Source organism: Nelumbo lutea, chromosome 4, assembly GCF_056320005.1.
Source record: "Nelumbo lutea isolate HS-2025 chromosome 4, American lotus-T2T, whole genome shotgun sequence".
In the NCBI taxonomy this organism is placed as follows: domain Eukaryota; kingdom Viridiplantae; phylum Streptophyta; class Magnoliopsida; order Proteales; family Nelumbonaceae; genus Nelumbo; species Nelumbo lutea.
Window position 1 is genome coordinate 101,336,383 of NC_142687.1, and position 52,742 is coordinate 101,389,124.

The 52,742-nt window shown below is 40.2% G+C and overlaps 1 protein-coding gene across 2 annotated transcripts; it reads left to right on the plus strand.

Moving 5' to 3' along the window:
- The first annotated feature begins 1,280 nt into the window (after window positions 1-1,280).
- On the plus strand, window positions 1,281-52,526 carry PARC6 (plastid division protein). Of its 2 annotated transcripts, XM_088986269.1 has the most exons (12): window positions 1,281-2,255; window positions 30,122-30,235; window positions 30,354-30,491; window positions 33,479-33,583; window positions 33,683-33,805; window positions 34,146-34,514; window positions 42,246-42,341; window positions 42,469-42,597; window positions 49,915-49,980; window positions 50,062-50,853; window positions 51,363-51,553; window positions 52,092-52,526. In XM_088986269.1, exons 1-12 carry the CDS (start codon window positions 1,980-1,982, stop codon window positions 52,174-52,176), a joined length of 2,484 nt encoding a protein of 827 aa, XP_088842395.1. In that variant the 5' UTR covers window positions 1,281-1,979; the 3' UTR covers window positions 52,177-52,526. The 2 variants fall into 2 exon arrangements, with proteins under 2 accessions (XP_088842395.1, XP_088842396.1); XM_088986270.1 differs by lacking the exons at window positions 42,246-42,341; window positions 42,469-42,597.
- Window positions 52,527-52,742: the final 216 nt, after the last annotated feature.

The following is a 52,742-nucleotide window of genomic DNA, read 5'->3' on the forward strand; positions in this document are numbered from 1 at the left end:
ACCATTACTCTAAAGAAAAATCTCTAAAAGTACCCTTAAGTTTTTAGGAAATTGATTAACTCTACCCCTAGTATTTATATATTGCCTTTAAATACCCCTATGTTTTCTAACAATTGACTAAATCCTCCATGTTATTAGCATTTTTAATCAGAAAGATGAAAATATCTATTTTACCCATCACCTTGTTGTTGCTAGAATTCATAGATGGATTTAATAGTTAAGATTGGGCTTTCATTTTGGTTGGAGAGGAAGGATTGTGAAGACGAGATGTGACCAAAGAGATGAGCTTTTATTCTTTTATCGGGATTCAAAGGTAGAAAAAAAAGGTGGTGCACCATTCCACCGTCCCAATGGGTTTGTTAAAAAGCCTGCATTTGTAGCGCTTGTATGAAGTTCATACAATGCTCTCATAAAGCACCGATTATGACGGGCAATGTTTTTGAACCACCGTTGACTCGGACAGTCAGACCGTTCGGCCTAGAAACCGTCCAAGCAACTAGTTCCGTTTCACCCCTGACCTGTTCTTGGATAAAAAACCGTTGAATTCATAAAAAAACCACTGATTAGGGTGGTCGAACTGTTGATTCATTTGACCTGGACAGCGGTTCGTAGTTTGAGAAATTACAAAGAGGGGAGAAACTTTGAGTTGAGACACGAACTTAGATCTGATGTCCTGAGAGAGAAGAAGAAGAAGAAAAAGAAATTGCAGAGATCTAAGAAAAAGTTTCATTTTTTCTCAGATCTTAGATCTAGATCCGAGAAAAAAATGAAAAATCAATCTCAGATCTGAGATCCGAGAACTCGTATCTCAGATCTCAGATATGTCATCTGCGCTGTTACTACCGTCGACATCTTGTCGTTGCCGTCGCTGTCGCCGGTGAGCGCCGAATCATTCTCCTCCTTTTCCTTCTTCTTCCCTCCTTCCCTTTTTCTTTCTCTTCTTTTCTTTTCTCCTTTCTTTCTTTCCTTCTTCTATTCTTTCTCAGCCGACAAAGGACTCTTCTCCACTCCTCCGGTCCTCCTTTCTTTGTTTCTCATATATTATATTGCCCTAATGTAAACCGTCTGAACCATTTGACCTGAACGGTCAAACCACTAACCCAAAAACCGGTAGCTAGAATGGTTCCATTTTTGGATCCGTTTTTAAAGCCTTGATGATGGGTGTGGCCAAACCCTCATCAATCGTAATATGAAGGAAAGTTATATGATAATATAATGAGTCCGGATTACTGTATACTGCATTCTTTCTTTTTCTTTCTCCTTCACTTTTTTGCTATTAAGAAAAGCAAACTAAAGCTAAGCAATGGAGTGTGTACCGATGAAAAGATTTTGCACAGGTAGAAGCTTCTACAGAATCCTTTATTACAGGTAGAGGCGTCTATAGAATTTTACAAAGAACTCAAATTTTTAGGCATTGAAAAAAAATGAAAAATAAAGGATAATAAAATCAACCACAAATAAAAAAAGGTAATGCTTGGTTTTAAAGAAATGGAACGTTAAGGACAATAAAATTGGCAGGATTAAGACATGTTTTCATAATAATTTTGGATATAAGAGCAAGGGTAGAGTTATTTGCCCTATGCGTAACGCGCGGATTCGCCAATTTCTGTGGGTCCCATCTAAAATTCGATAATCTCTCTACCTCTCCAGCCTTCTCTCTTTCCTCAGCTTTCGAAGCGAGCGCTGCTGCCATAACTCAGAAGGAAGCTAGCAGTCTGCAACGGGTATGCTGCAGACAAAAGAAAATCTCTCTCACTTTCTTTCTAATTTTCCAAAAAATAAATGTTACTCGAAACCCTAATCGTTGATCTCTCTGAATTATCGTAAACGATCTCATCCCAATGTCTCAAATTTTTGATCCAAGAGCGTTCGCAGTTCGTCTCAATCTGCAGTTTTTGGGGCAAAAACGATGCTTCCTTCAATGGCAATGGTTTCTCTGGTAGGATGAAAAATACTACGGCAAGGGTTGAGTTCTGGATATGGCATTGCCTCATTTGATGATGAACATTCCTCCTTGGTGTTGTTTTCGGAATGTCGTTTTCGAGGAGCAGAGAAATTTGAGTTCAAGTGTTCCCGTTGCTCTCTCCAGCACTGGGAACACCATTTCCAGAGATTCGACGGGAATTTTTCCAGAAGGGTTCCGTTTGAGACGGAGAGCTGTCGTCGTACGAGGGAGGCTGAATGCGACGGGGTTGCAGACTGTTGAGAACGGCCAGATTCGGACGGGCGTCGAAATTCCAGTTACTTGCTACCAGGTATCTATTTTGTTTACTTATTTGTTAAGTTTTCCTCCTCTGCTCATTAGTGTCTTGTTCGTTGGTTGAAACTTAACTTACAGTCATCATAACTGGGTTCACTATATGTTGGTAAATTTGTACTTTGAGTTTGCTCGTATGTTTACAATGTGCCACTCTTTTAGTTAAATTTGAACTAGAACGATATTCTGAAATGGGCATTTGGATGGACACTGTTGAAAGAAGGTAAATGTGAAGCTTATGCTGGTGGTGGGGGGGGGGGTTGTTCGGAGAGTTCCTTTAGAAGGGGATGGCTAAACAACACCATGGACGCTACTTTCATCTCTCTCACCCCGAAGAAGATGGAAGCAGTGGAACTGAAGGACATTAGATCAATTGGCTTGCTACTCGGTCTCTATAGGGTGGTTGGTAGGTTCTCTTGTGTAGGATGATAGAAGCTCTAGATGGTACTGTAACACACCTTATGTGTAAGAAAGGTGAAAGTGGTTGGTGAAAATAAAAATAGGGAGAAAGGGATTTGTTTGGAAATTGGATCTAGAAGACATATATGACCATATGGTTTAGAACTCTTTGAATTATATCTTAATGTCCAAACTGGTTTTGTTGAGAAGTGGAGGAAATGTTGTCTTGCATCTTAGTGTGGCCGGTAGTCCTTAAACGGAGTGAGTCTCACTAAAGACAACTGACGGCAACAAACACTAAAATAACCAGAACTGCAAGAGTGCAAACACCACTCTTTCAGTTTTGCAACCTATAAAGGAGATGACCTTGAATCTCTACTCTAGCAGGAGGTGAAAGGATTTCAGGGGTCTTTGTGGCTCGAAAACAAGCACAGAGAAAGGGAACAGTTGTTACAATCATTTTTTGATAATAAATAAAGTAATTTATTAAGATTAATCAAGATGAACAAACATAAGGTACAAAATAGAGTTCCCACAAAGAGGCACGAGATGCTTTCTCAAGACAAATAAAAATTACAACTGAGCCCAAAATAAGTGATCCCTATGCACCCATTGCTTAGCTAAAAGGTCTGCCAGCCCATTAGCTGATCTCCTCTCCCATTGAACTCTAACTGTTAAATTGGAGGTTAATCACTTAAATATTCTTATCACCCCCCTATATGATCACGCTACAGTCTCCGACTCTTTCAGCCACCCAATTACCAATTTAGAGTCTCCTTCAACGACCTATCTTGCGAAGTTCATTTATTTTGCCAGTTGTGCTCCCTGTAAAACTGCTTGGACCTCTGCACTAACTACATCCCCCACTCCGATTGGACCAGAAAACAAGGCAACAATCTAACCATCTGCATCCTAAACTCCTCCAATACCAGAAGGCCCAGGATTACCAAGGTTGCCACCATCAAAGTTTAGCTTGATAAAGCCTTCTTCAGAGGATTCTAGGCAACAACCAACTTGTTCTTAACTGAAGAAGAATTTGCAACCACTTCCCATTTTCTCCACATGTCAACTAGAGAGAATTGTGAAAAAAAGATTCAATGCTTTGACCCAATTAAGAGTCTTGCTTAGCAAACAATCCCAGACAGAAGCCTCATCCCTCTCTTTATCATTGAAGATTCTATTATTTCCTTCCTCCCATACTGTCCATACCAAAACAGCCCTAATACATCTCCATAAAACTCTCCCTCTTTGGCCACTTGAAGTTTGTAGGGTCAAAGAGTCCCCCAATTTGCAAAGGCAACATCCACCGACAACCAAATAAACCAAAAAATCTTCTCCAAAGCTCCATGACAAGAAGGCAGGAGATTAGTGGATGGTGATAGTTTTATCCATTATCTTTGCAAAGGATACATCAATTTGGGGAATACTAAGGTTGGGTCTTTTCTTTTGCAAGATGTCCAAAGGATACACCAAAGTTGTTCGTTAACGCTGCAACTAAAACATGATTCAACTTTGGCACCAAAAGCTTTAATACAAAATGGGCTGACCCAACAAGGAGGAAAACTCTAACTGGAAGATGAAAACTGGAAATAGTAATCTGCAATGGTAGAGGGTCGGCAAACACTGCTTGATTCTGATTGGCTAGTTGGCGGGCTTTGTGCTAATGGTAATGGACCAGTCAATGAACACTGTAGGGTAAAGATCTTGCAAAGCAGATGAAGGAGCCTTGCAACTTGCTCTTGTGCTAGCCTTGTAGCTTGGTCTCGTGGGCTTAGGTCTCATAGTTTGGAATCTTGGTCTTACAAATTTGCGACCTTGCAAGGTCGTTACTCTTCGTGCGACACGAGGTTCTAGGGTTTGTCGATTCCTGCATGGTATGTGAGGTTTTGGCCTCACCTCTTCTTTCCATGTTGGGTTAAGACTCGTTCCCCTGGGCCTCATGGGTTGAAGCCTCACCTGTTTTGCTTCCATTGCCTCGTAGGCTGCATCATCCTCCCCAGTTTGAGGAGAACTTGACCTCGAGCTTGAGATCTCACAGGCCTCATTCTCACCATGGTAAGGATATAAGTGTTAACATTGAACACATTAGAGGTCTTGAAATGGAGGGGAAGCTCAACTCAATAGGCATTGTTATTGATTTTCTTAATGATACAACAAGGTTCAAGTTTCCAATTCTGCAATTTGCATAGTTTGTTTGTTGGAAATCTTTTAGGGGTTAGGATCACCCACATCAAGTCACATTTTTTTTTTATAGGAAATGGTACATGAAGTCACCTTTTTCAAAGCAAACTTTCTTCTGTGTTTGAGAAGAGGCTTGCATCCTGGAGGAAAAATTATCTCTCCTTAGGGGGGAGAATCACTTTGATTAGGTCTACCCTAGCTAACTTTCCTGTCTACTTTCTGTCAGTGTTTAAGATCCCCACCAAGGTTTCAAACTTTTTGGAAAAATTAATGAGGGACTTTCTTTGGGAGCCTGGAGAGGAAAAGAGACATCATAGGGTGATTTGGGAGGTGGTAACTAGAGGTAAAAAGCTAGGAGGCCTTGGGTTGGTAACATTAAGAAAAGGAATATGGCCTTGCTGGGGAGATGGTTGTGGAGGTTTACAACGGAAAAAGATAAGTTGTGGGCTAAGGTTGTGGCTAGCATACATGGGCTGGAAGACAACGGTTGGGATCCTAGAATCGCTACAAGGGCTACAATTGCTTCTCCTTGGAAATCCATTCATGATTTGCTTCCAGCTTTCTCCCCCTGGGTCTGGTATGGCCTTAACTCTAGCAATCGAATAAAGTTTTGGGAACAAACTTGGGTAGGGGATTCACCTCTGAAGGACCAGTTCCCCTCCTTGTATGCTTTGTCAGACTTGAAAAATAAACCTATTTCTTCTTTCTTAGGTCCTTCAGATTCCACTTTTGGTTTTGGTTGGAACCTAGGCCTGAGAAGGGCAATTAGGGATACAGGCTTGGACAACATCTTGAAGGGATAGGAAATCCATCACATGGACGCCCAAAGATTGCGGAATAAGGGGGCGAATTTCAAAAACTTTTCTCTCCCTTCAACTGGGAATCAAATTCCTCATTTAGAAAATCATATTTTCAAGGATCATTCTTGAACCATAAACTGAACCAGATCTGAACCAAAAGGAGTAGGGAGAGATAATACCTGATACAGAGAAGTAGTATCTCCCAATGGAGGTGTTCACGCCCAAGGAGGGATCCAAAATCTGCTCCCACTGAAGATGGCGCAGTGCAGGGTGGAGCAGAATCAACAGTGTTCTTCCAAAAGAACTTGATCATTCTCAAGAATCACCTGAACGGCTTGTGAATACAACTCCCACCAATTTTTTCTCCAAAAGATTGGAATCAAGATCCAATCTTGATTTCTCCCAAGAACTGGAGATCGAACAGCTGTAGGCGGCGACTGCAGGAAGTCAGCGACAAGAGAGTATTTGCAGGGTGCAGATTCTCTCTTCTTGTGATTTCAGCTCTGAAGACAAGAATCTCTGTATTGCTTGCTTGTGATGTCTAAAGGCTGCCGCCCCCTCTTCCTTTTATAGACTTAAAGGGATCAGCTCCTAATCCCATTAGGAGTTGCTAACCCAAATCATATTTGGATTATAAGTCCCTTTATGATAAGGGATAACCCTTATCTTATCTGCAGATTAGATCAGCCATCTCCTAATCTAATTAGGAAGTTTCCAGATCTAAATCTTATTTAGATCTTGGACTATCTATTGCTTGCTTGTGATTGTGTTGGGATGTCTAAAGGCTGCCGCCCCCTCTTCTTTTTATAGACTTAAAGGGATCAGCTCCTAATCACATTAGGAGTTGCTAACCCAAATCATATCTGGATTATAAGTCCCTTTAAGATAAAGGATAACCCTTATCTTATCTGCAGATTAGATTAGCCATCTCCTAATCTAATTAGGAAGTTTCCAAATCTAAATCTTATTTAGATCTTGGACTCTCTAAGTGGATAGGGTGTGGGCCCAATCCTATCAGCTGATCCATCTTAGAATTCGCCCCTTAAGTGGCTAATCAAATTAGCCCAGTTCGAAATGGGCTTAAGACCCATTTAAGGTTATGTATTCATTTAGCCTTCCAAACTGTTGCCCAGTTGGTCTTCCTTGTATGGCGTGGGACCCAAACATTGATTTACACATCAGTCACATGGGTTCAGCCCAGCCTTTGTTACAAGGCCTGGCCGAATACACTGTTATGGATAGTGCACCCCTTGAAACCCATCAGATGGGCTCTATGCGCCCAACACTTACCCTAAGTGGTCCCTGGGCCAAGCCACCTTGTAACACCCAGGGACTGTGGGCAGATGCAAGATTAGCCCATCAGGTATTATCCTCAATGGTCTTACACTTAACATCTCAGCCCATAATGATCATACACTGCCCGACAAGAGAGGACCTCTCCCTCGGCTGCAAGGAACAGTGTTGCACTCTGTGCTTATATGGATCCCGGGAATTAAAACCTTTTGCAAACATTTTAGAAACCATAATATATATACTTTCATATTTCATATAAAATATATTTTGAAAAACAAATCTCAACATTTGAAATTGGCTGCCGGTAGTCTTGGTTTCCATCAGTGAGAGTGCATCCCCGATCATTACCTTTGTCCGACAAAAGGGTTGATCCTATCACTATGATCACCCACTCAGATGAATTCTCAGACTGTCCCAACATACCCAGGTTTTGACCCCCGCTAAGGATCTCACTGATTGGTACATCAAAGACAGCCCAATCCGACACCTAGTGCAGTATCATAATCGAGTTTAGGGGTCGGGTGTAACTTTCCAGTTTTGCCCATTAATCTCCAAGGTCCAGGGCAATATTGGAAATCTGGTCAAGTTCAAAGATTCAATTAATCCTACACTGTATGTGCCTAGGGTCTCACCCCGGTAGCTGAGACAAGCCACCCCAACCGACTTGGTGGCGCCACAGTGTCAGCCTTGTCAGGATAGGTCTCCCCAGACCGACCCACTGGCTGTGAACATTCTAAACTAACACGAGTCTCATTAAGTGTCCAGTTTAAGGGTATTACACAGAAACATACCAAGGGAACATGAATCAAATAAGCACTTTTATTGATTTACAATAAACTCATAAAGTACATCATTTTGATTGAAGCTGAGGGCATACAAAACTGTCTAACACATCTTATCTTTGTTAACCATCCTTGAGAATGTTTTCTTGGATCCTAATAAGGAGGACACTAGATTCTGGACTCCTTCCACCTCAGGTACTTTCTCTTCTGCTTCCTTTTTTGAAACTTTAACTCAGCCTCCTGTCACAATTGGGGTGTCCTTTCCGGTTAAAGAGATCTGGAGCAAGCCCATTCCTCCTCGGATTGGTAGTTTTTGTTGGGAAATTTTCCTGGAAAGATTTAACACAAATGATTACTTCAAAAAAAGAGACCCAATTCTTGCTTACTTCCTAATTGGTGTATTCTATGTGTAGAGAAGATGGGCCGAATGGCCCATAGACTGTCATTTCATGTTATGTTATGTTTCTCTCTGTTGTGGGCCTTATTCTGGGCCCATACTCTGTAATATTCTGTTTTTTATATTTTCCTGCTCACTCAAGGGCCTCTCTGTAATTTGTCAAAGATTAACTTATTAATAAGATGTTTAGAGTGTTAGAGAGGGGTTATGTTCGAACCTCTTACTCTCTAACACTCATTGCCGCCATCTCTCTCTTCTCTTCCTCTCTTGTTTGTTCATTTTCTGGTTTGAATCTAATCTCAAACAGTTCCATACATCAAGTGGGCTGTTTTTCAACTTGGTATCAGAGCAGGCCATTGCTTGGCGTGTCCCTCATGTGGTTCTAGTTTAGCCAACTACATGACGAGGTTCTAGGGCTGAAAGTTTACAGTCATCCGCCTGGTTCTTGGAGGTCATTGGAGGGTGCCCAAGTTTCTATACACTTGGAGAAGGGTTCGGTGACCAGGAAGAATCAGAGAGCAAGTTGTTTGGCCTGATTTGAAATCAGAGAAAAGGACTTTTGAAGTTATCTCAGAGAACAAGTGTTCGGCCTGGTTTATAGTTCAAACCAGAGACTCTCTTGCTGTAAGTCTTTTCTCAGTCTTTTGCTGAGTTATTTTTTGTTGTTTGGGAGGACTATTAAAGCATTCAAAGCCCACATACATTCGGCCCACTGTTGCTGGACTGTTTTTCTGGGTTGTTTTGGAAGTGCTATTCGGCTGATTATTGGACTGCCGAGCTGCTGAAACTGATCTAAAACTAAGTGGCACTAGTCTCATCTTCATCCCAGCCTCTTCTTGGACCTATACTGAACACCTTGAAGTGGTTTCTTCTAGTTAACAGTAGGCTGTTAACTACTGCACACTGAGTGTTCGACGAAAGGTCTCTTAAGGACTGTGGCCCTGTTTTCTTCTCTTTGGGACAACGGCTGTTGAGAACCTGAATACCTTGTGATTGGAGGTTTGTTGGGTGTCCTTTAAAGGGTGAAACAGTAAAGAAAAACTACCACCGAACTGGACTGTCACAGTTATCAAGTCTGAACTGATTCAGTGAGCTAGTTGTTGTTGCCTATTCAGCTCAAACTAAACTCATCAAGACCCCAGTACCTTGAGAAACCTATTAAAAATCCTAATTGGAGCCTTTACATGATGGATTTCTCAAGCCTTGAAAACAAGAATGTTGCTGAATATGGACAGATTTTGGGAACCCCAACTGATTCTATGCTGGCTGTAACTACAGTTAAGCTTGATGGGACCAACTACTTGGCTTGGTCACAATCAGTGAAAATCCACATTTGTAGCAAAGGAAAATGGGGTTTTATTTCTGGGAGCAAGAAAGCTCCTCCAGAGGATGATCCATCTTATGAGAGATGGGTACAAGAAAACTACACAGTGATTGGGTGGCTTGTGAACTCAATGCAGCCACAGATTAGTCAGCATTATCTGTGGATGAACTCGGTTAAAGAAATCTGGGATAGTGTTGCAGAAACTTACTCCCAGAAGTTGAATGTTGCCAAAGCTTACAAACTGAGAAGTGATGTGAAGAATCTAAGACAGGGGGAGAAGTCACTTGCAGCATACTTCTCAGCCCTAAAATCTATATGGCAAGAGATTGATTTGATAGAGGCCGTGACATGGGATACCCCTAAGGATGCTGAAGCATATAGGAAATTGGTTGAAAGGAATAGGGTCTTTGAGTTCTTGACATCTTGTCCAAGGAAGATGTTTCATTGTCTCAAGCATATGCTTTGGTCAGTAGTGAAGAAAGCAGGAGGCAAGTGCAGGTTCAAGGGGTCAGTATCAATGATCATTTTGCAAATATGGGAATAAAACCCAAAGGGGTTACAGAAGCCCCCAGTGGCACAGTAAAGAAGGAGGTGGTGTGTGAATATTGCAAGAAGCCGAAACACACTAAGGACAAGTGCTGGAAATTGCATCCCAGTCTTGTCCCTATCCGATTCCAGAAGAAGAATGACAGTAGAAAGACAGGAAGTGCACATACAGCCACAAGTACAGATACAGAGTTTGAGTCTGCAAGTGCACAATTGGCAGCCATGAAAGCTGATTATGAGAAGTTTGGAAGGATGATCAGCCAGCTTGAAGGTGTAACTTCATCATCCAACCCTTCTGGAAGTCCAACCACCTCTGCATTTGCTCACTCAGGTATAAGGGCTTCTGCTAACCATGCATCTATCTTAGGTAATCCCAAGACCCCTTGGATCATTGACTCAGGTGCTTCTGATCACATGACCAACCTTTCCACTTTGTTTGTGTCATATGGTTTGCTTCCTGGTCGTGACAAAATCACCTTAGCTGATGGTTCTCTTGCCCCCATTTCTGGCAAGGGAACTGTCAAGCCTACAGACTCTTTACTTTTATCTTCTACTCTTCATGTACCTAAGTTAAATACCAACTTGTTATCTGTAAGTAGCTTGACCAAGTCATTGAATTGTTGTGTAACCTTTTTCCCTTCTCACTGTGTGTTTCGGGACCTGAAGTCTCGGAAGGTGATTGGGAGTGGCCATGAAGCGAATGGAATATACTTGCTCGACACCCCTGGCCAATGCTTTGATCATCCCAAGAGTGCTGCTTTTGGTTCTACTTCTTCAGAGTCAGTCAGTCAAATTATGTTGAGTCATTGTCGGTTGGGTCATTTAGCTTTTTCTGCTTTAAGTCATTTGCTTCCCAAACTGTTTAAGGGAGTCAGTGTATCCAGTCTCAATTGTGAGTAATAAAAGATCATCTTTTCTTTTTCATATTGTACACTCTGATGTGTGGGGGCCTTACCACTTATCCTCTATGGGGGGCTATAAATACTTTATCCTGTTCATTGATGACTTTTCTAGATTCACTTGGATATACTTAATGAAATCCCGAGATGAAGTTCCGAGACTTGTGAGGCAATTTCATGAGCTTGTTTTGACTCAATTTGGTACCAGAATTAAGGTTTTCAGATCTGACAATGCAAAAGAGTATTTTGAGAAGAGCTTATCCTTGTATCTCTCTGACATGGGGGTTATTCACCAAAGCTCCTGTGTTAGAACCCCTGAACAAAATGGAGTTGCTGAGAGAAAAAATAGACATATTGTTGAAGTTGCAAGGAGCCTTTTATTTGCCTCACATGTTCCCACAAGATTTTGGGGTGATGCTGTACTTACTGCTACCTATCTCATAAATCGTATGCCATCCAGGGTTTTAGGGTTTAAATCCCCCTTCAGTCTTCTTCATCCAGATAAGGATCTCTTCCCAATTCCTCTTCGTGTGTTTGGTTGTACCTGTTATGTTCACATTCCAAGTGTGCAGAGACACAAGTTTGAACCAAAAGCCCACAAATGCATCTTCCTCGGTTACTCCCCCACACAAAAGGGTTATTGTTGTTTTGATCCAAAGACTGGCACCAGACATGTCTCTATGGATGTTACCTTTGATGAACTTTCTCCTTTTTATGGTTCCTCTCAGGAAGGACATTGTCAACAGGGGGAGAGTCTGTCACAAGTTTTTGCTCTTCCCCTTCCTGTCCCAATTCAGTCTCTTGACAAATCTGTATCCTCACAAAATGAATCAAAGGAGGATCTGCCACTTCATTCCTCTTGTCCTAGTGCTCCTATTTCTTTACCTCCTCGTCCTACCCATAATCCCAAAGTGTATCAAAGGCAGAGATCCAGGAATAAGCAAGTGGTTTCCCTTACAACAGATGAGGCTCATACCCTCCCAATCACAGATGAGATAACAGGTATTGCTTCAGCTCCCTTGGAATCCCCCTTCCCAGATCTTGATGTCCCCATTGCTGTTAGGAAAGGAAAGCGGAAGTGTACTGCACACTGCATTTCCAAACACCTTTCTTATGACCTACTTTCCCCTTCATATTGTGCCTACCTCTCTTCAGTTGCTTCTAACCCCATTCGTAGGTCTGTATCAGAAGCTCTTGGGATTCCAGAATGGAGAGATGCCATGCAGGCTGAAATGGATGCTTTACATGAAAATGGTACTTGGGAGGTGGTGGATTTGCCTGAAGGGAAGGATCCAGTTGGATGCAAGTGGGTTTTTACCATTAAATACAGGGCAGATGGGACTATTGAGAGGTACAAGGCCAGACTTGTTGCAAAGGGCTACACACAGACATATGGGATTGACTATCTGGAGACTTTTGCCCCTGTTGCTAAGATGACATCTGTGAGGGTTCTTTTATCTCTGGCAGCTCACTTTGATTGGCCTCTCTATCAGTTAGATGTAAAGAATGCATTTCTGAATGGTGACTTACATGAGGAGGTCTACATGTGTCTTCCTCCAGGAATGTATGGGAAAGATATGCAAGAAAAGGTATGCAAACTGAAGAAATCTCTTTATGGCCTCAAACAATCTCCTAGAGCCTGGTTTGAGAGATTTAGAGCTGCACTTGTTAAATTCGGCTATGTTCAGACACAGTCAGATCATACTCTTTTTGTGAAGAAAAGTGGGTCTCTAGCAGTGTATCTCATTGTGTATGTTGATGACATTATAGTGACTGGTGATGATGCCTCTGGCATTCTTGGCCTTAAGTCTTTCCTCCGTACAGAATTTGAGATTAAGGATCTGGGGGAGTTGAGATATTTCCTTGGCATAGAAGTTGCCAGATCCAGGGATGGGATTCTTATTTCCCAGAGGAAATATGTCCTTGATTTGTTGTCTGAAACTGGAAAATTGGGTGCAAGACCAGCTGCAACTCCTATTGATATGAGTCACAAACTTTCAGCTTCGGATGGAACTTTGTTGGAAGACAAAGGGGTCTTTCAGAGACTTCTTGGGAAGCTTTTGTACCTGTGCAAAACGGATTTTGTGCTATCTGAAAGGCTCTCCAGGAAAAGGAATTCTATTTGCCAAACATGGTCATCTGAAACTTGAAGCCTATACTGATGCTGATTGGGCTGGAAATATTGATGATAGAAGATCTACTTCAGGGTATTGCAGTCTGGTGGCTGGTAATGTTGTCTCTTGGAGGAGTAAGAAACAAACAGTTGTGGCTCGATCCTCCGCAGAAGCAGAATATAGAGCCATGGCACATGGAGTCTCGGAATTATTGTGGCTAAGGTCCTTAATGGAAGAACTTGGGGTAGATCATGACAAATCCATGATGTTGTACTGTGATAATCAGGCTGCCATCAACATTGCTCACAACCCGGTACAACATGATAGAACCAAACATATTGAGGTTGATAGACACTTTATTCGTGAAAGAGTCTCCTCCGGTGAAGTGTGTCTTCCATTCATTACTTCTGAAGGACAACTGGCAAATTTTCTCACCAAGGGCATTTCCAAGGCAAGGCTTCAACATGACACTGGCAAGCTGGGCATGATTAACATCTATGCTCAGCTTGAGGGGGAGTGTAGAGAAGATGGGCCGAATGGCCCATAGACTGTCATTTCATGTTATGTTATGTTTCTCTCTGTTGTGGGCCTTATTCTGGGCCCATACTCTGTAATATTCTGTTTTTTGTATTTTCCTGCTCACTCAAGGGCCTCTCTGTAATTTGTCAAAGATTAACTTATTAATAAGATGTTTAGAGTGTTAGAGAGGGGTTATGTTCGAACCTCTTACTCTCTAACACTCATTGCCGCCATCTCTCTCTTCTCTTCCTCTCTTGTTTGTTCATTTTCTGGTTTGCATCTAATCTCAAACAGTTCCATACATCAAGTGGGCTGTTTTTCAACTCTATGTAAAGCTGATGGGGAAACTGGTTACCACCTTATGGTTTCTTGTAAGGTCACTAAAATTGTATGGGAGTGGTTTCTTTCCCTCTTTGGGTGTTCTTGGAATCCCTCCGAGAGTGTCTAGAGGCTGTTCTCTCCTACGTTTTTCAGATGGCCTTTATGTGGAGGAGCAAGGGCAGCTGTATGTTGGTCCCTATGGGAAGAAAGAAACTCACAAATTTTCTCAGACAAGGACAGAACCCTGGCACACCTATTAGATCTAATACTTTTAAGGGCTGTCCATTGGCTAAAATCTTTGGAGCTGTTATCAGACTTTCCTGTGGCTGACTTATTAAGAAATTGGAAAGAGATAACTACTTCTTTGTGTAAGAGGACTCCTAGTCCCTCATGGTCCCCTCCTCCCTCTGGATTTATAAAACTGAATTTTGATGGCAGTAGTTTGAGGAATCCATGGCCTTCTGGGATTGGGGGAGTGTTCAAGAATGAGGAGGGGGTTGTTATTGCCTTGTTCTCAGGCCCCATTGGGGAAGGAAACTCTCTTAGGGCTGAGATCCTTGCAGCTCTGGAAGGAATTCAAAGAGCAACTAAATATCAGATGTTTGGTCTTGGAAGGTGACTTGAAGGTGGTGATTAGCTGGCTGAAGGAAGAGGACAATGGCTTGTGGAACTATAACAATGAAAAGAAAAAATTCTGTTGGTTGGGCAGAGACATTGAGATACACTATAGTTGGGTGAAGAGGTTTGCCAACTCTTTTGCAGATGGGCTGGCCAAGTAGGGGGTGAATAGGGAGGCTATCTTTTGGGCTAATTTTTAACTTTCTGTCATTGTATTCTGTTGATGGGGAGTTAAGACTTTTTACCTCCCCTATTGTATCTAAAGCTTCATAAATATTCACATCGTTAATAAAGTTCTATTGTTACTGATAAAAAAAATTCTCCAGTTGAGCTTTGACTCTGGCATAAATCTCTTCGTATTTGGAGAGCATGTTGTCCACCTTGTCATTGGGCCTTGTTGGGACAAGGAGTTCAATTAGCACCAAGGGTCCTACAGGGTTGAACCCATAGACTATTTGGTAGGGGCTCAGATGGGTGATGCACTGGAGACCCTTATAGCACATAACTAAGAATATTACATCACTCCCCCTGTTGGGACATAGATACCAATCATCCCCAACTTATATCAAAGATCATTATGCCACAAGTGATTTAAACCTTCGGTAAGAACATCTGCAAGTTGTTCTTTTGAGCTTACATATGGAGTGCACACTTCTCCCTTCTTCAGTTTCTCCCTACCGAATTCGATGCAATATCGATGGCAGCTTTATTGCCACAATAGAGTGACACAGGACCATCAAGAGGGAAACCCAATTTACTTAGCAAATTCTTAATCCTAAGGAGTTTAGCAACTCCATGAGACATGGCTTTGTATTCTGTTTCTGCGCTAGATCTGGCCACCACACTTCTTTCTTACTTCTCTAAATAACAAGGCTGCCTCCCACGAAAGTACAATAGCCACTGGTGAATTTTCTGTCATCCATAAAGTAGAATAGTGCAGAAATTCTGTTTTGATATAAAATTTGTGAAAGAGAGAAAGAAAGAAAGAAAAGAGAAGGTTTGTGTAGAGAAGAAAAGAGGAGAGAAGTTGAAGAGAATGGGGAGAAGCCAAAATTAGGTCTGGCCGCTCCTTTCATTAGCGAATGTACTCATAAATAAAATTGAATACAAAGACAAGTATGCCCTTAGTAAGTTGATTACTTCTAAAAACTAAGTAAACACTCTTAATTTAAACATAAACTAATGGGTCTTGGGCCCAATAACTCTCTAACTATGCTTTGTAAATAAAAACAGATGTTATCGGCCCAAAACTCAACACTCCCCCTCAAGTTGGGAATAGATGTCACACATTCCCAACTTGCGTAGATCATGCTCCATCTTGTTTCTTGTAACACCTTTTGTAAGAACATCAGCAAACTGCAAGTAAGATGCAACATATGGTAAGCACACTCCACCCATATTCTCATTGTCAAACTCCTTGTCAGCCATATGAATTTTTTAGTTTCATTCTTAAAGCACCATACTATAAAGTCCGGGTTTTGTAGCCAACCCACTACCACTTTGGAGTCTCCTTCTATTAGCAACTATTCCACACCTAACTGAACTGCTAGTTGTACACCTTGGATAGCAGCTAGAAGTTTTGCCATAGTAGACTTTCCAACTCCTAGGGGACTCGGATAAATAAGAACCATATTACCACTCTCATTCCTCAATACCCCTCCCACTCCTGAAGGGCCTGGATTACCAAGATTACTGCCAGCAAAATTCAGCTTCAAGAATCTTTCAGGAGGGGGTTCCCAACCCATACTCACTCTAGCCTTTAAGGATGAACAATTTTCCACTACTAATCAATTCCTTCAAATATCATTAAATGAGAATTGGTGGAATAGGATGGGTTATGGTCAAGAGTGATTGTTAGTATTCATGGATTGGCAGATAACGGCTGGGATGCAGGACTCGACCATGGGGCTTCTTGGTGTTCTCCTTGGAAAGTTATTTATGGTATTTTGGCTCTTATGCTTCTTTATTTCAAATATGATGTTTGTGCAGGAAACAAAGTGTTATTTTGGAAAGATGTTTAGGTTAGTCAAAACTCCCTTAGAGATAGATTCCCTTCTATATACTCCTTGTTAGAAAACAAAACAAAAGTGATCTCATCAATGTTTGTTGATAATTCTTGAGATTTGGGCTTGAGAAGAGGTCTAAGGGATTTAGAAATAGGGATGGTTGACGAATTGATTACTCAGTTGGGACAGTCTTTCTAGAGATTAGTCTTGTAGGGATAGCAGAATTTGGAAATCTTCTCCTTCTGGTTTTTTCAATTGCTCTTCTTTCTACAACATTCTACGTCAGACATTTAAACTTGCAGGGAGCTTTCCATCAAAGGAGTGTGAGGTAGTGCTGTACCTCCAAAAAAATTAATTCCTTGAAAGAGCCACAAGAGCAGCTGTGTTATGGTCAGTATGGGAGGAAAGAAACAATAGGATCTTTAAAGGTGTATTTAGATCGAAGGAAGAGGTAGTGGAAGCCTGGAACTAGTAACAATTAAGATCATCCATTTGTTGAAATCTTGTGATCTGTTTAAGAACTTCTCAGTTGAAGACATTTACAGAAATTGGGGTGCTGTGGCAGCTACAACTTCATCTAAAGCTGTGGTACAGGAAATTTGGTCCCCACCGAGACAACAAAGGGTAAAACTGAACTTTGATGGAAGCTCCATAGGTAATTTAGGCCCATCTAGAATAGGAGGTATTTTGAGAGATGATGAAGGTAAAATAATGGCTCTTTGTTCAGGTCCAGTAAGAGTTGGAAATTCCTTAAGAGCAGAAATCTTGGCTCTACATCAAGGAGTAAGATTGGCCAAACAGTTGGGGCTACAACATATTTCTGCTAATAAAATTTGGAACCTGTTTTCCCCTCCTAATATAAATGCCTTGGTTTGGGCTGTAGTATTAGATAAGTGTCTGTCCAAAAAGAATCTGGAGAGGAGGGATTCAGCTCCATGACATGTTATGTTTGCTTTGTGGTCAAGTGGAAGAGGACAACAATCATTTATTTTTGCATTGCCCTATTTTTGCTGCAGTTTGGGAGCACTTCTTTTCTTCTTTGGGCCTTTCTTGGGTCATGCCAGCTACTGTTTTCGACTTGTTATGGTGCTGGGAACTTCAATGCTTGTCCAAGTTGGCAAAAAGTGTTTGGTCTTCTATTCTTGCAGCAGTGGTTAGTACCATTTGGGCGGAAAGAAACACAAAAGTTTTTGAAAACAAACTAAAGGATGTAGACTATCTAATTTCCTGTTCCTTTGTTAAAAAACTACTCTCTTGGAATTCAGCTGCAAAAGGTCTTTAGTCCAAGGTGTTTGGAGCCTGGCTGAGTTCTTGAAGCTTGTTACATTTGTAATGTAGTTTTGGGTTTTTGGCCTTTGGGACTCTTTATTGGGGTCTCTCTCTAATATGGTTTTATTTCTAATAAAATTATTTTACCTTTTTCAAAAAAAAGAAAATCTTTCTGGTAATTGTGTTTTACAGGATCTGGAGTCAAAGAGGACGATTGTGAGTGGTTGTGAGGTGAATGGAATCTACCTACTCCATGTGCTTCCTAGTTACCAAAGTCATAATCTCAACAAGAGTAATGTGTCAGAGTCGGTGAGTTAGATTATTGCTTTGGCATAATCGGTTAGGTTATCTTTCTTTTGGTTCTTTATGTTTTTTGTTTGCAAAGTTACTTGAGTTTGTTAAGTTTCCTAGTTTAAAGTATGAGGGCTATCAGCTTGGAAGCATTGTAAACATTCTTTTCAGTCAAGTAATAAAAGAAGTTCTTCAGTTTTGGTTATTGTTCACATTGATGTTTGGGGACCATGCCATGTTTATTCTATGGGTGGATATCGTTATATCTCTTATTTGTGGAGGATCATTCTTGATACTCATGGGTATACTTGATGAGATCTCGTGATGAGGTGCCCGGTTTGGTATGCCAATTTCAGCAGATGGTTCTTATGTATTTTGGAGTCCAAATCAAGGTATTCAAATTGGATAATGCTAGGGAATACTTTGAAAAATACCTAGCATCTTATTTATTAGAGTATGGAATGATTTATCAAAGTAGTTGTTTGTATACTCCACAACAAAATGGTGTAGTAGAAAGGAAGAACAAATACATTGTGGAAGTGGCAAGAAGTATTATGGTTAGCTCTTCAGTTATAGTTCGTTTGTGGGGTTATGTAGTTCTAACGACAGTTGATTAATAGGGTACCTTCTTGTGTTTTTGGGTATATAGTACCATATAACCTCCTTTTTTTCTTGAAGGGGAGACGTTTCATATTCCTTTGTAGGTTTCTATGTATGTATGTTTTGTCCATATTCTTGGTTCTCACCGCTCAAAACTAGATCCTAAAGCCAAGAAGTGTATATTCCGTGGGAATGTGGGAAATCAGAAGGGGTATTGTTGTTATGAGTTGATGTCAGGGAGTTAGTATGTCACTACGAAAGTCACTTTCTTTGAGTCTACACCTTTCTTTTCAGGTAGTCCTCCTTAAGGGGATTGTTTTTGGGGAGAGAGTGAGCAACCCACACCACTTCTTTTTCCAGCTCCTTTACCTCTCTAGTTGTCCCAACTTCTTTACCTGCTCCATTATTTCCTATCTCTCAATTTTTATACATTAGAATATACGACAACACAGGGGTGTTTATTCCATAGTAGGGGAATCTGCACCACATCCCATTGGCTCATCTAAGAATCCAAGTTTAGCTAACACAGATTCATGTATGCCCCTCTCCCATTGATGTTTCTGTTTCTGTTGATGCTGCACCTGTGCCTAACATTATTACAAATGACCTAGGCCTTCTTATTGCACTTCGGAAGGGGAAGAGAAGGTTCACAACACATTGTATATCACCTTATCTTTCCTATAGTGGCTTATCTCCTTCCTACCGTGCCTTTCTTTCTTCTCTTGATTTTGTATCTAAGGTTAGGAATGTTAGTGAGGCCTTCTAAACCTGAGTGGAGGACGACTATGCAGGAGGAAATAAAATCTTTGATAAAAAATCAAACATGGAAAATTGTGGATCTATTCGTTGATAAGGTGACAACTGGATGTAGATGGGTGTATGCTATGTAGTATAGGGCTGATGGCAAAAGAGAAAGGTTCAAGCCAAGGCTGGTTGTAAAGGGGTATACTCAGACTATGGGATAGATTACTTGGAGATTTTTGCTCCGGTGGCCAAGATGAGTTCATTTTAGATTCTCTTGTATCTAACAACCACATATTCTTGGCCCCTTTTTTCATCTTGATGTGAAGAATGTTTTTCTCGATGGAGATTTGCAAGAAGAGGTGTACATGGACCTTCCAACTGGATTCTATGATGGTGTAGGCAAAGGAAAGGTATGCAAATTACTTATATGGATGGGAATTGTCACATCGAGCTTGGTTTTACCGTTTTAGGGGAGCATTGACTCACTTTGAGTACACTTAAACTCAATCAAATCATACCTTGTTTGTGAAAAGAAGGGGATCACTGGTGTTAGTGCTAATAGTACATGTTGATAACATTGTAGTTATAGGGAATAACTTGAGTGAGACTAATGCCTTAAAGAAGAACCTATATTAGGAATTTGAGATTAAGGACCTTGGGGAACTAAAGTATTTTTTTGGGTATTGAAGTGGTAAGGTCCAAGCATGGGGTCTTCATTTCCCATAGAAAGTATGTGTTGGATATGCTACAAGAGACTGGAGAACTTGGAGTCAAACTAGTTGATACACCTATTGACCAAAGCCACAAAATTAATGCTTTAGATGGTGAGTTGGTAAAGGATGTTGGGAGGTATCAGAGCTAGGTGGGCCAACTGTTATGTTTGTGAGCCAGTACATGCATACTCCACGGGCTCAACATTGGAAAGCTATTGACAGGATACTTGCCTATTTGAAGGGGGATATTGTTTGCTTATCATGGACACATGAAATTGAAGGCTTATATAGATCCAGACTGGGCAGGGTGCTTGGATGACAGGAGATCTACATTAGGAGTTTGCACTCTTGTTGGGGGTAATTTGGTTTCATGGAGAAACAACCAGTTGTAGCTAGGTAGAGTGTAGAGGCAGAGTATAAAGCTATGGCACATGGTGTTTCAAAGCTTCTCTAGGTTTGGCCCTTATTGGGAGAGCTTGGAATTGATGTAAAGGAACCTATGATGCTGTATTGTGATAATCGGGCAGCAATTAACATTGCTCAACCTAGTTTAGCATTATAGGGCAAAACACATAGAAGTAGACAAGCATTTCATAAGAGAAAGGGTGCCATTTGGGGAAGTATGTTTGCCACATGTTTCATTTGGCTTACAACTTGCTGATGTACTCATCAAGGGGGTTGCAAAGAACAAGTTTGAACATGATCTACACAAGTTGGGAATGTGTGACATCTACTCACAACTTGAGGGTTAGTGTTGAGGTTTTAGTAGTTTATGTTTTAATTTTTAAATTACTGTTATTGGGCCCAAGGCCCATCAGTTCAATGTTTCTTTAAGTGCAGTTTATGTTATTTGAAGGTAGTCGCCCTATCAAGGGCATATTAGACATTGTATCCCTTTTAGTAAAGCTAATTAGTGGGTAGCCATACTGTTTCTTTTCCTTTCTCCAAGAAACCTTTCTTCTTCTTTTCTCTTTATTTCTATTAAAAATCTGTTTATTTTTTATTGCTGTCATACTGTGATTGGACATCCTTGAAGCCAAACATGTTGGGAAAGGGATTTTGAGGAAATTTGTTGTTTTTAAAAAATTGTAGTATTAAAACCCTAAAAAAATGAAAATTAATTGCAACTTACGCAGTCCACCGATCTAGAGACTAGAATCCCAATTTGATTTCAACTACTAAAGCTTCTAAGCCTCCCAAATTGCTAAATTGAGATACTTTGAGCAAACCTTCTTCTAGGGGTGCAAGTTGGGCGTGTTGGGCTGGGTTTATGGTCAATCCAGGCCCAACCCTAAAATCTGGGCTTAAGGCCTGAGCCCGAACCGAGCCCAAGGTCAAGCCCGATCTTCCCAACCTGAGCCCAACCCTCATTATAATTTGATGCACTCGGTTTAGGCTCAGGCTTGGGTTGGTCAACGAACCCACTCTAAAATTATACATATTTATGTATGTATGTATTTATGCAAATATGTATACATATATTTATGTAAATAGGTAAATATGTATACAAATGTATACATATACAAATATGCTTGTATATATATGTAAATATGTATATGTATGTATGAATGTGTATAGTTGGGCCGGGTTTGGGCTACCTAAGGTCTAGTTCCGGGCCCGACCTATAAAAAGTTCGACTTCTTGGGCTTGGGCCCAGCCCGAGGACCGAAAATTTAAGCTCAACCTGTGCAAAATTTTGGGCTTAGCCGGTTCGGGCTCGGGCTGGGCCCACACAAGTTGTGCACCCCTACCTTCTTGTTGAAACTTGAATAAAGTTGAGAATTAGGGACTAAGGAGCAAGAGATTAAGAGAGTAAGAGTGTATGAGATTATGAGAGTGAGAATATGAGAATTGGTGTGATGAGTGAGGGAGGATAAAAGGGTATTTATAGGAGTTGAAATTAATTCAATTGGCCAAAATACCCTTAAAAACTAGCCATTTTATAGTTGTTGGGAGGTGTATTTTGGCCTTTTTATTAAAGTTAATTATCACTTTACCAAAATACCCTCAAACTTTTCTTCTTACTTCTACTAAGTTGTGTCTTTTTCATTAGTAAAAGATTTTTTGTTCACTTGTTTCCTGGTCCTCACTTCCTCCAACACAAATTTCTTGGTCTCGACCTTGATCTTCTTCCTCCATTGTGCAGCCAGTGGTAAATCTCCTATCTTCCTCCATCCTCCAGATTTCTTGGTCTCGACCTTGATCTTCTTCCTCCATTGTGCAGCCAGTGGTAAATCTCCTATCTTCCTCCATCCTCCAGAGACACTTGATTCAAACTACATAGGTATCCCTCATGGTTTAAGAGGGAAAAACAATCCCAAAATCTAGTGCTTATTCAGACTAACCTTTAAACCTGATAACAGCTGAGATCCTTTCTATATTTTTTTGACCAGCAAATAAATTCATTTATTAATTTAAATATTTGAAACTGAGTTGCAGGTATACATATCCTGTAAGCACTAGGTTACAACAATACACAAAATACAGATGGTCTATCAGCTCCCTGCTTGGCTAACACATCCACCAACCCATTAGCTTCCCTTTTAACCCATCTAAAAGTAGAGTTAAATTTCTTTGCAAGTTGGTGAATCTGTCTGAAAGTTAATATGAGTTTCCAAGGTGTTGACTTAATTTGCTTTGCCTATGTTATGATCAGAAGGGAGCCATCTTCAATTTCCAACTCTTGCCCCTAATTGTTCAACAAACTTCAGTCCTTACAACAGTGATTTTGGAAAAACTCCCCCTATTCCTGCTCTTCCTGGATTGCCAAATGAACTACCATCAAAGTTTAGCTTTAGTTTATTTAAACCTAGTGGTTTTCACTCCATTCTTATATATATATATATTTTGATAATTGCACTCCATTCTTGTATTTTCTCTATGTGGTTCTGAGAGTGCCACTTCTCTCCAATTGCTTAAGAAGTCATCCGTGGGAATACTCTTGAACAGTTCAAGGTTTTAACCCAATGCTCTTGTAGATGTAGAAGGTGTCCGGTTAGCTTGTTGATTTTCACTGATTTCACCACCACTTGTCACAACATGACTAGCCCATGTTGAGGGTGGCCCATGCAAATCATAACAGAAATTAACACTTTTTTTTTAAGAATAAAGAGAAAATTGATTAAAAAGAAGAAGAAATACAAAGAAAGGTGATAAGGAATCACTTGAGAGAGACTCATAGACTGAGGACCCCAACTAGGCCAACAACAAACCATAGCAAAGCCCAAAAACACAGAAACACACAAATGAACCAGTGTTTAGAAAACCATACTGGACCAGCTGGTTGGACCGGTTGAACTATGACTAGACCCCTGACCGGTTTGGTCATACCCCTAGAATCGTAGTGGGTAAAAAATCGGTCAAAACAGGTGACTCGGTCCTGGTTTTAGAAAACCAGCCGTTGCCGATTTTTTGACATTTTTTTTTGCACATAAAATGTGAACTTCTAAAGGTCATAACTTTGCGCTCGGATGTCCAATTGGGGTGATTTTTTTTTATTTATTTTGTCTAACTTTTCACGATCTACGTGTTTTCAAGGTGAAAAAGGTGCTTTGCCCCACTGTTTTTGCTAAAAAAACGCCTTTTTGCTTAAATTATTAATTTTTAGTATAAAAAATTGAAACTAAAATAAAATATATATGTCATAGAAGAATATAGTTATATATTTTAAATATGTTATAAGGGAAAATTCCTGATCAGTACCCTGTACTTTGGCTCGAGTGACAATTTTGGTCCCCGAACATTAAAATGCGACAATCCAGTACCCAAACTTTCAAAATGTGACAATTTAGTACCCAAACTTTTAAAATGTGGCAATCCAGTACCTGCCGTTAACCAGTCCATTAATCAACCGTTAAGTGACATTTGAAAAGTCAAAAATTCCCTTCGAATGCCATCTAATTCTCTTTATCAACCATCCAAACGTTGACAAAAAACTGAACAATCCCAAATCCTAGCCTCTTCTATTAAAAAAAGTTGGTGACTGTTGAGAAGACTCTAGAATTTGAGACTATTCATTTTATTGTCAATGTTTGGATGGTTGATAAGGAGAATTAGATGGCATTCTTAGGGCATTTTTGACTTTTCAAATGTCACTTAACGACTGATTAACGGACTGGTTAACGACATGTACTGGATTGTCACATTTTGAAAGTTCGGGTACTAAATTGTCACATTTTGAAAGTTTGGGTACTGGATTGTCGCATTTTAAAGTTTGGGGACCAAATTGTCACTCAAGCCAAAGTACAAAGTACTGATCGGGAATTTTCCCATATTATAATCTACTATATAATTTATAATATATTATATATAAATTTTGCACACACACATATATTATGTCATCATGGTTTGACCTTCGGTTGGACACGGGTTGAACTTCTCCCTCTTCCCGGTCGATGCGGTCCGGTTCTCTGAACATTGAAATGAACAACCTACAAATTCAACAATTGAAACTCATTTGGAAAGCAACAACAAAAACAACCAAGAAATTAGAAAGAAACCCCTTGACATTGAGGCGACCACCAGCTAGACACCTAATCCAACGATCTTCGACCCTCAACTTACAAAACAGACAAAGTTTCAATCTTTATCCATGAAAGCATCTTCCTGCCCTGAACTATCCTCATCCCGATCTTTGCCTCCTTCTGATCGAACTTTTCTTTTCAATTTCTCATCCCTTTTTCTCCTCTCAAACTTGTTAGAGGCCCCTCTAGTAAACTCCTCACCACCCCCAAAAAATAAACCCAAACTCTTACCAATTGTGACCTCTCTTTCCACTAATTTCTGAAGAGGCACATGGCTAGAAACACCCTCCTTGTCCACACTGGATTGTGAGAACAAAATCTCTTCAGCAACAGGACCGTAAACACTCACCTTGTCTTCTTGTTGTTCCTACCTCAATTGGGAATCCGAAGATTTAGCCTACATAATTGATCCCTTAAGATCAGATCCAACAGACTCACTACCTTTCACATCTTTTCTCCTATAATATGTGAACTTCCTAGGACCATTGTTGCATCCTCTACCACAACATCCCCCGGAATCTCGACCTCCACTATGCCCACCAGTATGTTTAACCATAGAATCACCTCGGCCTCCTTGAACTCCATGACCACCTCCTCTATTCCCATGACCTTCCCCTCTTGCCATTATGAAACAAACTTGTCAAATATAGTAGGATTCTTTGAAGGCCCAATAGAAATCCTACAAAGTTAGGCAAACACCACCTCAAGAGAGGGAAGAGCAGAACCACCTAATATTTGTGCTCTAATCGACTTGTATTTAGGTTTCAGACCCACTAATAATTTGGTTACATCAAGTTGTTCCCTTTACTACTGCTGAATTTTAACATCCGATGTCATTCCAAAAGTTTCTCACACTAGCATAATATTCCTCAAGGCTCTGATTTCCTTGTTGTAGATTAAAGTACTCTTGATAAAGTTGATACACCCTTGTAGTGTTATTTTGCCCAAAACAGAGTTTCTTATCATGATCCCAAATTTCCTTGGCTGTATCTACGAACATAAAATTCACACTAATTTTAGGCTCCATGCTATTCCACAACCATGTCATAATCTATGAATCCTCTTGTTCCCACTACCCTTGAGATTCAGCTGAGGGTTTTTCATCTTTCAAATATTTTACCTTTTTTTGGTTCTAAGAAAAACTTACACTAACTTAGCCTGTGACACATAATTCTCACCATTTAATTTGATAGATGTCATTGCTGTAGATTAAAGTACTCTTGATAAAGTTGATACACCCTTGTAGTGTTATTTTACCCAAAATAGAGTTTCTTACCATGATCCCAAATTTCCTTGGCTGTATCTACAAACATAAAATTCACACTAATTTTGTTGTGGATGCTTTTATAGCCGCTAACAACAACAGTGATGGACAACAGCAGTAATGGGTGATTAATTCAGAGTTTAATGGACAACAGAAGTTAGACCTGTTCATGGGCCGGGCCGGGCCGTGCTTGGGCCGGGCTTTCACTTGTCAATAATGAAAATATACTAGACCCGAGCCCGAGCCCGGCTCGACCAACGGGCCTATAACTTGGGCCTGAGCCCGGCCCTGGTAAAAAGCCCGAAAACCGAACCCGAGCCCGAGCCCGAAGCCCGACCTAATTGAAAAAAAAAAACAATTTTCCCTATTCAAATTAGAATTAAAAATTCAGATAGTATTTTTTTTTCTATTTAAATGAACAATGGGCCTACAAGATGGTATTTTTCCCTTTTATATTTTAAAACACAATTTTACATTCTTAAATCAATTTTTTTTTTTCAAATGGACATAATCGCATAACTAATTTTAAGTTTAATATTAGGTTAGGCCGGGCTATTTTGACAAAACCCGAGCCCGCCTCGAATTTATTGCGGGTCGGGCTTTTTGGCCCGAATTTAAGCCCGCGGGCCTATAAGCATGTTCAAGCCCGTCCGGGGGTCAGGTCGGGCCGGGCTGGCCCGTCGGGCCACCTGGGCCATGAATAGGTCTAGCAGCAGTAATGGGCGATTAACTCAGTGTTCTCATCTTATCTAATTCAGTGTACTCATCTTATCTAGCTAGATACAGTTCTATCTTATCTAGTAGGGAGTCTTATCTGTTCAGTGTTCTTATCTAAATTCAGTAGTATAGATCAGTAGGGAGTCCTCCTAAAAGTGGGATTCTTATCTTCTTGTAATCTTCTATTTAAAGGAGCTAATGACATTCAATAGAGGCATCGAAATTCTCAGTCAAGACAGAGTAGAGGAGAGTTGGTGATCTCTTGAACAAATCACCATTAAGGTGCCAAGATAGGTTCCTCAAGAAAAGGGAGGAACAATGGAAAACAGGAGGTTTTCCCCGTGGATCGACCCGTGACGAGATCCTATTCACGGGCCTATAACAATTTGGTATCAGAGCAAGGCGTCATGGGTGACCTTGAGCAGTTGACGACTAGGGTTCATGAACTGGAGCACAAGCTCGTGGAAAACAGCACAGAGGTGCGTGAGATCAAGGAAGATGTCCGAGAATTAAGGCGCATGATGGAGCTCTATTTTTCTAGCAAGGAGAGGAATCCAGAAGGGGCTGCAACCACAAACGGCTGCCGTCCAGACACGGCAAAATCGTCTGGCGAGTGGCAGGTCGTCGCCCAGGGAGCCGCAATCGTTCCCAAATACAACAGGCTGGAGTTCCCTTCCTATAACAGCACGGGAGATCCGTTGGGATGGCTGTACAGATGTGAACAGTTCTTCTGCAACCAATGGACAGAGGACAGAGACAAGGTAAGCTTAGCCACGTTCTACAAGACAGAGGAGGCGCAACTCTGGTTTTATAGATTAGAGCAGGAGGAACCCGAGCTCAGTTGGACCCAATTCAAATCCTACTATCTTCTCAGATTTGGGCCCCCATTAACAAGCAACTCATTAGGCGAACTAATCAACCTCAAACAGACGGGAACGGTGGCTGAATATCAGCGTCAGTTTCAGACCCTCCTTGCAAGAGCATCATCGGTACGACTAGACCAGCGGGTCGACTTGTTCACCGCGGGGTTAGCAGAAACTTTGAGGGTGGATGTGGAGATGCAAAATCCCCCCAATCTGGTTACTGCTATGAATTTGGCTTGCGCTTTTCAACGCAAGCTGCAACTCAACCGCGGAAGTATTAGTATGGAGAGGCCTCAAACAGCATGGGCACCCTCAAAACCACTCGGCATGGCCCCATCTTCTGCAGCCAGCCGGGAACAGAAACCACAGTCGAGCCACGATTCCAGATCGGCATCCAGTTTGGGAAGCAGCGTGGTGGCACCCCCTAGTAAGCACTTGTCCAGGGTTGAGATGGCGGAACGCAGGGCGAGGGGACAATGTTTTAATTGTGATGAACTTTACTCAGCAGGGCACAAGTGCAAGATACTTTTCTGCCTCCTGGTGGAACAAGAGGAAGATGATGATGAACCCTCTTCATTGGAACCCGATTCAGGAGGGTAAAATCATTCCACCTATCTTGGATTCCTTTGACTGTGTTTCAAGACACCCATCCTGAATTCGAGCTCGAGGACAAGCTCTTAGTCCAGGAGGGGAGTAATGTTGTGGATGCTTTTACAGCCGCTAACAACAGCAGTGATGGACAACAACAGTAATGGGCGATTAATTCAGAGTTTAATGGACAGCAACAGTAATGGGCGATTAACTCAGTGTTCTCATCTTATCTAATTCAGTGCACTCATCTTATCTAGCTAGATACAGTTCTATCTTATCTAGTAGGGAGTCTTATCTGTTCAGTGTTCTTATCTAAATTCAGTAGTATAGATCAGTAGGGAGTCCTCCTAAAAGTGGGATTCTTATCTTCTTGTAATCTCCTATTTAAAGGAGCTAATGATATTCAATAGAGGCATCGAAATTCTCAGTCAAGACAGAGTAGAGGAGAGTTGGTGATCTCTTGAACAAATCACCATTAAGGCGCCAAGATAGGTTCCTCAAGAAAAGGGAGGAACAAGGGAAAACAGGAGGTTTTCCCTGTGGACCGACCTGTGACGAGATCCTATTCACGGGCCTGTAACAAATTTTAGGCGCCATGCTATTCCACAACCATGTCATAATCTATGCATCCTTTTGTTCTCACTACCCTCGAGATTCAGCTGAGGGTTTTTCATCTTTCACATATTTTACCTTTTTTTGGTTCTAAGAAAAACTTACACTAACTTAGCCCGTGACACATAATTCTCACCATTTAATTTGATAGATGCCATTTGTATGTTCAGGTAGTTAGGGGGAATCTTGACATTGGATTTATTGTCACTACTCTCTCTTGTCGTTGCCATGGGTTTAAGAGAATAAAGCCTTCAATCACTAATACCACACCACATTGTTATCTTTTAATAAAGGTCTCTGTTATTTATCAAAAAAAAAAAAATACCACACCACATTGTTCAGTACTCACCACACTATATTACTAGTAGTCAATCGTTGCTGAAACACACTGTCATAGGTTTCAGCAACGAGATTCACTGTTGTGACACACATTCAGCACCAAAAGAAAAGCGGAAATCACTTCTTGCATCTGTTGATCAACACTGGTAATAGGATTGAATTCTACTCCCAATAGGATTGAATCACCACTCCAAAAACAAGGTACGAATGAACTGTTCACTAACCGGCCTTCTTTGAGTCAGTAAGTAAAGGGTTTCTAACAACCCACTGAAACAATCACTTCAGAAACTACTGGTGGCATGATTACCTCCTAATAGAAAAACGACCAACCCTTTTTGGTCCCTGCTTGATCCTCCAAATGGGTGATGAGATATCTTCAAAGGAATAGGGTGAGAGGTGATACAAATAGAAAGAAATGGCTGATTACCAATGCTCTGATAACATGTTAATGGTTCAGTTGGCACTGGTTCAGTCCTAGAGCAAAATAGAAAGAGAAGAGAAGGAGAAGAAGATAGGGATAAATGGCCAGAGAGAATCCACACTTTGTCCTAGCCGACCATCTCTTTATTTATATGTTTTGTGATCTAAGGTACAAAGACGCTTATGTCCTTAATTATGTATGTGACACATAACTTAAAAGAGACAAAATAGACAAAACAACTATTAATAAAACATTGCATAAAGACTAAAATGCCCCTGACTGTCGACTCTAACGAGGGGTAAATCTAACCTCTTATTGGATGAATTGGATATGCATTGTACATATCTGTTTATATTAATGAAACAAAATCATGTTAATTATAAACGAATGGTTTACTTTCTAATTATACCTGAAATAATTCTATTTGGGCACTTAGTGACATGAATATGAACTCCAAAAGAAGTCATCAGATTGCCTTTTCATTTATTTTTGTTTTATAAAACTCACTTATGCATAGAAGCATCAATGGTTGGATTAAATTTTCCTTATTTGATAAATTTGGGGTGATGTTGGCGATGTTCTGGAATAAACTGTCTATTATCAGTAGCAAGCAGGGAAAAAGGTTCAGATGTTGCAACCTGTACTTAAATAATTTTTATGTTGGATCTCATTTGATTCCACTTTTCTTAGTCATCCTTCAATTACAATAAACTTGCAGATTCTTGGTGTTGCTGATCAAGCAGAGAAAGATGAAATAGTTAAGTCAGTAATGGATTTGAAAAGTGCTGTGATTGAAGAAGGATACACCGTGGATGTTGTTGTATCCCGTCAGGTAAAGGGTAAAATGTTCTAATGTATTTGGTTTATGAAGTTTTCTTTTGGACATATGATGATGGATTAAACAGGTATAAAACTGGTTATATTTTTTGGGACTTATGCTGGGTTTGCAGGATCTTTTAATTGATGTGCGAGATAAGCTTCTTTTTGAACCAGAGTATGCTGGTAATGCAAGGGAAAAAATCCCACCTAAATCTTCACTTCGCATTCCATGGGCTTGGTTGCCTGGTGCTCTTTGCCTCCTCCAGGAGGTATGCCCTTACTGTTTTTTTGTACTTTCTGCTTAGATTTCTGTTAACAGGTGTAGTAATCTGGGTTCTAGACACTTCCATCTCAGATTATTGTGTAAAGGAATATGGAATTATTTTATGAGAGAAACATGTTGGTGACTGGAACCAGCAGTTGCATGGCTTGCATACCTAGAGTCTAGACTTGAGACAAGTTTACCCTATGCACTTATGTAGAGAAATTGTTTCCAAGTTGGGTTCCTGACTTGCCCATGGGGTTTGTAACCATACTCAGCTTATCTGTTACCTCTTGTTCATATATCAAGTCAGCCTGGTTAGATGGGTTCGGAATCAGGGATACATAGGTGGGTTCGGGAATGGGTAGGGCAATTTGCATGGGTACCCTATTAGACAGTTTTGTATGCCCTTAGCTTCAATCAAAATGATGTACTTTATGAGTTTATTGTAAATCAATAAAAGTGCTTATTTGATTCATGTTCCCTTGGTATGTTTCTGTGTAATACCCTTAAACTGGACACTTAATGAGACTCGTGTTAGTTTAGAATGTTCACAGCCAGTGGGTCGGTCTGGGGAGACCTATCCTGACAAGGCTGACACTGTGGCGCCACCAAGTCGGTTGGGGTGGCTTGTCTCAGCTACCGGGGTGAGACCCTAGGCACATACAGTGTAGGATTAATTGAATCTTTGAACTGGACCAGATTTCCAATATTGCCCTGGACCTTGGAGACTGATGGGCAAAACTGGAAAGTTACACCTGACCCCTAAACTCGATTATGATATTGCACTAGGTGTCAGATTGGGCTGTTTTTGATGTACCAATCAGTGAGATCCTTAGCGGGGGTCAAAACCTGGGTATGTTGGGACAGTCTGAGAATTCATCTCAGTGGATGATCATAGTGACAAGATCAGCCCCTTTGTCGGACAAAGGTAATGATCGGGGATGCACTCTCACTGATGGAAACCAAGACTGCCGGCAGCCGATTTCAATCGTTGAGATTTGTTTTGCAAAATATATTTTATATGAGATATAAAAGTATATAAATTATGGTTTCGAAATGATTTGCAAAAGGTTTTAATTCCCGGGATCCATATAAGCACAGAGTGCAACACTGTTCCTTGCAGCCGAGGGAGAGGTCCTCTCTTGTCGGGCAGTGTATGATCATTATGGGCTGAGATGTTAAGTGTAAGACCATTGAGGATAATACCTGATGGGCTAATCTTGCATCTGCCCACAGTCCCTGGGTGTTACAAGGTGGCTTGGCCCAGGGACCACTTAGGGTAAGTGTTGGGCGCATAGAGCCCATCTGATGGGTTTCAAGGGGTGCACTATCCATAACAGTGTATTCGGCCAGGCCTTGTAACAAAGGCTGGGCTGAACCCATGTGGCTGATGTGTAGATCAATGTTTGGGTCCCACGCCATACAAGGAAGACCAACTGGGCAACAGTTTGGAAGGCTAAATGAATACATAACCTTAAATGGGCCTTAAGCCCATTTCGAACTGGGCTAATTTGATTAGCCACTTAAGGGGCGAATTCTAAGATGGATCAGCTGATAGGATTGGGCCCACACCCTATCCACTTAGAGAGTCCAAAATCTAAATAAGATTTAGATTTGGAAACTTCCTAATTAGATTAGGAGATGGCTAATCTAATCTGCAGATAAGATAAGGGTTATCCTTTATCTTAAAGGGACTTATAATCCAGATATGATTTGGGTTAGCAACTCCTAATGTGATTAGGAGCTGATCCCTTTAAGTCTATAAAAAGAAGAGGGGGCGGCAGCCTTTAGACATCCCAACACAATCACAAGCAAGCAATAGATAGTCTTGTCTTCAGAGCTGAAATCACAGAAGAGAGAATTCTGCACCCTGCAAATACTCTCTTGCCGCCTCCTTCCTGCAGCCGCCGCATACAGCAGTTCGATCTCCAATTCTTGGGAGAAATCAAGATTGGATCTTGATTCCAATCTTTTGGAGAAAAGATTGGTGGGAGTTGTATTCACAAGCCATCCAGGTGATTCTTGAGAAGGGTCAAGTTCTTTTGGAAGAACACTGCTGATTCTGCTCCACCCTGCACTGCGCCATCTTCAGTGTGAGCAGATTTTGGATCCTTCCTTGGGCGTGAACACCTCCATTGAGAGATATTATTTCTCTGTATCAGGTATTATCTCTCCCCACTCCTTTTGGTTTAGATCTGGTTCAGTTTATGGTTCAAGAATGATCATTGAAAATATGATTTTCTAAATAGGGAATTCGATTCCCAGTTGAAGGGAGAAAAGTTTTTGAAATTCGCCTCTTTATTCCGCAATCTTTGGGCGTCCATATGATGGATTTTCTATCCCTTCATACCCTAGCCATTCCTAGTCAGGATTTGAATAAACATAGCTTCTTTGCTTATCTCAATTTATGTTTGTTTTTGCCTGTGTGGTGGTGGGGGGGGGGTTGTTAATTAGACTACTAGAAGATATTAAGAGTAACAAAGGTACTGAAGTGATTCTATCACCTAATTTGAAAACATAAAAGATCATATTGCAATTTGGTTCTGCACTTTCCAGTTTTTCTAATAAGCATGAAACAGAGGTATACTAGAACTACTTCGGTGAAAATTCCATATTACGAAGGATTAGTTTCCAGGCCTGAACAGTGTATTGCAAAACCTCTTTCCATTTATCTGAATTGAAAATTATAGCTGTATTGTTATCCATCATTCTCCAAAGGTTATCTCCTTTTAGCAAGAGACTTTTCATGTTTTTTCATGATCAAACCAGTGAGGCATCTTCTTCCTAACACCACTACCTAATCTGACAACAATTGTCCCAAGTCTGAAAACTCCGTGTCTTTCATATGCATTTGTTAAAGGGTTGGTGGACACCTGATGCCAAGTCATTCACTTTATATTACCATTTTAAGTTCCAAATTTCTGCAAGTTATTTTTTGAAAAGGTACAAATTTCTGCAACTTAGGTATGATTAGATTGGACTTTTGTCCAGGTTGGAGAAGAAAAGTTGGTTCTAGAAATTGGCCAAGCGGCTCTACACCATCAAGATGCTAAGCCATATATCCATGATTTACTTTTATCAATGGCACTAGCTGAGGTAAGAACAAATCAGCAAGGTCAGAATGTTATAACAGTTTTTCTTTTTTCTAGAAATCTTTCTATGCATCATTTTCTTATCATAGGTACTTTCTTGAAGTGTGCCATTGCAAAGATTGGTTTTGAGAAAAATAAAGTATCCCAAGGATTTGAAGCCCTTGCTCGTGCTCAGTATCTCCTCAGGAGCAAAATTTCTTTAGGGAAAATGCCATTGTTATCTCAGGTAAAAACAATTTCTGTTTCTGGTCTTTCCCTTAAAGTTATCAATTGAAGAACGCGGTACTTGACTAGAGCAGCCCCAGGGACAGGGTGCACGCCCTGTGGTTGACATTTAAATAGGTTTCACTAAGGATTATCTCCTCAGGGCTGCCACCAAATATGATTGTAACCATCTCTCTGTGTGTTATGCATCATTTAAGCAAAGAATCTGAACATCATATAGTTGTGATCATCATATCTAGTTGAGTTTTCTTGAGAGATCTAGGTAGGGTCTAACTGATATACCATAGTTCCCAGGATCTACCTTTTTTATTTATATTAATTTGGTTGCTGATGGATTCTAGATAGAGGAATCTCTGGAAGAGCTTGCACCTGCTTGCACACTGGAGATACTAGCCATGCCTCACACACCTGAAAATGCTGAACGCAGAAGAGGTGCAATTGCAGCATTGCGTGAATTGCTTAGGCAGGGCCTTGATGTGGAAACTTCCTGCCGAGTCCAAGATTGGCCTTGCTTCTTCAGCCAGTCACTTAATAAACTTATGGCCACAGAAATAGTAGATCTTCTTCCATGGGATGAGTTAGCCATTACACGCAAGAACAAAAAGTCACTTGAGTCACAGAACCAAAGGGTTGTAATTGATTTCAGTTGCTTCTACATGGCCATGATAGCTCACATTGCTCTTGGATTTTCGAGCAAGCAGAGAGATCTGGTACTTTCTTTATCTTACTAGGAGATACCTCTCAGTCTTTCACCACTTTGATTTGATGTCATATTCTAAGATCTGGTGGTATGTTTTTTTTTTTTTTTTTTTTTTTTTTTTCAGTTTCTAAACAAGAACAAGAAAAAAGTAGCTTTAATAGCTCACCAGAAATCATGCTCATTTTTCTTGAAAACAGAATCATGAAGACAAAAGAAAGGTTCCCAACCATTTTTCTGTTCATAGTTTTTTTTTTTTTTTTTGGAAATGGTAACTTTCATTATACTTAATAGTTAATCATGCACACTGTCAACCATTTAAAATATGAATGTTGACCCCAAACAACTTTAATTCTTACAGAGCCTAAAAAAGATTTTCCCTGAAGGTCCCCTGTTTTGCTAGCGTATCAGCCACAGAATTGGCTGACCTTCTTACCCACTTGAATGTTACTCCAGCTTCCCTTGCTAGGTAGTATTTCCTTCATTTGTTTCCTGAGAGTCCATACACCCAAACTTTTTGTCTGCAGCCATCCTATTAATAGTTTAGAGTCTCCTTCTTCCTCAAAATTTTGAAAGCCCCATTGCTTCACCAGCCTTAATCCTTCTAGTAGGGCCAACAATTCAGCCCTCAAAGAATCTCCTTCACCTATGGGGCCAGAGTATAGTACTAACAGCTTACCGTCCCCATCTCTGAAAACTCCCCCAGCTCTAGAAGGTCCTAGATTACCTAAAGAGCTTCCATCAAAATTCAATTTCACCCTGTATTGTGCTGCAGGTACCCAATAAGGCTGAACCACAGTCTTTGTAGTTGAAGAATTTGCCACTGCTGACCATTCCCTGAGAATATCCTCAGCTGAAAAGCCTTTGAATAGGTCAGTTGCTTTCAGCCAGTGTAAGACTTCAATGGTTATGCATTCAATGACCTGCTCTTTAGATCTTTCTTCCCCTTGGAAAATCCTATTATTTCTCTCCTCCCAGACTGACCAAAGGATGGCTTCTCTTGTTGCCTTTCACATCACTCTACCCCTTTTCCTAGGTAGTGTGAAGAAACTTGTGTCAAATAGGCCTACCACATCCGGGGGAGGGGTCCACCTGCACCCAAAGAGAGGAGAATCAATGCCATACAAAAGATGCAAAAGGACAAGATATTAAAAGGTGAGTAATTGTCTCACCACTCCCCAAGCACAAGCAACAAACATGAAGGGATAGGCAGCAATTTGGCCTTCTTTGTAGTTTATCCAAGGTGTTAATCTTTTGGAGTACAACCTCCCAGCAAAAGTCTCTTATCTTATTTTTGGGGGGACAGGGTTACACCAAACTTCCTTTTTGGGGAAGGGGCTGGGCTGATGTAACGAATGGAGAATAGTGAAACAAGAGGCACATGTGAAAGATCCAGAGGGGGATATCAGCCAAATTCTATCGTCCAAGCAAGATTGGTTCTAGAAAACAGTGTTAAGAAGGGAAGTAGGTTCATCTACCGGCCCCATTTCAGATTCCCTTAGCTCTCTCCTTAATCCCAAATCCCAAGATTTGTCATTACCATACATAGAGGAGATCACTCTCCCTTTATGAAAAGATAGGGAGTAAATGGATGGAAATCTATCTTTGAATGATGTATCTCCAAACCATACATCTTCCCAAAATCATACTTTATTGCTTGCACAAGCATTATACGTGATATGCTGGAGGAAAGAAGGTAATAAATTGTGGTTTGCTTTCCAAGGAGATGCCCATGATGCCCTAGGATCAAGACCAGCGCCCCAACCATTGTCTGCCATGCCATGAATGCCTATAATCACTTTGTGCCACAAGTTCTCTTGTTCCAGAGGTAGCCTCCATAACCATTTTCCAATAGTGCCAAGTTCCTAAGTTTAATGCTTCCTATCCCTAGCCCTCAACTATTCCTACTTCTAGACAACGCCTCCCACTTCACCAAATGGTCCTTTTTTGTGTCTCCTAGCTCCCACAAAAAGTCCATTAGTTTCTCCAGTTGATTGGCCACTTTGGTAGGGATCATAAAAGTAGATAGGTAGTAAACTGGCAAGTTAGTCAAGGTTGACTAGTATTAGAGTTATCCTACCTCCTAGAGATATATAACTTCTCTTCCACCCTACAAGCCTCTTTGTGAACCTTTCCGATACTGGAGCCCAGAAGTTATCAGAATTTGGATTTCCTCCCAAGGGTAGTCCCAAATATTGTAATGGCTAGTCTCCTACTTCACAACCTAACATTGTAGCAAGGATTTCTATCTCCTCTCTCTCTTTGTTTAGTCCTGCGACACAACTTTTATTCCAATTTACCTTGAGATTGGAAACCCTTTCAAAGTGTGTACTAATCTTTGTAGATTAGTCACTTCATCCCTTTCCCCTTCACAAAAGATAACAATATCATCTGCAAACTATAAGTGAGTAACTATCACATTGTTTCCCCCAACTCTCCAACCTCGAATTAGACTATTCTCATCAACTCTAGAAATCAAATTGCTTAACACATTTGCTATTAAGGTGAAAAGGAAGGGGGAGAGGGGGTCACCTAGTTGAAGGCCCCTTTTAGTCGGAAAAAAGTCCCTAGCTACTTCATTAACCAATTTGGAATAATGACAGGAGGAGATACAACCCTTCATCCAATTACACCATCTCACACCAAAGCCTTTCAATCTTAAAACTTCTAGAAGAACATCCCAGTCCACCAAGCCTTAGGCTTTCTCCAGGCCCAATTTACACACTAGGCCTTTTTTCTTTCTCCTTTTCTTGAATTCCACACATTCATTGGCAATGAGGATTTGGTTAATTATTTGTCTACCAAGCATGAAGGTCCCTTGATTTGGAGAGATTAAAGAGGGGATGACTTTTTTAATCCTCTCAGCTAACACCTTGGAGGTAATTTTGTACATGCTACCCACACGGCTGATGGGTCTAAAATCCTTTGGGTGAGATGCATATGCTTTTTTAGGGATCAAGACAATAAAGGTCGTATTTGCACTTGAGTTGAATTTACTCCTTTCAAAAAATCATCAAACACTTCCACTAGATCGCCATTCACAATTTCCCAACAATCTTGATAAAAGGCCATCGTAAAACCATTTGGACCGAGGCTTTGGATCTCTCCATAGAAAAAAAATTGCTTCCTTAATCCCTTGAACTTCGAACTTTCTCTCTAGGGAGTCCAACAAAGCCCTAGATCCTCTCCTCTAGACGAGGTTCTCTAAAGGGTCTCTGGCTCCCCCCTGGCTAGCAAAGATGGCTTTGAAATGATCCACAAAGGCTTGAGCAATATCCTCTTCCCTAGTTAGACTTTGGCCATTCCACTTTAGTTGGGATATGGTATTTCTTCTTTTCCTTCTGTTGACTACCAAGTGAAAGAAGCTTGTATTACCATCCCCTTCCCTTAACCAACGACATCTAGATTTTTGCCGCCAACTCACCTCCTCTTTTCTCAAAATCTCTTTGAGCACTTTCTTTAGCCTCCACCTCTCAGCTTTCTCTTCTGTTCTTATTGTCCTTTCCCCTTCAAACCCATCTAGCTGCTCTATTCTGTGAGAAATGTGCCTTCCTTTCCTTCAAAATCCCGAAATCCTCTTTATTCCACTCCTTAGCCCGACTTTTTAATCATTGTAATTTTTTTGTAAAATTTGTAACCTTTTCACTTTTGGTTTGAAATCCAGATGTAACAGCCACATATTCTCAAATCTAAAAGGGCTAGGCCTCCTCCCACTCTTTCTTGGGAAATTTTGATTGGGCAATGATCTGAGGTAGTTCTAGGTAAGGCTTTAACTACCAGACCTCACCACCCTTCATCCCAATCCACAGAAAAGAGAAATATATCCAGTTTGCAACAAATGGGTGTCTCTTGAAAATTAGACTAGGTAAATTGTGCTTGTAGTAGGGGTAACACTCTCAACTGATTGGAATCCACCAAAAGGTTGAATTTTCTCATACTGGAGGTAATCCTATGTCTAGGGTTGTTTGTTTCCTGTAGGAACCTGATCGATCACATTGAAGTCACCCCCAAGCACCATAGGCCTTCCCATAGGCCCCTAATTGCTGCTAGTTCCTCCCAAAAACCTTCCCTCTCCCTGTAAGAAGTAGGCCCATACACATTTGTTAGGATCCAAACAAAGCCATCTTTCTTTTTATCTTTAAGGAAACCGAGAAATTTCCTATCAGTTCGTCCATACATTCCATGTCTTCATTTCTCCACAAAGTAATGATTCGTCCGGAAGAGCCCTAGGATTGTGAAAAGGCCCAACTAATTCCCCTAGCAGTCCAAATCTGTCTTACCCACCTTCTATCCACTTCCATCGATTTGGATTCTTGAATCAAGACAATGTCTGGCTTCTCCTTTCTCAACATCTCTCTTATCTCTCTTCTTTTGAACAAAATGAGTCTGATCTCTTATTCAACTAAGTCCCCGTCCTTACCTCTTCCTATCTTTTCTTCCAATGCTCCCTTTATCATAATCCACTTCACATCTGAGCCTCTCCACCTCACTTAATTTCTTCTTTCTTTTCTTGTTGGATCCTCCTACCTTATTTCTTAGGTCCTTTGGTTCAGTCAGGTTTTTCTTACTCTTTTTTTACTCCTTCCTTTCCTTTTGCCTTTCCGTGGGCCTCTTTTAATAGTTGCCATTACCCCAACCTCCTTCCTCACCTCCTCTAGCTCAGGAAGAGAAGTGTCACCCTCCTCATCCTTGTTCTTTTCTTTTCCTAATTCCTCCTTCACTAGCATCTTAAAGATCTCCATAATCAACTCCCAAATGCTGTCTCCTTCCTTTTCATCAACCTCTCTCTACTCATCAGTACCCACCACCTCTGTCGATTCACTGGCAGTAGAAGACATTTTGGTTGGGCTAATCTCACCTGTGGGCATAGAAGAAAGAATAGAAGAAGAGTTAGAACCCACAAAAAAACAGGGTGTATGATACCTTGGAGCTGGGATGAGAAAACTGTGGTTTTGTTGACCTTGGTTTTCAAGAAATAGCCTACTGCTTTGGGGGGGTGATCATTGGAGTTAAAGATGGGGTCTGTTGTTGCCTTTGCGAGAATCAGTGGATTGGATTTACTACACCCATTACCATCTTGCTCTTGATCTTGTGCTGTAGTTGGTTCTCTAACCTCCTGTGGTTGAGCTTTCCCCTGGCCCAAAATAGCATCCTCTCTTCCCAATATTGCTTGTTCTTTAGCTGTAGCCCCTTTCTTCGTTTCATCAGGACCTTCATGGAAGAATAGCTTCAACCCGTCATCTTCCTCTAGATCAAACAAAGCACATGTTTTACTTTCCACGCTTCCTAAACTGAAGTGCTCTGAAAAGGCATCCTCGTCAGTGTGCTCCTCATCCAGGCTGACCCGATCAGAATCACAATCTTCGTCCTTATCATTCTCTCAATCATATCTTGGATTCGGATTTTCTTGGCTTATAGAGTAGGAGACTAGTCTAGGTTTCCAATCCTATATTCCCCATTCGTCGCCACTGTTCCACTCTGGCCATTAGCTGAGGATTTGGATTTTTTTGGCTTATAGAGTAGGAGACTAGTCTAGGTTTCCAATCCCATATTCCCCGTTCGTCGCCACTGTTCCACTCTGTCCATCTCTCCCTTCATCAATGGCTCACATTTCTTTTGACTTGAGTGTACTAAGATTTGCTTCCCTGGCCTCTGTTCCCATTCTAGTCTACGAGAGTGTAAAAGCTGTTGACCCCCGTCTACCCTCATCGAATTTCGAGGCCCTGCAGCCACCTGTCCTCTGCCAGAATTAGATGCTACCACCTGGGCAAAAGATTTGAGGTTGGCCGTTGAAGTTTGAAATCATGGATCCGATTTTCTGATAAAAAAGGAATTCTGCTGCTTTATCTTTTCCTTCCCTAGTTTCAGAGTTTCCTCAGCGGTGAAACTTCTTACTCTCCGTATTTCTCTCTGTCGGTCTCCTGAAACATCATCGTCGTCTTCCCCAGGACGTCCTTCCTCCTACCACTGAGCTTCCATGGAGGTTGCAATCCAGGCTTTGTATTCTACCCCACCAGTATATACTTCTAACACTCAAGAGATTAGCGCTGGTTTTGCTCCTACCACATGAACTACAGCTGCTCTTAGGTTATTGACAATGAAGGCCTCCAGTTCTCCACAAAGTTTTGCAACTCTTGTAAACATTTCCAAGGTCCAAAAGTGAAAAGGCATCCCCAGAATTCTCAGCTCAATACGAGTGCTTGGCTCGACGAGTTTTTTATTAGTGCAGGGAGACCATCTCTCCACTGTTACCAGGCCTTGTTGAGTTATGGCCGAGATAGGTAGGTCCACCTGCTCTCCTTCATGTAAAATTAACACTGCTTTACTCCCTTCAAAAGGTCGAGTTTTCACTTTTCCTGAAATCTTCAGAACCTGCTTAACTTCTTCTAGGCTAGTCCAATTCCCAACAGTTTCCTTTGCCGTGATGACCAGCCTCTTCCCCCCACTCTTCTTTAGATACATTCACCCACGTTTTGAGCTTGCTCAAATGTGCTGCTAAGTATAGATCTTCATCTTCCTCTCCTTATGTTGTTTCTTCCCTTGATTCACCCACGTTTTGAGCTTGCTCAAATGTGCTGCTAAGTGTAGATCTTCATCTTCCTCTCCTTGTGTTGTTTCTTCCCTTGATTCACCCAACTCCCTCAGTAAATTTTCCTGCCTTTTTCCTGCATTGAGTGCTTTTTCCTCGCCTTTTCTGTTTTCCAAAGCCGTTTTGGAGAATTCCTGAATGGCTTGTATGACCTTGTCCCAACCCGACGCCTTTCTTCCTTCAGGGAAACAGGTGAACTGTTTCAGACCCTCGTCATAATGCTCATAAATTCCAATATACCTGCCCTTCTTGTTTTCTCTTGTTTCTGCAACATACTTTCTTCCTACTTCAGTGTAATAATTCTTCCCTCCTCTTTCTGGTTTCGCATTTTTTGTCCCTTCTAGCACTCCTTTGAACCACAAAACTGCTCGTCCAGAAAGAATAAGGGAGGCTCGTCTCAGCTTCACTATCTTCAGAGCCAATGCTCCTCGAGTCCAAATTTCCTCCATCACGAAGGTCTTTGCTTCAATCTTCAGAGTTTTCCTCCATCTTCTCGCTGGTAAAAACTCCTCCATCCCCTTGTCTTAGGATTTACTCCCAAACTTGGCTTTCTCTGTTCATAGTTTAATAAGTGAAATATTTTCTAATGGTACATTTCGTAGTAGGGACTGGGTTTTGGGACAAAGGGTTGGTGGCTGCTACCCTGGGGTCTGCCTAATTTGCCACCTGTTGTATATTCTTGAGGCTCAAAAAATAGAACCGGATAGGTCCAAACAAAAGAATGCCAGCAGCAAAAATCAGCACAAATAGATCACTTGCAGCCATCTGATTTATGTACTATCTTCTTGAGCTTTCTAAGAGTTTCCATGGAACCTTTGGTTTCTAGCATCCGGATGTAAACTGTAGAAGCATGTACCTACTATCATGTTTCAATCTGAATTTTATCCAACTTCATGTCCATGATGCAATCTGTCCAATTGTGGGTTTTGATCCTCTGGATAAAGGACAACTGCAAGTTATGGGGCCCCATACCAATTTTCAAGTCTTGTTGCCCCAGAACCAAGTATTTGCCTATTGTTTCCTTCTTTCAGTGATTTTACAAAGTAATTAGAAAAAGAAGATAAGTAATAATAAACAACTTACAATTTCCTATTTCCGAGAATGATATTTGTCGCCACTCATCTCTTATGTTATTCTTGGTATGACTACCTATAGATTACTAAGGCAAAGGCCATTTGTGAGTGTTTGGTGGCATCAGAAGGTATTGATTTGAAGATCGAGGAAGCTCTTTGCTCCTTTCTTCTTGGGCAGGTATTATTCCCCCCTCCCCTCCCGCAGGAAAAACAAGGAAAAATGTGTTAGAACCATCATCATCATCTAAGCCTTATCCCAAACTATACGGTGTCAGCTAATGTGTTAGAATCTTGACTGTTTTCAGGTTGATATGGCAGAGGCTGTTGAAAGACTAGAGGAGTATGAAAGTAATTTAAGTGCTGCTTCAAGAAATATAGTACCAACTATTGGTGCAAAAGAAGTCAAAAATGGTTCTGATATGAACCTATCACTGGTATATGCCATTTTTTTATTCTGTTTGTTACTTGTAATATTGAAATTTCCATAGATCTTTAAGACAAATCTTGGGTGCTTGTTTAAACCAAGGAAGAGACATCATGTTTGATTCAATCAATATAGAATCAATACAAAACTATTGAAAAAGAAGGGAAGTCCTTGACCAGTAAAAAGCTGACCAACAGGAAGAACACATAAAGGAACACCCAAATATCTTCCCAATTTCAGTATGAACTCTACTTAAAACGTTAAACTCATATGGGACTAAGGGCCAGTTCTTAAGCATCATTTCAATGCCTGAACTGGTCTTTGGGCGAGTCAAGCTCAATCATCTAAGATTCTTGAGTCAGCTTCCTTCCAGATCCTCCAGCATATAGCAAAAGAGCACCTTGATCTTAATTTACTGTCTCTATTTACAGGCCTTCTCTTTCCTATGTGTCCTTGAGCAATTATTTGTTATTACTGTAAAGGCGGTTACCCAATGTTGGTCCCAACTTATCTAGGATCTTGGGAGGGGTGGACTGGATACGGTCCTAATCTGATTGTCCATGGGTAATAGTTTCAAATGATACAACATTAAAAAGTTTCAATCACTAGGTTTCTTATGTTTTTTTTTTTTTTTTTGAGAATTTTAACTGAGATTCTTTATTAGATCACAAAAGAATGTTATGTTCAATACAACTGGCAGCCTAATGTATGTGCTAGATTTCTCCCCCCAATCACCTTTTAATTTACAATTAGACTAGTTGTTACCCGTGTGATACATGGGCTTTGTTAAACGAAGTTGAAGCAGGACGTCTATGATATTCTCAATTGAGTCAGGCCAGTCTAAGTCCAAGTCAAGCTTCATTTTTTGGTTATGTCTAGCTGGCCCTATGACATTATAGTAGAAATCTGCTGAAATAAAAAATTAAAAAAAATTGTAGAAGAAAGAGGAAGAAAAAATGAAGTTTTTGTGAGAGAAGAGAAGAAGACAAAGAGTAAAGAAAGGAAGAGAAAGCAATTAGATTTAGCCACCCTCTTTCATTAGTATTTATACTTGAAATAAAAACTATGTACAATGATTGATATGCCCTTATAGGATGGCTGATAAAAAAAAACCCGATAAAAACATAAGAAACACTACTCTGAAAGCTTCCAAACAGTGTGTTGTGGTCCCCACTTACTAACTAAACAAATAACAAAAACTGTAAAATCCTCAACATCCCCCTCGCGCCTAGGCGCACAGGCGAGGCACATTTTAGGGTAGGCACCTTGCCCAGGCCCTAAGCGCGCGCCTAGGCGTGCGCTTGGTGCACCTTGCGCCTCAGCCCAGGCATGTGCCTTTTGAAAATTTGACGCTTTTTTCCTTTTTTTGAGTCTAGCGGCTAGGTCCGGGGCATGGCACAAAGGCGACTCATAGAATTAGGAATGTAATATGTCACATTAGCTACTTGGAGTAATGTAATTGAGAAAAAAAGAGATTGTGGGTTTTATATGCTTGAAATTTTTTTGTATGTTTGATTTTATTTTTAAATTCTCATTTGAATATGCTTTACATGTTATGTTTATGTATTTTAATTTTAGATAATAGGTTTTTTAAAACATTTATTTTAAAATTTAAGTTTATATTTTTATTAATATTATGTTTTATAATTTTTTGAATTTTTTTGCATTTTTTTTATTTTTAGCTTTTTTTATTTTATTTTTGTGCCTTGCTTAAAAGGCATGCGCCTCGCTTTGCGCCTCAAGCGTAAATTGACCTTTGCACCATGCGCTTTTAAAACACTGCTCTAGCTATCATCCTCTCTCTTATAAAGTGCCTATCAACTTTAATATGTTTCATTCTGTCATGTTGAACTGGGTTGTGGGCAATATTGATTGCAGTTTGGTTGTCATAGTATAACATCATACGCTTTTTTGCATCTATCCCAATCTCACTCAACAACGACGTAATCCAAAGCAATTTTGAAACATCGTGGGCCATTGATCTATACTCAGCTTCTATACTTGACCTTGCCCACCACTTGTTGTTTCTTTTCCATGAAACAAAATTTCCTCCCACAAAGGTACATACATACTTGTGATGTAGATCTCTATCATCAACTTGCCTAATCCACATTTGTATAAGCTTCCAGTTTCAAGTTCCCATGATCAGTGAATAGAATTCCTTTGCCAAGATGTTTCTTCAGGTATGCAAGTATCCTATCAATGGCCTCCGGTGCTGAATTCGAGGAGCATGCATATACTAACTCACAACATTCACAACATAAGAAATGTTTGGGTGTGTCATGCACAAATATAGTAGCCGACTTACCATTCTATGATATCTCCCTACATCCTTAACCAACTCACTATCTAAAGCATTAATCTTGTGGTTCTAATCAATAGGAGTATCAGCTGATTTAACTCCTAGTTTCCTAGTTTCCTGTAGTAGGTCTAACACATACTTCCTCTAAGAGATGAATATCCCATGCTTGGATCATGCAACCTCAATTCCCAAAAAATATTTTAGTTCACTTAGGCCTTATTTCAAATTCCTACTACAGTGACTTCTTGAGTGCATCAATCTCGCTTAGATCATTCCCTATAACAACTATATTATCCACATACACGATCAACACTAACACAAGGGATCCTCTCCTCTTCACAAAGAGAGTGATTCAATTGAGTTTACGTGTATCCAAAACGAATCAGTGCCCCCTTAAACCTGTCAAACTATGTTCAAGGTGATTGCTACAAACCGTATAATGACTTTTTCAGCCTGCAAACCTTTCCTTCACCAACATCCTTATAAAAACTAGCTGGAAGTCCATATACACCTACAAATCACCATTAAGGAAAGCACTTTTGACATCAAAGTAAAAGAACAACCATGAGTAAGTTGCTGCTAGAGACAAAAGGATCCAAACTAAGCTCATCTTAGTCACTGGTGCAAAGGTCTCCAGATAATCTATACCATAGGTCTAGCAGATCTTGAAGGAATTCAAAGGGCAAGAGAATTAAGCATTAGATGCTTAGTGATTGAGGGGGACTCAAAGGTGGTGATTAGGTGGCTAAAAGGAGATATCAGTAGTTTGTGAGCTACAACAATGAGAAGAAAAAATTTAATTGGCTGTGTAAGGACTTAGAGGTGCAATACAGCTGGGTGAAGAGAAGTGCTAACTCAATGGCTGATGGGTTAGCTAAGCAAGGGGTGGCTAAGGATTATTTGTTTTGGGCATATTTTTAGTATTTTGTTGCCATTTTGATGTTGGGGAGTTAAGATAGTTTCCTCACCATTTTCTGTAATTAATTTTCACAAGTATTATTCATTAATAAAAATTTCTGTTATCGATCAAAAAAAAAAAATCTATACCATAGGTTTATGTATACACTTTTGCAACCAACCTTTCCTTGTACCTCTCTATACTACCATCAACCCTATATGTCACAGTGAACACCCACCTACATCCAATTGTCTCTTTCTCTATTTTAAGATCAACTATTCCCCATTTCTGATTCTTAATCAAAGCCTCAATTTCTTCTTGCATAGTTGTTTTTCACTCAGATATAGAGAGAGCTGCACTATCATTCCTGGGTATAGACAGAAAGTTTAGGGAAGAAAGGAAGGTATGGTAGGAGGGAGATAGGTTATTGTAGGAAAGATGGTGTGAAATGCAATGGGTTGTACTCCTTATGGAGTGCAATGGGCTGATCAAGATCAGCTGCAAAATTAGTATTAGGTACATACATAGCATCAATGGGATCAGAAGCAATAGCATGCTCAAGTGAAATAACTTGAACTGCATCAGTCGAGCCTAGAATCTCAAATGGTCCAACAAAGAGTGGTATGGGTTTCCCTATTGGAGCATCCGTCGAATCAACCCTCTTGCGTTGGCATTGGAAAAACTGCAAGGCAGGTTGTAATGAGTCTGGTAGTGACATTGAAGGAACTGATGGTGGAGCAACAAATGGAGGTGTTGATGGTATAACTGGTGGCGGAGATAGTGGAACAAATGGAGGAACAAACATCTCAAGTTAAACACTTGGGCTGACTCAAACAAAGTAGGAAAAAGACTCTTCAAAGATCTAAAAGATAAATGACCCAATTGATTATGTCAAAGCATAATTTGACTCACAGTTTGAGAAACAAAAGACCTCCCAACTCCTTTATTAATCCTAGGTGGATGCTCAAGCAAGTAGATTCCATTTGCCTTTTGGCTGGTCCCAATCACCTTCCTTGTCACTAGAACTTGGAAAAACACAATGATCAAGAATAAAAGGCACTAAACAATTCTAATTTTAGTAATATTGCTAACTGAAAGAAGGTTAATACTAAGCTTAGGAACATGCAGAACTGAGGACAAGGAAATGATATTAGACACTAATGTGACTTGCCAGAAATAAGAACAAAAGAGCCATAAATAATAGGCACTTTGTCTCTGGTAGAGGACAAACAATAAGAGATGAACAAAGAAGATAAGCTGCTCATATGATTAGAGGCACCCGAATTTATAATCTAAAAGAGACTAGTGTTACTTGGGGCTGAAGCATGACAAGTAATAGCCCTTGTACTTGAGTGTGCAAATGCTTAAGTAGGAGTAGGGGGTATGGTACTTGGTTGAGACGACCATGTAATACTAGCATCACTCTCCAACTGAGTCAAAGCAGCTCTAATTGCAGCCAAAGCATCAAGAAAAGTGGATCTAGTGCTAAGCATCGGTGGAGGATTTGTAGTAACAGTTGAATTGGCATTCCCCTTTTTATTCTTAAGCCTTGCTAGAATAAGGTGAGGATGAAGCTTCTAACAAGTGTCTTGGTGTGTTTTGGCTTCTTACAATAATCACAAAACACCTCCCTCTTTTCTTCCTTCTTCACATCATCCCCCTTATCACCACCAAGCTTTGGCTTTACAATTGTTAAAGCTGAGATAAGGTGACATTGTCTCTAGTAAGTAGTTGCTGTCTCACAATGTCATAATTTGAGTTCAGTCCAATAAGAAATTCAAACACCTTATTTATTTCTACCAACTTCCTATATGTTGTTGCATCCTTCTGGTTCTCTCACTCCATTGTTTCCAAGTGGCCTATTTCTCATGCTATAGTGATTTCAAGGTTGAGAAGCAAACTAATATAGGTTTCTCCCCCTTGCCCCTATTTAAGATTATGTACTTCACTCTTCAACTCATAAGCTCTAGCAACATTAAGGGGCTGAAACTAGGTCTTTTTCATGTTTTCCTAAATCTCCTTGGCCATCTTCACCCAAAGGTAGTTTCTACCAAAGTGAGGCTACATGGAATTGCACAACCAAGTCATGATTAGATTGTTTTCTTGAATCCATTTGGCATGGGATGGATCTTCAATTTTTCATTGGCTGTTTTCTTTGTATTTCCAGTCACATATCGTAATTTCCCCTTCCTCCAATGGCCATCATGGATGATTGAGTCCATCCATGTAATTAATTCCATCAAATTTAACTGTGGTGATCTGAAAAGAATTATCCGACGCACTTCCAGCCCCTATAAGTTCTTCCCCGTGTGCTTTAGATTCATTCCCAGCTGTCTCCATAATGAAAACACCACAAAACACACACACACACACAAACTCAAGGAAGAAAGGCCAATTTGATACTTCACAAGGGTTCAAAATGGTTTGTACAGCAACCGAACACTAGTAACAGTCCTCAAAAAAAAAAAAAAGAAGAAAAAGCTTCATTAGATCCCGAAGAAAAACAGAACAGTGGGCTGAATATAAAAAACTGATCGGTCTCCACAGAAAACCCTAGAATCATCCCTGGAGAAACCTTTTTTTGCCAACCACTCCCTCCAGAAGAGTCAGAAGGACTTCTGCTAGTTGTCAATCTCAGGAAAGATGTAAAATATACCCAGAAAATACGTACACCACCTCCAATCAATGGTTTAACCCCTAAAACTTGAACCCACCCAAAGATCTAGGAACTGAGCAATCTCCAAGATCATACAACACCTTGGACAGCAACTGAACTCCCCAATAACCTCCAAGAATCAGGTGACAAGTGCTGTGAACTCCAGCCCTAGAAAATTCTCATGTAGTTGGCTGGATCAAGTCCACATGAGAACCCTACTCGATCATAAACCAGCTTTGGTACCAACTTGGCTGAAATAGATGAAAATCAAACCAGGTTATGATGAGAAATCAACAAGAAAAAGGAAGAGAGAGAAGAGAGCAGAAGCAAAGAAGAGAGAACACAGAGAATGAGAGAAAAACGGGTGCAGAATCTTGTGGCCCTGCTGCCCCAATGATTGCTATTTATATTAGAGCAAATAAAAAACATTATAAAGACAATAGTAGCCCTGCTTCCTATATAAAAGAAAGAAACAAATAACAGTAATGAAAAATAACAATACAAAAATAAATAGATGGGACCACAAGCTTAATCTACTGTATCTCTACTTTTTTAGTGGATTTTTATTGTTTTAAATGGAACATAAATGGAATATAATTTATAATTTTTATGATATTTTATTTGTACTAATTAATTTAAGTTTTCTTATTGGATAATTTGAAAATAGGGTAATTTTTTATTAATACTTTTTATTATTTATAATTAATAATTATATCATCTTTCAAAAAATAAATTTGTTAATAATTATACGTTTCCATTGATAATTATAATTAAATGGAAATATATTAAGTGGGTTTTAAATTATAATTTTAAGTTTGAAATGGAATTTAAATGTGTTATAATTATAACGAAATGTACTTTTGCATATCAGATATTAATAATTATAATTAAGCATAAAAATAAATGGATATAAAATTATAATTAAATTGAAATGAGTATAGATATAGATGGAGTTAATGAATTTTAGGCAATTTTATGGAGTAATTGAGAGGAGAGAGAATTAGTGGCATGGGTTATTGGAGGGAGAGTTAATGGCATGATTAATGAGGAGAGATAATTGCCAATTGGAGGAATTAATGGGAAGGAGACAAAGTTACTAGTGAGTTAATGATTCGGTCTCTCTCTCTCTCTCATTTTGGGTGCTTTCTTTAAAAAGTCTCTCCTCATTGGTTGTTTCCAAAAAAAGGTAGACCCTGCCTTGTTTCTATGGCCAATTAGTCCTGAGTAAAGTGCGAGTAGATTCCCCTCATGACCTTATTCAACCACTGGGTTCTTGATTGACTGTGTTTTATTTGGTTGACAAGGGAGGCCCACCGAAGGGTTGTGAGGTGCTGCTTGTGCTGTTCTTTTAATACATTTGTGTGTTGGGGGTGGGGGGATCTTTCATTGCATATCTGCCCTTCTATCAGATTCCATGCCTGCCTTAAGGTTGATATTTTCTTATGCCAGACAACCTGCTGAAATTGACCAGGAAACATGGATGAAGGATGCTGTGCTTGGTGTTTTCCCTGATACACAGGATTGTTCTCCATCGTTGGTGAGACTTCTAATTATGGATTGAGAATCAACTAAAACAATCTAAAACAGGGAACAATATTGAGACTGACCATCTCTGCAGGTAAACTTCTTTGGTGGCGAAAATAAGAGTCACAAAGGTAACAAGAAAAACAAAGGAGCACCACAGACCATGTCTAATTTGGGTTCCAGATCGGTGACCTTTGTTTCACCTACTGATAATAGAGCTTGTGTGGAACCTCTCTCACATTTGAACTCTACCCGGAATCTAGGGCTGGCTGTGAAGCAATTGGCACCACCAAACTTGCAAAACCTATTCACTGTGAGCAAGATGAGTGATGGAAACAGTGCTATCACACAATCTCTTCAGCTAAAGAGAAATCTAGGATCGCATCATAACAAAGTTTGGGAAAGCTGGTGGGCCCTGGGCGATACGGTTGGAAGGATAACAATTGCTACAATTATAGGTTGTGTTGTTTTCACTACCTGTAAGCTCTTAGGCATGCAATTTGGGAAGATGAGAAATGTGTCTACTTGGAACTCTGGTAAACCAAAGATGGACAAGAGTATCATTTCTTGGAGCATCGACCCTTCTCTGGATTATAATCCAGGTCCTGCCTGTATTGATGGGAGTAATATCAGTGGAAGACTAAGGAAGCTGCTGGTTTTTCTTAAGAAGCAGATGAACTATCTCCAAGATGCACAAATCCTACAAAATTCATGGCCTTCTGATGATCGCTCTCCTTTAAATAATTATTTAAACAAGAAATCAATGCCTGTAGAAGAGGCTGAGGCCCTTGTCCAAGAATGGCAGACCATCAAAGCTGAAGCTCTTGGACCTGGCTATCAAGTTCATGGTCTCTCTGAGATTCTTGCAGACTCTATGCTTGCTCAGGTAAAATGCACATTTCTTTTATATCTCTTAGTAGTATGCTGACATTTACTGTAAATCACAGAAATTAATAAAATTCTTGGATCTTCAAGACATTTCTTTTTGTAAATTTAACTCTTCACCATCTAGGTTTCTAGTGTCACATTCCAGTATTTTTGTTGGTCCACTGTTTTTCACTAGAAGTTTTGTTGTTTGGATTAGATGGCATGGAATGTAGTTTCCCATTTTCACTTAACACGTTGCATGGCCAACATGGTTATGTGAAAAATTAATAAAAGAAACCATATCGAGGAATGATTCAACTTGGCTGATTATCTGGTGACTTGGCAAGCCAGGTCCAAGGTAGTTGACACTCATTATGTGGTTCAGAATAGGCCCTTCATGTCTGTGATTTCAATCATTCGTACCACAAATATTATCTCAGAGAAAAGGCCACCATATTCTTTGTGTGTATATATATATATAGTTCCCCTTATAAATACTATAATGCTTTTGTGTTCATGTTTGAACAGTGGCAGGCGTTGGCTGAATCTGCAAAAGCTAGGTCTTGTTTTTGGAGATTTGTTCTATTGAAATTGTCAGTCTCGCGAGCTGAAATTGTATCAAATGGGATCAGTGGGGAAATAGCAGAAATTGAGGCTACGGTGGAGGAAGCAGCAGAACTTGTTGATGAATCTCAACCAAAGAACCCTACTTACTACAGGTGACTGAAACCAATGTTTTTATGTGAACATATACTCCAAAAATCTAGTTTGTCAATGATTCGATTGGCCTAAACTCAGGAAGTTCAAAACGAGGGTTTTCAAATTTCAAAAAGCCTCTTCAGCTTCCTAGCACATGTGCATCTAACACTAGGGGTGAAACGTGGGCAAGCTCGGATTGGGCTTTTGTCAAAATTTGAATGGGCCTGGCCTGAAGGCCTGGGCCTGAAGGCAATATAAATTGCTAATATAATAGTAAATAGAGAAATTTCATGTGCAATTGAGTTGATAGACCTGCCTGCCTTTAAAGACTGGAAACCCCTATAATCTGTATATTGCTTTGGTAAATTCTGAGTATTCAAGGGTCAATGTTATCTTATTTCTGCCTATTTTACCTCTAGGTCCTCTACACTTTAAATATTGGAAAGCCTGGATTGGCATTTATCCATCCAGTAGCATATGACGGTGCCTATGTAAAATTTGAAGTCCGTTTATTTGATTGATGGACTAACGAACTTTGTTTAAACTGGTTGGTTGCAGCACATACAAAATCAGGTACTTACTGAAAAGGCAATATGATGGTTCATGGAGATTTTGTGAAGGTTCCATTCTAAGTCCAACGTGATTCATGGAATGATTGACTTGTGATAGCTGATGACATTGGAACCTATGCCCTCTCATCCTCTTATTAAATGATTATTCATCATATGCTCAACTGTGAAGGCCTAGAGTTAATAAATTGTTGAGTTAGGTAGAGAGTGTGTTTCGATTGGTGATTTGTATGTGTCGGCTTCTGTGGGGTAGAAATCAGGAAACATTATTTGTTGGAATTTGAGACATTTTCATCTTGGTCCTTGGTCTAACGTACTCATCTCAATTTATCTTCGCCTTTGGAAGCCTTGCTTTTGTTTTTCTTTGACATTTTAATTCTCTTTACCTTTGTTCATGGTGGAAGTGACTAGACGCTTTTTGTCATGTTTGCAAGTGTTTTGTTCTTTTTTAACCCCAAAATTTACTCCAGGTGTAGGGGTGACCAGCTTAAAATTTTATTAATATCAAATTATCAATCATTAAAATGAAAAGATGTAGTGGACCAGCCCGCCTTGCCCCAAACCAAAATACATTAAGCTATCAAACTTATCACTCAACCCCATAGATACAATGATAACAAAATTAAGTATTACGAATTCT

Excerpts from the sequence above, each read along its gene's own strand:
- PARC6 (XM_088986269.1), top strand. The coding sequence starts at position 1,980 with ATGGCATTGCCTCATTTGATGATGAACATTCCTCCTTGGTGTTGTTTT. Across the intron at positions 34,515-42,245 it reads CGAGCAAGCAGAGAGATCTG|ATTACTAAGGCAAAGGCCAT; the intron begins GTACTTTCTTTA and ends GACTACCTATAG. Across the intron at positions 42,598-49,914 it reads CTGATATGAACCTATCACTG|GAAACATGGATGAAGGATGC; the intron begins GTATATGCCATT and ends GAAATTGACCAG.